The sequence below is a fragment of the Asparagus officinalis genome, chromosome 1, assembly GCF_001876935.1.
Source record: "Asparagus officinalis chromosome 1, Aspof.V1, whole genome shotgun sequence".
Lineage (NCBI taxonomy): Eukaryota > Viridiplantae > Streptophyta > Magnoliopsida > Asparagales > Asparagaceae > Asparagus > Asparagus officinalis.
This window is the reverse complement of record NC_033794.1, coordinates 112,865,042-112,937,130: the sequence shown is the minus strand read 5'-3', so window position 1 is coordinate 112,937,130 and position 72,089 is coordinate 112,865,042. Positions and strand designations below refer to the sequence as shown.

Sequence of the window (72,089 nt, the reverse complement as noted above, 5' to 3'; positions counted from 1 at the left end):
ACGCGTCCAAGGCACGTGCAGTGATATATAGGTTCACTTTTAATTTTTATTTTATCTTATATATTGTATTTTATTGTTAAGGGTTTAATATATATATGCTGCTAATGTAATATTGTAGTTTGAACCTAAACCGTTAAGCAAATAAATATAGCTCTATTTGAGTATTGCATTAGTGCGCTCCTAAACAATTTAGTTTGATTATAGGCTTACATTGGTCCTATTCTATATAAATTTCATATTTGGAGGGGTGTGTGTGTGTGTGGGGTGGGGTGGGNATCTTACTACCCAATGAGTTCTTTTAACTAAATTAAATCACTCGGGCTAACTAAGCCAGTAATTCTCCTTAATAATCATTCTTTCTTAAACCTTTGTCAAATGGGCCTAAGGTCTAAAAATGCTCTAAAAGAATCATAAACAACTAAGTTCGTAGGGGGCTAATCAAGAACCAAATGAACTAAATTTCAAGGACCTACATCGTAAAATGCTCATATTATAACTTATGCTGCATTCCATAGAGAAAAAGGCTGGCTAGCTGAAGGGAAATACCAAGAAATGATCCGCATGGTAAACAAATCCAAGAAAACCCGTAATTGTACTTCGGGATTCTCTAATTGGGATTAGCAACTGCCAGAGCTAATTAAATGGCAAAACTGGTACTACTTACCACTAGAGTTGTGTGCCGAGATGGAGAGATTAACAAAAGGCTTCAACTTTTAAAAATAAAAAAACGTACGTAAATTATTTTTTCTCTTTAAAACTACGAGTTCGGGAAAAACTTTTCATGATCAGTATTATCTTTTACTATTTTAAATATTTCATTTTAAATCCTAATATATCTTAATCATAATTATATCTTAACCTAATCTAATGTGAACTACCTACGGCTAAACAATTTAAAAAAATTACATTAATAAAATACAAAAAAAAAACAGTTCTTCGGTATTAGTTTATTAAGGTAAAGAACTAGCATGTTATAATATATGAAGTATTATAAAATAACCCAAAAAGTTTTAGAAATTGCACAAAATGTCCTCAAAAGTTTAGATATATAAGCGAGCAAAACCATCAAAGTAGAACCGATAAACAAATTTTAGTAAGGAAATAAATAAAAGATACTTAATCATGGTATTTAACTTACGGTAAACGCCCGAGAACTTTCTACGATTTGTATTAAATCCCCACTAATTTACGAAATCACACTAAACCCCCAATAACTTCTACAAAAAACACCCACTATCTTTTAGGTAAATTATACTAAACACCCAGCAGCTCTCAAAATACCTTTTTGTGCTGTTTTTTTGTCCAAATTTATGGGCGTTCTCTGCAAAATACAGAAACTTATTGTGGGTTTTCTGCAATTTCAAAAAGCTATATCGGGCTGACTGCGATTCTGAAAAGTTATCGGGGGTTTACTACAAAATGCTGAAAGGTGTACTTTTATAAATTATTTAACACGAAAGCTAGCTATCACCAAGTCCCATGTGAGCCACAATATTAGACCTGACCGAAAACCTACTCTCCTCGCAACAGCTTCTCTGCGTCACCTAAGAAAATGCCGGAGAGTTCGCCTTGAGTATCTCCAACATCTACCGAAGCCCTTATATTATGACACCGCCGCTATATACGAACCCCTAGCTTATAGCTAGAATCCCAAAACAAACCCATATGGCTCCTTTCCCTCCTCTGCCATCGAAAACCTCAAAACAACCTCCGTTTTCTCTAGCTATCACCATAGCCTTCTTCTTCTTTCTCCTCCTTCATTGTCCATGCCATGGACATAGACTTAGGAAGCCGCCGAGCTACCCGAGGCCTCTGCAGGCGGGCTTCGTCGTTAGGGGCCGTGCATTTGATTTTCTTCCTCGGGGAATCCCAATTCCTCCGTCAGGGCCTTCCAAGAGACACGATTCGATAGTTGATTCAACCAACCTTGAGGAAACAAGATCTCCTTGAGGAGTTATCGACCTTTTTTTTTGTTTTTTTTTGTTTTTTGTAAGTATAAGTTATTCATGAGTTGAGCTGGGCTACTATTGACACCAAATCAGATGGGTTGGCCTGGTTTTCCTCTGTTACTTCTTAACAGTACTTTTCTCGCCCGATAAAATGAGAGGTCAGGAGTTCAAAACATGACAGTCTTAATTTGTTGTAAAAAAATATATATATATATAATACTATTTTTGTTATAGTCACGCAAGAAGAAAATGACTACATTTTAATGTTGTTTTGTTGTGCATGTATGGTTATGATTAATTGTTTGATGAGGATTGAGGAAGAAGTTTGAAGTGGTTAGGGTGCTCATTTTATATGTCGTAATGTTATTTGGTAAGAGTAACAAAATACCTGCTCCACTGTACATCATTGACTCCGCAATGGATGATGATGAAGGATTTGCTCAACTAGATTTTGACATGGCTACATAATATGCACCAACTCCAGGGACAAGCTGTTCTCTGTGGATCAGGAAACAGCGATATTTCATTTTTTTTACGGTGTCCGCACTGGGTTTAGGGAAATGCAAAACAAATTGGATTCGTATGTCACTAGTCAACGCAGATGGGATCTCATACTACCGTTTTTCCAAAAAAAAAATCGGTATGATTATTTGTTTATTTATTTTTGCCAACGTTAGTAAAACTTATCCTGCCATGGATTAGCTCATATCCTGACTTGAGACTCAGTAGTAAGAGAATAAACAATTTAAGAACTCATTTGCTATTTGCACTTTAGTCCGTTTGAATGACAACCAAGACAAAGAAAACAGACTCAGCATCATTATGGCTACCAACTCACAAGACTTCATGAATCCAAATATGAACTGTTCAAGAGCTCATGAATCCAAATATGAACCATCCATCTCCACTATATACTGTCCATACACCGAAAAAAAGTGTGAAGATGTTAGAACTCACAAGAGCGCTCGTACAATAACACACTCACCCATTTGGACGGCAACCAAAAACAAACAGACGCAACATCATCATTGTTCGCACCTGTTAACTCACCACTTCAAGAATACAAACTAGAAATGTTACAAGAACTCATGTACAAGATTAAACTTACTCATTTGGATGACAACCAAGCAAGGGGGAAAAAAGAAAGTAGAACCATCATTATTGTACCTATAAACTCACGAGAGTTACAGAATACTAACTTGAGCTGCTCCAAAACAACAATGTGTGAAACTGAGAAGTTTTTAATACTTACAAGAACTCATGTTCAATATTGCTCTCAGGAATTCACGACTACTAACTAGAACTGCTCCATCTTCCTTCACAAATGAGAAATGTTATTGTACATAGTAAAAATGTGTGAAGGTGTTAAAGCTTACAAGAAGTCATGTACAATATTGCATCCACCAACTTAATTGGATGACAACCAAGAAACTGAACAGAATCAACAACATTGTGAGGAGAACTGCTATTCCAAAATGTTACATGACACGGTAAAAAAGTAAGATGTTAAAGCTTACAACAACTCATGTACAATATCATGCACCCACTCAATTGGATGACAACCAAGAAACTGGACAGAATCAACAACATCATTGTAACTATCAACTCACAAAACTACATGAATACTAAGTAGAACTTTTCCATCTTCAAATAAGCAACGACAGAATACAGGGGAAAAGATCATGTCAAAACTTACAACTCAGTTCCTGTGATTTCGCCTCTGGTCGTGGTGAGATTGCCGTTCTCGCCTCTCTCCCTGTGACTGTGAAGGGGTCCCACCATGAGGCCACCGATCAAGGCTTGCCGATGGACTGTGACCTGGTGGTGGTGGTGGAAATCTATTATCGTACCCAGATGAGTGATTCTGCCAACCTCGATCAGAAAGTGATCTACCAAACGCGGGACTCCTCCCTGCATTCGAAGAATTGCTATGCTCATATGCACCATACCTTGGCGAATAACTGTGTGCAGGAAAACCTGAACCCATACTTTGACCGTCATCCCTGTAGCGATCGTGGTGGTAATTTCCTCGGAATTGGTCAGAGTACTGTCCTCTCTGTGGTCGGTTTCTGAATGAGTTTGAGGGCTGGGCCCAGCGGCGTTGGTCAGCATTCTCAGGGATGGGTCCATTGATTCCAGGGAATTCGACGGTCATCTTTGTCCTCTCTGGTGGTTGTACTGGATCACCTTTTTCGGGGATTTCTCCATCCTCGTACTCCACTTTGGTGTCATCGGCAAATATTTCGATTCCAGAAGGTTGATCATCATCTTCAACATCTGAAAACAAATTGCTAAGTTAAAGACTTGGATGTAAATTCCAGGCATCTTAATTTCCATTTTTTATACGACTATATATTTTAGATAATAATGTCCCTTTAGTTCAGGTTTATCTGTTTGCTAGCCTGTGCTAACATCTTAGATGTCAAACATCAAAAAACATTTTAAGAATGAACAGCGACGACATGAAAAACGAAAGTTCTTCGTGTTCCACTAAGCTGTGAATGTAATAGTATCTGTCGAGCTTTGGAGATGGTCGATAGACAGACACGGTAATAAAGCTAGTAAACTAAATTTACAAACTTGAATAATTAAAATATAACTACATTAAATGATTATATTATCTCCACAGGGTACCTTTTGTTGCCAAATCAACCCATAATTACAATATGTTTCTTCTTGTCTTAGACAAAGCAAAGTAACAAAGTACAATTAAATAAACATGTCAAAGTTCGCTAACCACTAGTAATGCAGAAAGGAGTTTTAAAAGTATATATAGAAGTTAAAAATACAAAAGAATGATATCTACAAAAATCAATTGCAACTATAATATATCGATATCGAGCTTGGCATACCTAGATAACCTGGCGGGTATCCCAATTCACGCATCCGATTGAGCCAAGGAGGTGGATCAAATTCCTGTAAGGAAATATTTACAACATTAAGTGTAGACCCTGGATAATCTCCAGCTTACAATTGTGACTCTGGTTTAAAAGTTGAGATTTTGAATCTCAAGATTCAGAATCCATAGAACTGTCTCCCATCCACAACGGTGAGTGGAATTAAATTATGTGACTAAGACTTCACCATGACTTCAGAAGTATAACAGTATAATAGAAACAACTAGACTGTTTTTTCAATTTTGGAAGGTAATAGTTCTAAAAGTATTCCAACCCCATATAGACAGGTAGAAATGCTATTATAGTATTATTATTTCCTTTACCTGCAGGGAAAAGACAAGTCATTTATAGAAACTGATATCAATATAAAATTTCCAACAATACAATACTGCAGGGAGTATTTCTGAGAAGTTATTATCTAAAAAAAACTACAAAAAGAAAATTACTCTACACAACTCATGGGTGCAGAAAGAGTAAGGCAGTCAGTCTGATGCACATACTGTCTCCAAAAAAAATCAGGCGATATGTTGGAAATGTCAGCCGAAATATCAGCTTAAAGACTAGTCGAGAGAGCTTTACATGTCAGGCAATATATTGGGATTTCCAAATTATCTTCCAAGCTACTAGCCGTTCTAATTATATTGTTTCCTAAACTCTTGAATTGGGCCCTAGCTAACTACCTAAATTCTGTTAATTATTTGATAGATCGAGATCCATACATCTAATAGAATGAATAAGAGAAATTTCTGTGTAATCTCTAACAAACAATGCCATTGTAGACAAACAAATATCTAAAATGAAACGAAAAAGTTTATTACCCCAATACCCAAGGAGTCTCTAGTTTCAGGCCCAAGGACTCCAGGTCTCAGATCATCATATTTTCCTTGAGATTTCTGATAATATCGAACTTGAACCCGAGATCCCGTTGTAAAATTCCGTTTTGCACTGTGCTGCTTGCGAGCAATGCTAATTGCAGAACTATCTCGGGGCTTGGGGCACTCCTTGAGTGAATGACCATAGGAGCTACAATTGAAACAGCGTGAAGCTTCTAGGGTTTCTATCCTGCAATTCAGTAAAGCCAAAAAGAAAAAGGTGAATAATTGTCATTCATATAAAACATACAGACACTGAAGGGAAAAGTATAACTGCCTTGTAAAATTCATGATGCGCATACTCTACAAGAAACTATGGCAGCATTGAGAACTGAACAAGAGAGGAAATCAAAGTAGCAAGAATTGACAGGAACCACAAGGTAAGGAAAAAATTAATTTTTTGATAATGATGTAATCATCCGTAATTCAGGCACTAGTTTAAGGTCAGGAAACATTTATTGACAAAAACGAGTCAGAGAACATCATTGAGAAGACCATACTCTGCCCAAAAGGAAGAAAGACATGTGATAGAAATACAGAAATCCACAGGAATTTGCAATAGCTTTATATCACTTTTGTAAATTCCGGTAACCATATTATTAAGTTCTTGTATCAACTATAAGTTGTCAACTTTATATAATCTCCATCGAGGAACTCTACCAACAGACAAACAAGCATTTTGAAATCCTTCATTGTGACTTCAAAACAAGTCAATTTAGGTCTTCACCATTTTTTTCTAACAAGCACAAACCAAGGTTTTTCCTTATACATGCCCATTTAGCACTTTACTTTACATATTCATACCTTCTTGATTTGTTCTTAAAAAACCCTATAGATAAAAGTAACATTCACCCAAATGCATGACAGAATATTTTCCATATTCATATTATTTTATCTTAGCCGAACCTCATTATGGCCAACATTATAAGCCATACAACATTTCTGGTCTTAAGGTTATTCATCAAACTGCACAAGTATCTAATCCGAAAAAGTTAATGATTACAAATACAACGAATATAATGCCAGTCAGGGAGAATGATGGACCAGCAAAATACAAACAGTATATCTCTTATCCATTAAAATTTATCTAATTTTTTAAGGCAAGGATAATCTAGGAATTATTTACCTCTTTAATTAATTGCAACTATAATTGCATCAAGGGAATATTTTATTTGATGGGTTAACAGTCCCAACACTTGCATCCTGGTTTGACTTCTAGAGCCACATAGCAAGTGAATCATGCAATAGTCTTTTGTTAAACTAAGAGTCACATTGATGTCAGAAATAAGATATGAAGTGTTGGGTTTTCAATATGTGACTACAAGTTGTTCCCAATAAAATTTCCGTAAGGCCGAAGTAGAGATTTTAATCACTTCAAAGAAGGAACTTGAGGAAGTTGGCAAATAATGTGATCTGTAATAAGGGAACAACAAACGGAGAAGGAAGAGATAAGAGGGCCCTATGGAGAATGTGGTCAGAAATCCATAATAGAGTCAACAACAAACGGAGAAGGAAGAGATAAGAGGGCCCTATGGAGAATGTGGTCAGAAATCCATAATAGAGTCCGACCACAACGACCGAATTTATTATCTTCATGCATAAGGATAATAGATTACCTAGTAGAAAAGATTTCAAAATCATCACACTCTGTCTGTAACTCACTAGAGGCTCGGGAAACAAAGAGAAGATGGATACGAACGAGATATCAGCAACAAGGAGAAGGAAAAGGATTGAATAGAGGAACTCCCGAGCATTTCTTGATCTCAGATGTGCCCATAAAGGCGGGGCTAGTGAATGGAGTGAAGTCGTAACAAGGTAGCGTCTGGATCACCTCCTTTTCAGGGAGAGCTAATGCTTATGCTTGTTGGGTATTTTGGTTTGACACTGCTTCATTCAGGGAGAGCTAATGCTTATGCTTGTTGGGTATTTTGGTTTGACACTGCTTCACACCCAAAAAGAAGTGAGCTACATCTGAGCTAAGCTTGGATATTGAAGTCTTCTTTCGTTTCTCGACGGTGAAGTAAGACCAAGCTCATGAGCTTATTATCCTAGGTCGGAACAAGTTGATAGGATCGCACTTTTTACGTCCCCATGTCGCCACACGGGAGGGACATGGGGCGCAAAAAGGAAAGAGAGGGATGGGGTTTCTCTCGCTTTTGGCATAGCCGCAACCAACATAATGGGAGAAATCTCTCTCTGACATATGCAAAGGGAAGGACTTGCATATATCCCTATAAAAAGATTGTTTAAAACCCTCACAAGAGACAAACCAAAGCAAGTATACTTACATTATTCATTGTTAGGCAAAGAGCAGAAGGTGCCTAAAGATTGCAGGTTTGCTGCATATTCTCTCCATCTTATTTCTTTTTTGAACTTTTAAATCCAACGTACCTTTTCTTCATGCGTATCATCCCTGGTATATGTTCTTCCACATTATGTACCATGGTAGAGACACATACTCTTGAGTTGACACAATGATCAGTACATGAACACCCCACATTCCAACACTGTTAACCCCCTCTCAGACCATCACCACCCAAAACAACCATCAACCTCCCAGCAATGTCACATGCACACACATACATACATGAATACCCAGCAAAAACCCACCTACCTAGATTTCTGTACTACAGAACTGTAAAAAATTCACACTTCTACCAAGTTCTGTACAGTAAATGCTACCCCATAATAACCCAGAATCTACGTGAAGGGCCCTAGCAAAGTGTGAAATGTTGCAACTCACTATTTAACTAAAATATCAAGTGTTAAAAAACCCTTTTGCCAATGTAATATCATTATATAGTGTGTCTGCAGATAGAAGATGTGCTCAAAGAATGGTCAAAACGATCAAATATATGAGAAGCATAATAACTTGGATAGATCATGCATTGTTCAAAAAAGAAAGATAATAACACGAGGATATCAATTAGTACATGACAGGCAAGTTCTTGTTTTTCTCACTAAACTGTCTACAAAGATTTGATGTATCTTTGTTAATTCTGGAAAGAAGGCAAATACCTTTCAAAGCCACCTACACCACCAAGCGAAGTTGTAACCGATGTGTACCCACGATCATAAAGAGGAATGGAGTCATGATCCAGCTGTATGTTCTTAGTATCTTCATTTCTTGCTTGATTGTCTACCCAAAAAGACTTCAAGCAAATAAAGAAGATTCACATCTATAAGTTCACAAGAAACATCGTGAAGCAATAAAGATAAGCCAATTTACAATAAACATACAAAAGAACTATGTAAAAAGTTCAGTAATTACAAAATTCCAACATTTCATCTGAGTAATCCCTGAAATTAGAGTTTCAGACATCTAGGACATTGATACTTAAAATGTAAGGTCAAATTCTACCAACTTGTCTGATAGATAGTTATGAATGATAGCATTACAAATTAGACTATGAACCAAAGTTTCAGGCAAGCAGTATATGAGTTGTGGTTTTAACAAGTCCTTGTAAGACAATGTGATACCAAGATAGCGTCAACCCGGAACCTCAAGAGTTGTGTGTAGGGGTGCAAACGGTTTGGATACGGCTCAGATATGATACTTATTACTTACCATCTCCATATCCATTTATCAATCGCGGATATGGATACAGATACAAATACACATGCAAACACAAAACGGATTTGAGAAAATTACGCGGATATGGATACAGATACAAATACACATGCAAACACAAAACGGATTTGAGAAAACCAGGATAATATTGAAAAAAAAACTATAGTTCATATGATGCAAGGGAGTTCATTAATATGTTTCTTATATCTAAGAAGCTAAAATTAGATCTCCTGATCATCAAATTAACCTCAAATCCATTAATCTAAGGACTAAAACAATTGCTACCGTATGAACAATATATATACCGATCTTTTGGATCAGGATATTTCACTACATAGTACATATTTGTATCCATAATCATCTTCTATCAGGTGCAGATATTTAGTAACCATACTCATATTCTAATGCATACGGATATATCCACAGACACAGATATTTTTTTGCAACCCTAGGTGTCTGAAATATGCGAGTATCTGAACCTGCATTCTAGAAGAAAAATAATGGCCTATAAACATTCTCAAATTATATACAGATCATATTTAATGCAAAGCAAGAGATGGTGAAACATGGCTCACATATCAACTAAATCGGTGTGTCGGGAAGCAATGCCTTTTGCAACTTCATCTTGAAAAAACTTTCACAGGGGAACTGCGCCAAGTCTAGATGCCACTTTCCCCTTAACTCAGCAACGCATATTTAATACATAAAACAATAAAGGTGGAATATGCATAGTAGGTCAACTAGATCGGTATACCATGTAAAATAACCTCCACAATTTTCAGCTCAAAGAAACATTCAACAGCGGAAAGGCACTAACTCTCCCCTCTTAACCAACCCAATTTTTTCAGGCAGACACTCAAATCACGTGCTGAAACCCCTAAGTTCTCCTTCCACTTTCTATCTCTAAGCTTGATTCATGTGGATCTTCCCTCCCACTCATTTGCAAGAAGGCTGAAAAAACATACGTTATAATTGGTTTCCAGACATTTTCTCCTCTTATATCAAGCACAAAAGAGTTAGAGGTGGTGAGGGTGCTTAGTCCTGAGTGATGAGGAAGATGGCCATGGTCATTAAAGCAGGGGCAATGGTGCTTTCATAAGATTTGGTACGGTGCTAAGGGCTGAAGGAGTATGTTACGCCAGGATTCTAACTACTTTTGGCATCTGTTTTAGAAGTAACTTGGCATTATTGTTTACCAACTGAGATTGTCTGCTTTGAAAGAACATAATGTTATTGCTTTGCAGCAGCATGATGCATGGGTGAGGAAGCTCAAAATTAATTGTATGGCGTTTAGCCACAATAAATGATGCCAACAAACTACAATAGAATGGGCATTCAAAGTGGAAGCATAAGTAGTCACAACATGCAGCCTGCTCTTTTAGTTTGACTTATGTTCCTTTTCTTACATCATTTTCATTGCTTTGAATTATTTTGTTCAGTTTCCATTTCAGAAGTTAGAGGACCTGTTGAGATGTTATCTGGCAACTTGACTGCATCAGACAGGAAGGTTTCAAGATGACATTCAAAGTTCATGATTTTCCATACATAGACATGCAAGACATGGAAATCACCTTGTAACAAAGTAGGAGATAGAGGATACAGAGAGCCAAAAAATTTCCCCGATTGAAAATAACCTACCATATCCTAGATAGATACATACCATATAAGCACGGACACACACAAACACGAGAATAATGAGTTTCACCTGCCATCTCAATAAAATACTTGTGTAGTATTTTCTAAGTACTTGAAGAATCTAAGCGGGAAAAGGGTAAGACTAAACAAAACATGCAAAAGCTTTTGTGTGTGTGTGTGCGCGCATTCATGAGGGTAAAAGTAGACCAGTTTTTTCATAGATTAAAAAGAATTTAAAAGTTTGGTCGAGAATTTGCTCATAGAGGTTTACATGTGCTTTTCCTACTTTATAAACCAAATAAGTTTCTTTGGCATATGAACTGCTAGTCATATGAGCTATCGGCTCCTATGAAGCTACACATCAAAAGGTTTACAAGATGAAGGAATGTGAAATTCCAAGTTCGTTTACCCGTAATCATCACTTTAAAGAGTAATCTTAACCATATGAAAAAAGATCAGAACCCTTCCATTTTCATCCCTCAAATCTCTATAAGATATTCTTCTTTTGAATCTTTTAAGTTTTCTCGGTGCACTGATATAAAATTGCATTGAAGTGAAAAAGAGAAAGATGAATTATATGAAACTAAAGAAAACATTTTTGCTTTCTAGAAGGGGATAAAAGGCAACAAAATATGGCACAAAAGAAAGATGACAAAACAAAAGCTAAGAATGATTGACCCTTTCAATAGCCACATTCTTCTACATTTATTATACATTTAAACCTAAAGTATAAAATATATGCCTGAAAAAGCACAATTTCCTCAGATTATATGCTAGCAAGCCGTGTGCCTCAGGATGCCACTCCACAATTATACAGTCAAATACAAATTAGCCATAGTTGCAGACTATAGCATTCTTTTACCGCAATAAAATACTATACTTAGGTACATACCACAGCAGTAGTCTTCTTTGAGCCCACATTAAGTGCAGGAAAATATATTTCTTCGCCACATTCTAAGGCCTCCTCTGAGTTTACCTGTAGAGATTCATGATAGGATGATATTTAAAGTATTTACTAGTAAAGAAACCATGGAACCAATTCAAATCTTTAAGACTGATACAACAAGAGGAGTTAATGAATACAATATGCTCACATTATCAAATTCAACTGAAAAGAAGTGATAGCGAGGACCTGGTAAATATTAAAGTTGTATTTTTCGCGATAACAACTAAACAAAGGTGATGCATACAAAACCTTCACAATATTCAAAATAAAGACATTGGTGATTCTTTTAATATCAGAGAAATTTGTAGATAATATGGGTTACAAAAAACTGATATGATATGGTTCTTTAGAACATAATCAGCATAATGCGACTAATTAGCGGCGACCGGATGCCTTCAATCACTTTACAAAATAAAAAAAGTTAGTTGGACTCCTGTAGAGAACTCCACTCCCTATGGTCACATGAGTTACTTAAATTTTTGCAGTTATCAGGGAAATTTCTCTTTGTCCTTTCCAGACTTACGAAAGTTCCAAATGATTCAATAAACAGAACCTCATATGCTCATAAGATATATCAAATTGACTTGAAGCACAAAATTCTAGGGAAAACAAGTAAGGAATAACCAATAATTGCAATGATTGAACTGAATAAAAATACTTCTATTAGATGAAAGTAAAAAGGACAACATGAAGTCTGGCATTTGAGGAAATAAGTCTTGAAAATGAACTTTACAGAGGAAGAAGACTTGGCTAGAGCATGCCACTCCGACCACTGCTGCATAAGTTCCATAAGCTTTTTCTTGCTTTCTCTGAGAAAAATAAACAGAGGTCAGGATTTTATGTACTACAAATTGCAGCTTAAAGAATAAGCACATAATGAGTGGAGGACAAGATGCATCCGCACAAGAAGAGATATGTCCTCATATTCAACCATCGCATGTAAGCAAGTAATAAAGTAAAGGATATACATTTTTAAGAAGGGAAGATACTGCTTTCAGCCCAACCTTGAAAGGGAGTTATAAACTACACGAACACATGGCTGATTATCCTCATATGTCACTCGAGCTCTCTTAACTCCTGTTATAGCTAGTGTTCAAAATTATGGAAAAACTATAAAGAATTTTCACGAAAAGAAACACAGCGTCTGAACATCAGAATAAACAAGCTGAGTAACACTGTTCTCCTGCAAAAAATAGCTCTTTATATTACATCTAATGCCCATGACTTGGCTCTAAACTGTATATGCGCCAGATTGATGTTTCACATAATTGAAAACTAATATTAAAATCATAAGACAGAGAAAACATCACAGATAACAGGATACGGCTATCATCTATTAGAACCTTGCTAACAGTGACATTAGTTGTGGTAGGTGGACAAACATTATCAGAAGACTTTTCAGGCTTAACTTCGTTTGGCATCTCCGTGGATAACTTGAGACTCTCTGTAATGACGGTTTGTTCCTGTTCTGGGTCACTTTCAAGATCCATATCCTGTATGTGTTCACCCTCTTCTGTTTCATCATTCTCCCTAAATGTCTCTAAATTGTCGCCATCCGGGGATCCTGTCAGATTAGTACTGGTTCTACATTCAGCTTCCCTTGGAACTGAATTAGACTCATGAAAGCCACTCTCTTCATCTATTCCCATTGTTAGCTGGACAGCATTTCTCGATGCACAAATCCACCTTTTAGGAGAATATCAGACTGCAGAAGGATACAAATGTGGCAAATAGTTATAAAGATTGTGTTAATAAGTGCTGGAAGAAGAAATTAAAGAAGCAATCTTCACCTAATAAATTACTAGTATGTACTTCCGACAACATTATGTAAACTCCTTCCAGGAGTTTACAACCTCATGTCCAAAGATGCTTGTAGTCTTATAAGATAAAAGCCTTGGACAACAAAGACAAAAATGGGTTATACCTTTCAATTAGTACGTGTCCATCTCTGTGACTCTGTTACTTATTTACTGGGTACCTGATATATAATCCTCCAAAGCAGCATTTTGCATACATCCCTACATATTAACCTTAAATAATTAAAGTTAAAACTTAGGATTGTTGAAAGTTTTAATTGTTGACCATTACCTATGCTAGACTTTAAAAAAAGTATAAAAACCAATAGCAAATCATATTAAAAATACAAAAGCAGTACTCAAGTTTATTTTGTAAATGCAACAGTAGAAAATTTGGAATTTAGAGAGACTTCCTTTTGCATGTATTCACATGCCCAATATGCACTCTTAGCAATAATCTCTTCGAAACAGACATATTTATTAGCATATAATAATAATAACAATATAAATTTCTTCAAACATGCCCAAAAATCACGGAGGTTCTATTGCATGTATACACATGCCCAATACCCACTCTTAGCAAAAATCACTTTGAAAGGATATAGTTTATCAAGTTGATAATAAGAGAGTAGACAGAAGACATGAAGTATTCCTACACAAAACTAATCTTTTTCAAATAATCAAAAAGTAGCAAGAACAATAGGAATTAGCAATTTCAGTAGTCCATGATTTGTCTGTTCTGACAAGAATGCAATTATGGTGTGAGGAGAAGCATTCTGAGGTCAGCTTAATCATTTGTATTTAATTATTTATTATTTTTCTCTACACTTCTCATTGAATTTTTTTTCAGGTTCTCCAAGATTTAGTTACCACAACCATCAAAACACTAATAACTACTTCACAGTAACACTAATAGCAATAGCAATTACAAATCGAAATATTGCCTTAAAATAAGCAACTTCAGTTTGTAGGGTCGAAAAGTTGAATTTTGATTGATTTCTTGTTTTAAAAAATGGGTTCGATCACTTGGTACGAATGCCTTACAATCACTCACTCTCTATCTTGATTAGAGAGAAAGAAAAGATTAATTTGACTTCTCTTTTGTTTAAAAGTAGGTTCTTGGTGACGAAAGGATGCTTCTCTCGATACTCAAGCCGAGATGACTTCCCGTTAACGATACTGATGGTGGCTTAGATCACGAGAATGCAGACACTAATCTCTCTTCACGCGATCGTCAAAACTCCTCCAAAAGCTATCTTCTTCATAGCCGCTCATGCCTATTTTTAGAGTTTCAGCACGTATCCGACGTGCTAAAATTGTGGGTAGAGGGCGTAACTGCCTCCTTCAATTCAGCCCACATTGGTTAATGGGACGTAATGTACTCTTGAAATTTAGCCTACGTGGCTGACTGGGTCTTCGGAGCCGTTACAGCTAGATCTCCCGCGGACGACGAGCCTCACTGCATGACAAGGTTCATCAGATCAGACGAGCCTCAATACGCAGCGAGGTTTGTCTGGCAATGCAGGCTTTGCCGTATAGCGAGCTTCTTCTGACGAACTTTGTCTTTACTGACTTCGTCTGACGAACTTCGTCTTCACTGATGAGCTTCGTCTTCATTGACGCGCTTCAAATCTTGTTTCCAACGACAAGCTTTGTTGTTTTAGACAAGGTTCATCATTGTAATGACCATTGTCATGCTTGTTATGAGCTTCAACGTTCCAAAGCCAAATGATTAGCCGATGATCTATGAAGATCCATAAGAGTGGAGGAGAGATAGGCTTTTTGACTAGCCTCTCAATCCCCTTCCTCCCCCTCCTTTCATGTTGATCATGTCTATTTATAAGCATAGGACCATTAAGGAGTGAGTTAATGGGATTTAACTCCCTTTCTAATTAGGGAGTTAGTGGTCATTAACTCCCATTTAAATGGGTGAGTTAGTGATCATTAACTCTCCCTAAATGTAACCTCTGAAAATTGTGACAGAGAAGGTTCGACCATGCACGAGATTCGTCGATAATGGCAACGGCGAACTTCATCTTCAATAACAAACTTCGTTTCTGGACGAACTTCGTCTTCAATGATGAACTTTGTTTCTAGATGAACTCCATCTTTAATGACGAACTTCGTTTCTGATGAACTTCGTCTTCAATGACGAACTTCGTTTCTGATGAACTTCGTCTTCAACGACGAACTTTGTTTCTGGCGAACTTCGTCTTCAACGACGAACTTCGTTTCTGGCGAACTTCGTCTTCAATGACGAACTTCGTTTCTGATGAACTTCGTCTTCAATGACGAACTTCGTCTCTTCGTCTTCAATGACGAACTTCGTCTCTAGGTGAACTTCGTCTTCAATGACGAAGTTCGTCTTCTGAGGGGTGAGGTGTTGTTTGTCCTATTTAACTGAGACAAACTTCATGAATTGAGGCCGAGGTTCGTCATTGTGACGACCCTCGTCGTGCTTATAGTGAGGTTCGACCCTCCTTCGTTTCTTGGCATTTTTTTAGTGTCTACAAGACCCCCTTCAAAGTTTTCAGGCCCAATTGAGTTGCATGGGTCTGAAATACCTTGAATTCTCTTGGTTGTGGCGAGCTTGATTTGCACAACGAGCTTGGCCTCTTGGCGAGCTCAGCCTCTTAGCGAGCTTCGATGCTTCGGGGTGAACATCGTGGTTCCAGACGAAGTTTGTCATTTCTAGGCGAACCTCAATACTTCGACATGAAGTCCGGCTATTCGTTGAGTCTCATCATTCTGTGTGGGCTTCGTCAGACCCATGTGTGATTGACAATCAAGACTTAGGATTTTTAGCAAACTCTCAGCTATCAACGGACTTGATGTGTCTTTACCAACTGCCGTTTGAGTTGGACTAGCCATGCTTTTACCCTTAGCATGTTTTTACCCTTAACATGATAAGTTATCGAGGAGTTTCTCTTAGGCTTAATGCTAAAATTTCTCCTCTATCCTTAGTCATTCAAGACGTTGGATTAAGTGTTCGAGCATGATTACAATAGTTAAGTTGTAATCAAGTTTGGTTGTGTCATTCAGTGTAACAGCTCAACCTGAAAAGTTAAAAGCGAGGCTCATCGCATGGTAGACCTGCTATTTTAAGAAGTGGTCATTAGCAGGGATGACGGTGTGAAAGCAATCAAGTCGTTCAGTAACACGAAAGTATAACGACTGTGATTAGAATAGAGGCACATTGCATGGTAGGTCACTATCTTCGACCGTTCTATGGAGATAGAACATTCAGAATGGATCAGATTGTGAATCATTATATGGTAGATCACTATCTTGATCGAGTGACAAGTAGGTGTTCATCGCATAATAGAACACTACTTGACGAAGTATAATTTAGTGGACTCGTCATCCTATTGAAGATGATTTGTGGGAGATTTTGGAAGAAAATTGAATATCAGAGGTAATCATTAACATGATAGTTTTGTTATGAACCCGTCATCCTGTTGAAGATGATTGATTGGAGATTTTGAAGGGAACCAAATCGTTCAGTGACATAGGAGTATAATGACTATGATTAAAATAGAGGTTGGAATAGTGACACATCACATAGTAGGCCACTATTAACGATCGTTCTAGGAGATAAAACTTGCGGAAAGAATCAGGTAGCAAATCATCGCATGGTAGATCACTATCCTGATTGAGTGACAAGTAGATGTTCATCGCTTAGTAGAACACTACTTGACGAGGAAAATCAAGTCTTTCAGTGATATAGGAGTATAACGACTGTGATTGAAATAGTGACACATCGCATGGTACGCCACTATCTTCGATCGTTCTATAGAGATAAAACTTTCGGAAAAGACCAGATAGTGAATTATCACATGGTAGATCACTATCTTGATCGAGTGATAAGTATGTGTTTATCGCATGATAGAACACTACTTGGCGAGGGATTTCAAGTCGTTCAGTGATATGGAAGTATAATGATTGTGAATGGAATAGAGGCACATCACATGGTAGGCCTCTACATGACAATGTATAAAGAGTTAACTATCAGAGATAATTATTAACGTGTTATGAGTCTGTCATTCTATTGGAGAGGATTAGTGAGGGAATTTGAAGGAAGTGACTATCAGAGTTAATCATTAACATGATAGTTTTGTGGTCTCGTCGTCCTATTGGAGAGGATTGACAATGGAATTTGGAGGAAATGACTATCAGAGGTAATCATTAACATGATAGTTATGTGGATCCGTCATCCTATTGGAGAGGATTAGTGGGAGAATTTAGAGGGAGATGATTATCAGAGGTAATCATTAACTTGATAGTATTTTGTGGTCCCGCCATCGTATTAAAAATGATTAACGAGAAAATTTAGAGGAAGTGACTATCAAAGGTAATCATTAACTTGATAGTATTTTGTGATCTCGCCATCCTATTGAAAAGGATTGGTGGGTGAATTTGAAGGGAATGACTATCAAAGGTAATCATTAACGTGATAGTATTTTGGTAAGAGGCCAGATGCTCATGTCTGACTTCGGACTCACCTTGGAGTTGATTTATGACGAGCTTCGGGTCGTCATGGCTCCGTCAGAGAGAAAGATTGAGGTAGTACATGGTTTTGCAAAGAAACCGAAACTACACCTACACTAGCAATAATCAAGATTGAAGGGTAAAGACTCCATCATCCAATAAAATTTGGATCTTATCCTTCACGATGTAGCATTTAGAAGTGGGATGATGAACCATCCTGTGATACGTACAGTAGTTGTGATCATCCGTTCTCGACATCTTCTCGGATCGCATTGATTCTGGGAGCTTAATCTTCTTTACCTTAATCAAGGACTTGATGATTGGTACGATCTGCTCATCGTTGAAGTCGTACTTCTGCTGAAAACGGCTATCCGAAAATTTACCCTTCTGCTTCGAAAAAAATTTAAGGGAGGAAGTGGTTTCCACTGCAAAAGTCTCCTTCCCTTTTGATTGTTTCTGAGGGGTGAAGTCGCTCTGGTTACCCCCTCTTCGAGATTCACACGGCTCCTCAGTATCTAGTGTTTTGAGCATGTTTTCAACCTGTTCACCTTGACGAACAAGCTTTTTCCAAGTTCGGTTCTTCACCGCTCCAATCTTAGATAAAATATGGATCGAGAAATTGTTGCGACACATCTCGATCAACGTACTTTCAGAGACTTAATTACAGCAATGTAGCGATCGATTTCTAAATCTCTTGACAAAGTTGCTGACATACTCTTTTTTCTTTTGCTTTTCAGCTAGTAGGGTGACTATAAATACTTCTGTGTCATCGTCGAATAATCTGGCCATAAAAAGTCTTTCCATGTCAGCCCAAGATTTGATGGAACCTGATTTCAGCTTGCAAAACCTTTGAAAAGCGACTCCTTTGAGAGTGTTTATGAACAGTAGAGTCATAATAGGATCATTCCCCACTATGTGTCCAGTTTACGTCTGGAAGTAGTATATGTGTTGGGTAAGAGACCCCTTGCCATCGAATTGTAGTAGGTTGAGTGACTTGAACTTTGGAGGATAAGGGACGACGTCCCATTCAGAAGGGTACGGTCTAACCACCCACAGTTCTCTGAAGTTTCTATGAAGCTTCAAAGCATCAAGCTGCTTCTGAAACTCGTCCAATTTCTGATCTCGGTCATTCTTATGCGGTTGGACTCAGCTTTGGATGATTCAAAGTGAATATCAAAAATCTTTTCTTCCTCATCTTCTTTATTATCGTCATCTTGATTTCGACGGCAAGATTCCCGAGCACTGGGTGAAGGTCGTCGGTGCCTTGATCCTGAGGATTTGGCTGTAGCTTTCTTCTTCTTCTTCTTGAGGAGTTTGTCCACTATGTCCTCCAAGCGTCTGAAGGTTTCTTGTTGTTGGAGGAGAGCAACTTGTTGTTCTTCCATCATTCTTGTCATTTCTTCTTCATTCTCGGCCATGTGAGCGTTCACTTTCTCACTTTGATCGGTGATAGATGGCTGAGAATTTACAATGGCAGAGTTTTCAACCTCTTCATTGACATCATAGGATATACCCGCTAGTTTTCGGTAATCCAACAGGATCCTTGCTCCAGTACGGGTACGGGTGTGTTGGTAAACATCATGTCTTTCAATGAGTACTTCTCGTAATCCTGGGGAAAACTCGAGATCGGATGACTCAGAAGAATCGTCTAGGGTTTTACCCTCGCTTTTACCAACCATATTGATCGTCGCTTCGACGTGGCGATTTTTGGACGCTTGCTTTTTAGGACGAAAGCATCTTTTTCTGGATGAAGGAATCGTCGAAGGCTCTGACAGTCGTTCAAAGACTATAGACTTGTGTGCTGATTCCCCACATGGGCATTGGGAGAGGACTGTAGAGATAACTTTTCACAGCAGCAATAAGACTGCATCTGACTCATGTTGAGCTTGCGATTGAGAAAATCTAGGAAATCAATATTAGGGTTACCCCCAATCGAATTTGGTAACTTAGCTTTACTCGAACGAGACCCTCTAAATGATAGGAGTTGAGCTGGAGTAGCTGAACGAACTTCGTCATTCACATGTTTGTGATGAGGTTCGTTGTAATGACCATGAATTTTTGATACTAGTTAAAATAATTTTTCTAGTATTTTAAAATATTCAATTATTATTTTTAAAAGAGTATTTGTATTTTCTCGATTTTCTAGAATTTTTTACGATTTAAAAATATAATTTTATATTTATTTAAATAATTTTAATAATTATAAATTAACTTAATGCAGTGAAAACTTTTGAATTAAAATTTGTTATGTTATTGTTATTATAAGTATTGTATTGTAAATATTTTTCCTGATTATTCCATTTTTCCTTAATTAGTTTCTTAATTATATCTTAATTATAACCCTAACCCTAACCATAACCCTATATAAATACCCTCCCCCCTGCTCTCACGTAGGCTCCAGCAGGCCGCCCTCTTCTCTTCTCTCTCTTTTCTCACATGTCACCCGACCCCCTCTCTCTTCTCTCGGTCGCGCCCCTCCCTGACGCCTGGCCAACTCGCTGCAGCCCCGTCGACTCCACCACAACCGCGCTCTCCTCTACCGCGCAGTCTGCGCTCCGCCGGCAAACGCCCAGCCGCAGTCCCTTCTCCACTTGCCAGCGCACTCGCCTCCACCGTCCGTGGGCAAACCCCCATGCTGCAGTCGCCCATCTCGCCCACTCTCCCACTTGCCTAGCGCCGCTCGCCTCCAGCCTCGCTACAAACCTCCAGTCGGCAGTCGCCCTTCGCCTCCTCCGCCCAGCCACATTCATAGCCACCTCAACCTCCAGCAGCTCTCCCTCCACTGCCTCCTACGCGAGATCTGCCCCGATCAAGCCCCACCTCTCCGACCACCACAGCCGCCTACGTCGCCGTCGCCCCTCCGACCAGCGACATCACCTCCGTCGTAGCCTCGCGCGACAGCGTCGATTCGTTCGACAATATTCCCGAGGCAAGATCCCGTTTTCCTAACTGTTATTCACTACAATTTTTGATCAGTTATGAATTAATTAAGTATATGCATAGATTAGACTGTGTTTCGTTTATATTGTTGTATATTTATATCGTGATTCTGCGTGGGATTATTTGATGAATGATATTAAATAATAATAATAATTTCAAATATGGGAAAGGTTACTGTGCATATAGAAAAGAAATAATCAAAAAGAATATTTTAAAAGATTATTTTTAGAATAATTATGGTGAGAGATAATTTGAAAGGAATTCATTTTGCAAAAGATTATTTATTTTTTGAATTAATTTGGTTTATGGTCGTGTGATTGATGGTTGTTGACCGTGATATTTTATGTGCAAATCATCCGCTGATTCCATGATTCTTATTTTAGTTACGTGACATATCATATTTTAGCTACATTTTTTGTTCCATGTTATGTTTGAGAACCATTCGCAGTTCATGACTTAGTGACCTTGTGCGTTATGAACAAGACTTAGTGACATACGTGGGTGTGTTAACCAACTTAAGGAGTGAACCAGTGTAGACCTAGAAACACAAGAGATGTTGGGGTGGGAATGTCTTAGTTCGCATGATCGGATGTGGTTGTTGATTATCTTCCAGGCTCGCACCAGTGAATCGTTTCGCACTGGGGTTAGTCTGTTAGGCCCGTGAATCGTTTCGCAAGTGGTCAGTGATCATTTCGTCACACGAGTTTGCTTGAGTTCGGATTAGGCTGAAATCGGATTGCGTGTAGTCCTCTTACCGAATCGTTTCGCGATATTGGATGCGTGTAGAGGATCGTGAACAGTCAGTTATCCGGAAATGCAAACATTGACTCATGAGGATTGTGAATCAAAGCTGCATAAGCAGGTGACTCATTTCTTCAGAAGTGCAGAGAGTTAGCAACGGTTGGTCTTCGGCCGGAATTTGTTGTTCATGAGGACGGATCCTTACGATTTGGGAATCGTATCTGCGTACCAGAAGGAGATGTTCGAGAGGAGATATTACGGGAAGCTCACAGCTCACCATACTCTATTCACCCTGGAGGCACGAAGATGTTCAAGGACCTGAAGCTGAACTTTTGGTGGCGTGGTATGAAGATAGATGCGGCTCGTAGTGTAGCTAAACGCCTTGTATGTCAGCAGGTAAAGACAGAGCATCAGCGCATCGCATGTCTTTTGTAGCCGTTGCCTATTCCGGAATGAAAGTGGAAACATGTCACCATGGACTTCGTTACTGGCTTACCTCGGAACACTAGACAGAATGATGCTATTTGGGTGATCGTAGATCGATTAACCAAATCAGCTCACTTTATTCCTTTCCGAGTGGGACAGCCGACGGAACATCTTGCTCAGAGATACATGGAGGTAAAATATTTATCTCTATATATTTCAAATGAGTTCCCTTCCTAAGAGTGTTAGTAAATCTCTAGTATTGCAGGAGATCGTGCGATTGCACGGAGTTCCAGTGTGCATCGTCTCGGATCGCGATACCCGATTTACTTCAGAGTTCTTGAAGAGTTTGCAAGCGAGTCTTGGGATCAGTCTCAGTTTCAGCACAGCTTATCATCCTCAGACCGCTGGGCAGTCGGAGAGGACCATTCAGATTTTAAAGGATATGTTTAGAGCTTATATGCTTGACTTTCACGGGTCGTGGGAAGATCACTTGCATTTGATGAAGTTTGCATACAATAATAACTTCCCGGCTAGCATTGGGATGACCCCTATTACGACGTTGTATGAGAGAAAGTGCCGCTCTCCTTTGACTTGGGACGATGTTGGTGAGCGAGAGATTTTTAGGACGGAGTTTATTGACAAGTCAGTTGATGCTGTCAGGATCATTCGGGAACGACTTCGCATAGCACAGGACAAATTCAAGCATTGGGCGGATGTGAAGCGCTGGCACTTGGAGTTTCAGTCAGGAGATCATGTGTTCCAGAAGATTTCCCCCAACCGAGGCACCATTCGCTTTAGAATGTGTGGGAAGTTGAGTCTGTGATATGTGAGACCTTTCGACGTATTAGAAAGAGTTGGAGAAGTGACGTACCGACTTACATTACCACCCGTCTTGGTTGGAATGCATAACGTATTTCACGTTTCTCAGTTGTAAAAGTACGTCGGAGATCCGAGTCATGTCGTAGTCTCGTAGATTTCTCAGAGATTGAGGTGCGACCTGATTTGACACACGAGAAGCAACATGTAGCGATTTTGGACCGAAGAGAAAAAAAACCCTCCGGAACAAGACCATTCCGCTTGTTCGTTGGAGAGTCGACTTAGGAAACTGAGTCTGAGATGCGACAGCGATACCCTCATCTATTTTCTGAATTTTAGTTGTCATGTCTTGTATCTTATTTTGTATCGTTCTTGTATAACTTTCCCTTATTTATGGATATGCAGTATATTTTGAATTTTCTTTATAATGAGTTGAATTGAGTCTCTCGTTTTATATTTTGTCCTTGTTTTCTTGTGCATCATTCTTATTTTAATTTCGAGGGCGAAATTTATTTTAAAGGAGGTAGAATATAATGATCATGAATTTTCGATACTAGTTAAAATAATTTTTTTGGTATTTTCAAATATTCAATTATTATTTTTAAAAGAGTATTAGTATTTTCTCGATTTTCTAAAATTTTCTACGATTTAAAAATCTAATTTTATATTTATTTAAATGATTTTGATAATTATAAATTAACTTGATGCAGTGAAAACCTCTGAATTAAAATTTGTTATGTTATTGTTATTGTTGTTATAAGTATTGTATTAATTATAAATATTATTATTCCATTTTTCCTTAATTATTATCTATATACCCTAAGATTCAATTGCCGACCAGATCGGACCAGTGGTTCATCAGACGATGATCTTTCACTCCCGACCTATTTACCATATCATATAGGATTACCTGTATTAATGAGATTCTTGGGCTTCGTAAGTTCATACAACCCGACTGACGCAGGTTTATTTAGGTACGTCATAGGAGAACGGACTGCCCCAAAGGCGGGCTTCACGAGAGTACACGCCTGCGCGCGACGCACACGAACTCGGTCGTCTACGAGGGGCAGCCCCATGCGAGCCGAATAGACAGAGGCCGCCACTTCTCGGAGGACTCGCGGGTCTCTACGCATCCGGTTTCAGATACGACATCTGCTGACGATGAGTCGAGCTCTCAGCCTCGCTGCAAACCCCCAGCCGCAAGTCCCCTCTCCCACTCGCCAGCGTCGCTCGGCGGCCTTGCCAGCCTCGCTGCAAACCTCCAGCCGCAATCCCCTCCCCTCCTCCGCCCAGCCACATTCACAGCCAGCTCTCCCTCCACCGTCGCCTCCTACACGAGATCCGCCCCGATCAAGCCCCACCTCTCCGACCACCACAGCCGCCTACGCCGTCGTCACCCCTCCGACCAACAACATCACCTCCGTCGTAGGATCATGAACAGTCAGTTACCCGAAAATGCGAACATTGATCTATTTGAGATGTGGACTAGTGAGATATTTAGGATGGCTAGTACTCGACCTTGTTATTGATATAATGTTGGCTCCTTATGATTATTATAATCTAGTGGTCGATTGCATTTTGATTTGTTAGATTTCCCGTTGTACGTTTCTATTGTTATTTCTGTTGTTGCATCGGTTATTTTATTGGTCATTCGACTGTTTCTAATTTTCCTTGTGGGGTCTTGCTGTGTGTCATGCACGCTGACGTACACATGTTTTCTCTGGTGTACGTCAGATTTAAAGGACGGACATGTTCAGTATGGAGATGCATTGGAGCCGGGGTATGCCAAGCCGGAGTGTTTCAAATGGAGTAGAAGAACAAACTGAAGCTTAGCTATTTCTTTTCTGCAGTTGCCGATGGACACTAGATTACTTATGTAGTACTTTCTCTTTTAGTCTTTTGAGGGATTTAGTTATTTTTACAGTACTTCCTTTTTATTCCTGTTGGACTATGTATTTTTATATTTTTAGTTGGATTGTTTTGTAATAAGGACATGGTTGACCCAACTTTGTGTCTCGGATGATATTCTATTTGTGATATGACTCTTTTCTATTCTGAATTATTTATTATATTCTTGCTAATTGTGACCGGGGACCTATGACTTTGCATTCTATTGCTTGACGTTTAGCGTATTAAATTGAGAAGAAATGATCTTTTATTTATTCTCCTCAATCTAACACGTCGCGGGCTTGTTCACGTTCCAATTCCCCGGTATTTTGGGAAGCGGGGCGTGACATTCGTTGGTAGAACGAGCTTGGCATACTCGCTTTCTCGATTGGCTCTTAGCTCGAGGTTCGTCCTTCTGATAAACCTGAACATGGCTTTCTCGAATTGACTGAACCTCGTCTTGAGAACGAGGTTCGTTTTCTAGGCTTGCTTAGGTGCGGAGATGAGGCTCGTCATCTTGACGTTCCTCAGCCACTCGACCCTCGACAGACTTTATTAGCCCTAGGTTGATTAGCTTTTGGCCGATAATTGAAACCGTCCAACGAGACCAAGGCTCGAGCCTTACGACGAGCTTGATTCTGACGTTGGCGTTGTTGCGCGCGTCTCGAAAGTGGACCCGAGGTAGATCCTGCCTCAGTCGAAGCTGGGCGAGGTTCAACAACAGAAGCCAATGTTTGGCTAGGTTGTTCATTATCAGTCGAAGTTTGGCTAGGTTGTTTGACAACCCATCTTTTAGCCTGAAGGCTGGTTTTCGCGGCCTTATCTTTCAGAGGCAAAGTTTTCTCCTCTAGGTTCACTCGAATCGAGTTATCAGAAGCCACGTGGGCTGAAGTCTCGTAAGAAACTCGACGGCACTTACGTGCCTTCGTAGGACTAGAAGCACCAAAGGGGATGAACTCCTCATACTTGGTCTGGTCAAACTCGATGACCAGAGTCTTAACTTCAATTCCCACCGCAATCTTGTCTGACTGCGCCATCACCAGTTCGTCGAAAATAATGGCTTCTCCCACTATCGCCATCTTCTATAGGGTCGAAAAGTTAAAGTTTGATTGATTTTTTGTTTTAAAAAATGAGTTCGATCACTTAGCACGAATCCCTTACAATCACTCACTCACTATCTCGATTACAGAGGAAGAAAAGATTAATTTGACTTCTCTTTTGTTTAAAAGTGGTTTCTTGGTGACGAAATGATGCTTCTCTCGATGCTCAAGCCGATATTGCTTCTCGTTGACAATCATAATAAGATCATAAAAGTTTCTGATGGTGGCTTAGATCACGAGAATGCAGACACTAATCTCTCTTCACGCGATCGCCAAAACTCCTCCAAAAGCTATCTTCTTCATAGTCGTTCATGGCTATTTTTAGAGTTTTAGCACGTAACCGACGTGCTAAAATTGTGGGTAAATGACGTAATTGCCTCCTCCAATTTAGCCCACATTAGTTAATGAGACGTAACGTACTCCTGAAGTTTAGCCCACATAGCTGACTAAGTCTTCAAAGTCGTTACAGCTGGATCTCCCATGTACGACGAGCCTCGCTGCATGAAAAGGTTCATCATATCAGACGAGCCTCAATACGTAACGAGGTTCGTCTGGCAAGGCAGACTTTGCAGTATAGCGAGCTTCTTCTGACGAACTTTGTCTTTACTGACTTCGTCCGACGAGATTCGTCTTCATTGACGCGCTTCAAATCTTGTTTCCAACGACAAGCTTTGTTATTTGAGACAAGGTTCGTCATTGTAATCACTCTCGTCATGCTTGTTATGAACTTCAACGCTCCAAGGCTAAATGATTAGCCGATGATCTATGAAGATCCATGAGTGGAGGAGAGATAAGCTTTTTGACTAGCCTCTCAATCCCCTCACCCCTCCTTTCATGTTGATCATGCTTATTTATAGGCTTAGGACCACTATGGAGTGAATTAATGGGCTTTAACTCCCTTTCTAATGAGGGAGCTAGTGGTCATTAACTCCCATTTAAATGAGTGAGTTAGTGATCATTAACTCTCATTTAAATGTGTAAGTTAGTGGTCATTAACTCTTCTTAAATGGGTGAGTTAGTGGTCATTAACTCTCTTTAAATGTAGCCACTAAAAATTGTGACAGACGAGGTTCGGGTATGCATGAGGTTCGTCAATAATGGCAACGGCGAACTTCATCTTTAATGACGAACTTTGTTTTCAATGACGACCTTCGTTTCTAGATGAACTCCATCTTCAATGACGAACTTCGTTTCTGATGAACTTCGTCTTCAATAACGAACTTCGTTTATGATGAACTTCGTCTTCAATGACGAACTTCGTTTCTGACGAACTTCGTTTTTAATGACGAACTTTGTTTCTAGCGAACTTTGTCTTCAATGACGAACTTCATCTCTGGGTGAACTTCGTTTTCAATGATGAAGTTCGTCTTCTGAGGGGTGAGGTGTTGTTTGTCCTAGTTAACTGAGACAAACTTCATGAATTGAGGCTGAGGTTCGTCGTTATGACGACCCTCGTCGTGCTTGTAGTGAGGTTCGACCCTCCTTCGTTTCTTAGCATTTTTCAATGCCTACACAGTTGTCCATGATTCACTGGTTCTAAGAAAGCAATCAAAACACTAATAAACCATTCTGAGGTCAGCTTAATCTTTCGTTTTTTTCGTGCTTAATTATTTATTTTTCAATTTTAAACATTTGACTAATTTCCCCCTCATTTCTTGAAGGTTTTAGTTACCACAACCACACTATCACTAGTAACTGCTTCACAGTACCAATAATAACAATAGTAACTACAAATTGAACTAATGGCCTTTGAACAAGGGGTAACACCTACAGAACATAAACTATGATTAAAAATATTAGAAAGAAAAATAAAACATCTATCATACAAACTTTGCACCAGCGGAAAGAAATCCTAAAATTTTAATGATATTACTTAAACAAAAAAAGAGAAGACAAAGAAAAAGAAATTAGTTCATACTTCATACATAAAATTATACCTGGGTTAGCATTAGATCTGTTTGAACTAAATCAAGTAAAAAAAAAAAGAAGCAAAATCCTGACCAACAACAATCATTCTGTGCCCTAGACTCCAGAGTCGCAACTTCTTGAAAAATTTTGATTCGAAACCTAGTTCTAGAAAAGGCGCCTAAACGAAATTTGAGATTACTTTCAGAAAACACTAATTTGAGCATAGTAAAGGAAAATTTCGTACCTGAAAAAAAAAGGAAAAAAAAATTCGAGAAGCTCGAGCTGAAAATATTGGAGGGAAAAAATGGTAAAATATGAAGAAAATAAAAAGAAATAGAAACTAATTCAGATTAATACCTAGCTTGGTGTTCAGATCTGCAGTGAACTAAATCAAATGAACGGAGAAGCGAAAATCTTATTCAGTTACAGTCATTTTGAGCCCTAGACTGAGAAAACTGCAATTTCTTGAAAAACTCGGTTCGAATTCTAGTTCTTGAAAAAACGACTGAAATCAGTCTGAAATTACTGCTAGAAACCAATAATTTGAGCATTGGAAAATGGAGACTTCATACCTTGAAAAAGGAGCGAAATTTTTTCGAGAAGCTCTCGAGCTGGAAATTTTCGGAAGTCAGAAAAAAAATGTAAATGTTCTGGATTCTGATCGGATCCGCAGAGACTCTGTATTGGTTTGCTTTTCGGCCCAAGTTTCTGTAAGCGTACAAGTTGGGCCGGATGTATTAAGGCCCAAAGCTCTCCTTATGGGATGACTACCCACGAATTCGTGTATGTCATATCATATAATATCATATCATATCATATCATATCATACTTCATACTCTTTTTAAAAGTACGAGTTCAGAAAAATATTTTTATTATCAATATTATCCTTAATTTTTTTTAATATTATATTGTTATCCTAATCTATTCTAGTTATCCAATCTTCTTTGAATTAGTTATTAAATGATTTATCCTATTTATAATTTTACTTATTTTAATTCATCGAGAAATCTAGAAAACATATGCTAGCTAGAAACTAAAAGTTTTTTAATTTTAGAAAAAATATTTTATAAATTTTAAAAATTACAAAAATACCATTAAATTTTAAACTTTGTAAAAAACACCTTGAAAATTTTAAACCTACAAATAACACAAACAACCTCCAAAATTTTATGGAATTTGCAATAAACACTTTGAACTTTTACTAATCGCAAAATAAAACACTAAAAATTATAAAATTTATAAAAATCCTAATAATTTCTAACCTAATAGCACATTGAAATTATAAGAATTACAAATATCCCCTACATAATTTATAATTTATAGAAAACACTCTCAAAATTTCAAAAAAAATATAAACAAACACTCAAAATTCAAATTTTACAAAAAACCACCCTGAGAATTTCAAACACATTAGTAAATTGAAAACATAGGAATTATAAATAATCTATAAACAATTTACAATATGTAGAAAAGGCCTGTAAGTCTAAAAATTTACAAAAAAACCCTAAAATTCACAATTTACCAAAAAATACCTTGAGAATTTCTAACCTATAGATACTAAAATGAATATACAAATTACTAACAACCCCTAGAAAATTAAAAATTTATAAAAAATATCATATTCCCTTTAAAAGTATAAGTTCAGGAAAAACTTTTCATGGTCAATATTAGCCATAACTTTTTTGAAAAAACATAACTAATTAAAAAATCTATTAAATTTAAAATTTGCAACAAACCCCTTAAAGTTTAGTACATTGTAAATTATCCCTCCAAAGTTTGAAATTTTTCAATAGTTGTTTGTAATTCCTTGATTTCAATGTAATGTTTAATAGTTTTGCATATTTTTAAATTACAAAATTTTAGGGTGTTTTTCCTATAGTTTTTAAAACTTTTGAGGGTGTTTCTTTTGTAGTTTTCTAAATTTTTATTGTTTTTTCAGTGTAATGCATAGATACGTTAATTAATAATGATATTGAAGAGCAAGTCGTTCTTAAGATGTATTAGACCATAGTTAAGTGTGCACATCACTATTCCTAGGCAGTACAATTTATATATGTAAAAAATTTTAGACAATCTATATAGTGGTTAAAAGGATTTTAACTTTAATATACTATTTTTTCCTAAATTGTACTTAATGTGAACCCACCATATAATTTTGACTGTGGTCATCATAATTTTAATATGTTTGATTGATTGATTATATAGGTATATAGACCATATATTACTTTACTTTTTCGCATGAACTAATATTTGACGCTTAATAATTTAAATTATTAATTTTAAGTTTGATATAAAGAGGAGCTCTAATAACGTTTATTTATTAACCTACAGGATAATTCAAATCTTAATTCCTATTTTTTTTCTTAAGATTTATTCCATAGTTATGCATATTAAATTAGTAATTAAAATAATAATTATTTATGCTTAAATTAGGATGATTGTAGTTTGTCACTCACTATGGAATTTTCATGAAGATATATACATTACTTCCTATAGTTATCTATACTACCCATCTATATTTTATAAATTAGTTGTTAATTTGATATATTAGATTACTTTTCCTTTGTCGGATTTTTTTCTTTGACTTTCGGATTACATAATCACTATATCACCATTTTAGAGTAGAAAGGACCTCACTCTAAATGGCTTCAAGCCAATGTTTGAGTTGAACTGAAGTATATGCTATTGTTACTACATGTATATATTTTTTAAGAAAATCATGTCAATACGTTTTAAATAGAAAAGAATATTCTAACATCTGATGTTATAATAACTAAATATTGCCAATTGAGTGATTAGCAAAAGAGAACTTACATTAGAAAAGCGTGAATAATAAGATAAAGAGGAAAGGTAATGGCATTGCAAACAGTACTACTAATAGCAAACTACAATGTAAGGTTAACCTATTTTGTGGAGCCTAACTACTAGCCATAAGCATCGAGATTTTTAAATATATACTTTATAATTTATTAAAAATGATCATATAATCTTATATAATAAAATTGATTTAATACTTAATAGTAATATTATTGTAATAATATCGTTATTAGAAAAAAAATCATAAACTAGTATGTTCTTTACGATATATAAGTTATGCACTCCAAATTCTTGTGTCTTCTATAGAGTCAAAAAATTTAAATATGAGTCTCTAACATTTTTCTCTCACAACAGCAAAATTAACTTAGTAGATGTGGATATTCTACATGAGTTATATGTCCTATGTACAATACAATTGCCCTAGACAAGTGAGTTATAATAGTATTTTTCATTCACATTGTTTGGGATAAGATTTGATAGGGACCTTGCATCAAAGAAAAAAATTTATATTTAGAACACATGGCGAAATATATCATAATCTTTTTGCTCTAATTTTACAAGAAAATAATTTTTCATACTTTCAGTTTTACTTCTATGATATAGAGAATGAGCTATAAAATTGAAAGAGAATATTAGATAATGTGAATATGATTGAAAGTTAATGTGAATATGAGCCAAACCACAACTAAAAGTTTAATGGACATATTGCAAGTAAATTTATATGTAAAATTCCTTTATGAATTAAATGATCACCCATCTTTTGAAGACTTTAAGATACTAATAAACAGAGATGTTGTACTAGATTAATGTGTTTATAACTCATAAATAGTATATCACGTAACCACAGCCTAGGTTGAAGGAAACAATAACAATATTTTATTTAAGAGAGAGAGATTATTGAGTTGATGATCAATCTCACAAAAACTGTGTTTTCTTTTTTATTTTTATTCTATTTTTATCAATTTAAATAATCATGATATTCAACTATGTGCATTGCACGTGCATGTCAACTAGTACAGATACAAACGTAGAGGCTAAAAAACCGTATTAGCCTAAAAAGTGACACTGTTAGATCTAAAACTGAAATCTAATCCATAAAACCATGATTAATTCAAAGAGAATAAACACAACAGAGAGCGAAAGCAATACCTGAATCCATGAAGAATTTGCACGAATCTGAATTAGGGTTTGATCTTCTAATCTTGACAGTCTCTCCTTTAGAATCTCTTTAGATGAGGATTAAGAGAATAGAGAATGTAACCCTAGATTAGGGACTATAACCCTTTATTTATAGTTGTTATACTTTTATAATTTGTCCCCTCATCAAATTATAATTACAACCTGGTATCCGCACATTTAGCCCATGATATATTTAAATATCCATTGACCCAATTACCTGATTGATCACTTTATGCGTGTCAACTGAAAGATAGCAACACACACTGATATAACATATGTGCCCACAAATAGATTTAGTTAGATTTAAATCCAACAATCTCCCACTTGGGCACCATATGTTTCCTTAAAGTGTGTAAAACCTTATGAACTCAAAAATTGCTATCATAAATAAGGGTATTTCCAAAACAATCTCGTCCATTGACTATATCAATATAGGATCAAAGTGGCCTTCATCACATTTATCATGACTAAACCCATTAATGCTCTCATATACCAATACAATCAAATGACATAGATCAATCATGGATGTGTAGCATGAAAATTACATGCAATATGATCAGTACATGTCTATTTTTAGCTGATCCTACCTTAAACTTTAGCGAGGTCAAAACCAAACATAATGAAACAGAGTGTCTTAACTGAATACTTTATTCTGATCAGACAATACAACCAAACACAAAGCACCAGAAAATTACAAACTCCCACTAAATCATGGTGTCCTCGAATAACACCACACCCATATGAGCAGTGTACTCATGAAAGACCTTGGGTGACAATCCTTTAGTAAGAGGATCTGCTATCATGGAGTTTATCTCAATATGCTCTATGGATATCTGTCCACTCTGTACCCTTTCTTTCACAACCAGGAACTTAATGTTAATATGTTTTGACTTAGTTGAGCTCTTGTTTGTTATTGGAATACATAACTGCAGATTTATTGTCACAAAATAACATTAGTAGTCTTTCAATATTTTCTAAAATTCGCAGTCCAGTGATAAAATTTTGCAACCATATTCCATGATTTGATGTCTCATAGCAAGCTACAAACCCTGCTGCCATAGTGGAGAAAGCTACGAGCGTTTGTTTAATACTTTTTCATGATATAGCTCATCCTGCTAATATATAAATGTAGCCTAATATAGACTTTCTGTTATGTTGGCATCCAGCAAAATCAGAATCAGAATACCCAATGACCTCCAATTATTCTGATTTTCGGTATATGAGCATATAATCTTTTGTTTTCTGAAGATACCTCATAACCCTTTTGACTGCTATCCAATGATCAATATCAAGGTTGCTTAAATATCTACCTAACATCCCAACAATGTACGCAATATCCGGACGCGTGCACATCTGAGCATACATTAGACTTCCTACAGCCGAAGCATAAGGAATCTTCTGTATTTTCTGAATTTCAAGATTACCTTTAGGACACTGATTGAGACTGAACTTGTATCCTTTAGCAACAGGGGTGTCTCCTGTTCTCCAGTCTTGCATGCCAAACCTTTTAAGTACTTTATCGATATAGCTCTTTTGTGATAATCCAAGTATACCTCGAGAACGATCTCGATGTATATGAATTCCTAATATAAAAGAGGCATCACCAAGATCTTTAATCTCAAAATTCTTTGATAGAAATCTCTTGGTTTCGTGCAACATGCCTATATCATTAGTGGCAAGCAATATGTCATCAACATACAGAACTAGAAAAATAAACTTACTTCCACTGAACTTGTGATATACACAGTCATCAACGATGTTCATCTCAAAATCGAATGAGATAATTATTTGTTAAAACTTGTAATACCATTGACGAGGAGCTTGATTGAGTCCATAGATCGATGGATTTCCTTAATTTACAAACCATATTCTTCGGGTCTCCTGACACAAAGTTTTCTGGTTGCACCATATAAATCATCTCATCAATATCACCATTGAGAAATCCAGTCTTAACATCCATCTGATGTAACTCAATATCAAAATGAGCAACAAGTGTTATGATTATTCTAAAAGAGTCTTTCGATAAAACCGGAGAGAAAGTTTCTATATAATCAATGCCTTCCTTTTGAGTAAAGCCTTTAGCTACAAGATGTGCCTTATACCTCTTCACATTACCATTTGCATTCCACTTGGTTTTAAAAATTCATTTACAACCAATTGGTTTTGCACCTTCTGGTAATGAGACAAGTTCCCAAACCTTATTGTCTTGCGTAGACTTGTAATCTTCATTCATGGCATCAATCCACTGTTGAGAGTTAGAACTTTTTATGGTCTGGAGAAAGTTGATTGGATCATCTTCCAACATTCCATTACTTTCCTCATGTTCTTGGAGAAATACAATATAATCATCCAGAATAGCATTTCTCCTTTCTCTCATGGGTCTCTTTAATGACACTGGTTCTTGAGGTTGTTGAGTTTGTTTTTCTAGAACAGGGAGTTGTTCAATATTATTATCTTGAGGTTCCGGATTTACTTCTTGAGCAACAACATGTATAGGAACCTGAATGTTGTCAAATGTAACTGTATGGATTGGGTCTGAAGTCAATTCCTCCTCAAAAGCAATGTCTCTAACCTTATTCCCCCCCCCCCCCAAACTCAACATCCTCAAAGAATGTTGTTGTTCCCGTCTCAAAAATATTCCTTAGTATGGGATCATAAAACTTATAGCCCCTAGAGAGTTTAGAGTATCCAATAAAGTAGCTGCTAACTGTTTTGGAGTCTAATTTTTTTTCATTTGGTCTATAAGGCCTTGTCTCAGCTGGACATCCCCAAATATGTAGGTGCTTTAAACTGGGCTTTCGACCAGTCCAAAGCTCATAAGGTGTTTTAGCAACTGCTTTACTTGGTACTCTGTTTAGAATGTAAGCTGCTGTCTTAAGTGCTTTTTCCCAGAATGACTCTGGTAAAGAAGAATGAGCAATCATACTTCTTACCATATCCTTAAGAGTCTTATTTCGTCTTTCAGCTATACTATTCATGCTAGGTGAACCCGGCATGGTGTACTGTGGGACGATACCACATTTCTCTAGGTATCTAGCAAATGGTCATGAACGTTGTTCACCTGAACTATCATATCTACCGTAGTACTCACCACCACGATCAGATCTAACAGTTTTAATTCTTTTATTGAGTTGATTCTCAACTTCAGCTTTAAAAGCTTTGAACATATCCAGAGACTTAGATTTTTCATGAATGAGATATAGGTATCCATAATGTGAGTAATTATCTATGAATAATATAAAATATTATTAACCATTCCAAGATGCCGTAGGGAATGGCCCACAAATATCTGTATGTATTAATTCTAAGACTTCTGAAGATCTATTAGCACCTAATCTCTTAACTTTGGTCTGTTTTCCCTTGATACATTCAACACAAACGTCAAAATCTAAAAAATCAAGGGAATTTAAAATGCCACCGGACACAAAACGCTCAACTCTACCTTTTGAGATATGACTCAAGTGCTTATACCATAATGTCGTCGAATTTTCTTTATTTAATTTACGCTTAGTACCACGTGATTCCACATGTAAAGTTTCATTATAAGAAGCAATTGTATCAAGCAAATATAGATTGTCATAAGTACTCAAGTAACTAGTTCCCATAACAATTGACTTAAAAGATAAACTGAATTGATTATTTTCAAATGAACAAGAATAACCTGATTTGCCTAATACAGAAACAGAAATCAAATTCCGTCTAAAAGACGGTACTACAAAAGTATCTTTCAAATCCAAATAAGAACCAGTTCCTAACAGCAACCTAAAGTGCCCAATTGCTTCCACATGTACCGATTGTCCATCGCCCACAAAGATGTGTCTTTCAACATCACTTGGCTTTCGGTAGTTCAGGCAACCCTGCATAGAAACACTTATGTGAGTAGTAGCACCAGAGTCTAACCACCAAGTGTTTCTAGGTACTGAAGCTAAATTAACTTCAGAACAGACCAAAGTAAGGAACATACTATTCTTAGTACGTCATGTGTGATATTTGGTACCATCATTCTTTATGTGTCCAGCCTTATTGCAAAAGAAATAACCCTGGTCATCCTTATGTTGTTTCTTCTGAATTGGACCCTTAGCAGCTTCATTATTATTCTTCCTTTTCTTGCCCTTATCCTTAGAGGTATAGGCCAAATAAGCACTTTCAGTCTTATCTTGCTCCAACCTGTCTTTTTCTTGCACACAGTATGAAATGATCTCATTTAGAGTCCATTTCTCCTTTTGACAGTTATAACTGACCTTAAACTGATTGAATTGTGCAGGAAGAGACAATAGAACCAGATACACCAATAACTCATCACAAAGATCGAGTTTAAGTGCCTTAAGCTTTGAAGCAATATGAGACATTTCCATATTGTACTCCTTGATATTTCCTTTGCCCTTATACTTCATTGAAATCAAGTGAGCTAAAAGCGTGTTTGTTTCTACCTTATCATTTTTCGCAAAACGTTTTTCAACTTCGGCAAGGAAATCTTTAACCTAGTAATCCCTTCGGATTCTATGCCCATGAAGGCTTCCGGAACGTCGCGCTTAATGATTATGAGACTCATACGATTTGAACGCTCCAACTTCTCATACTCCTTCTTAATATCAGGAGTGCTATCCGAATTGAGAGGCTGGGGTTGCTCAGTTCTTAATGCAAGGTCTAGATCCATGCAGCCAAGAACAATTAATATGTTCTCTTTCCAAACCTTAAAATTTGTCCCATTGAGCATGAGAATTGAGTTGATGTTAGCAGAAATTATTATAACAGATACATTAGCTGAAATAAATAAAAGATACTCACATTATTAATAATTAGTAATCAATAAAATTCAAATAATGACAAATTTCATCTCAGGATATCTGGCACAACATTAATATTAAGTCATTGGACAATAATATTAATTTGTAAGTGATACCTTGTTGCAATGATCAAACATTGACAATAACTCATGTCAAATAATAAAACTATCTTTGGATCGATTCATTATTCACATGTGAATCTTATAATTATCACACATTTATCATCACAGATGTGTATGCAGTCTAAATAAATATTAACCTTCCTTTGGCCAATTAAATATTTATACGAAAACATACACACAATCATGTAACATCTCTCATGAACAATTTACACAAGAGAGATTTGTAGGCTGTTAAAAAATCACAATAGATAGCTGATTCCCCATCAAACACCAATGATGGAAGTTACAATCTGACGACTTTCAAAAGGTTATAATTTGAAGACTTTTACGTAGATCGATGAAGGTTACAATCTGACGATCTTCACAACAACTGATGAAAGCTCTAATCAACAGCCTTCACAATCAACATCGAGAGTTACAATCTGACGACTCTCACATATCAAAGAGCTAAAGCAAAGATTACAAAACGACAATCTTTGCAACGCTCTGACAGAAAGAGACTACAAATCGACGGTCTCTTCAAACCAAGACGTGAAAGTCATCCCCGCGAACCAGCATCAAGACGCACCATGTTCATAGCCACGAACGCAGCTCAAGCGCAGCCTCCAAAGCTGCCAACGCAGCTTCTATCCGCTGCCAAATACAGCTCAGACGCAGCCTCCAAAGCTGCCAACGCAGCTTCTAACAAGCTGCCAACGCAGCTTCTAACAAGCTGCCAACGCAGCTTCTAACAAGCTACCAACGCAGCTTCCATCCGCTACCCAACCAGCTCTTAAATCCTTCAAACGCAGCTTCTAACAAGCTGCCAACGCAGCTTCTAACAAGCTACCAACGCAGCTTCCATCCGCTACCAAACGCAACTTCCATCCGCTGCCAAACGCAGCTTCCATCCGCTGCCAAACGCAGCTTCCAAGCCGCCAAACGCAGCTTCCAGCCGCTACGTCCGAGCTTTCAGACGCTGCGTCTGAGCTTCCAGATGTTGCGTTCAAGCATTTAGGCATTGCGTTTGGACGCAGAATTCATGCCAAAACACGGGCCTGCGTTTGACTCGTTCAAACACGAGCTGAACGGTTTTAAAACCATTTCCCACGATCTGAGGGGATCACAACTCCACTCAGGAGTGATTTAAGGGGCGATTACATCCTATTAGCCCCACTTAGGAGTGAATTAAAGAGGTGGTTACACCCCTTAATCCCCTATAAATAACTGAAAATCAATTCAGTTCAGGGGTTCGGTCTGTTGGAACTTCTTGGCAGTAGCGGATCCTGAATCTTTGGGGCTGGCTTTTGGATCCTTCTCCTTGGCAGCAAAGAAGAGATCTTCGGCTTGTCTAACCAATTACGATTAAGATCAATCAACTCATCAAGAGTTCTAAAACTTGTCACACAAGTTCTCCACAACGTCAAATCATGAGGAGAAGATCATGTTCCAGTGAAACAAGACGTCAGATCGTCAACGAGAAGCAAACTCGACGCGAGCATTCGAGGGAGGCATCTCATCGCCACCGTGAAGAACCCAGATTTAAACAAAGGAGAGAATCCAGATCATTCTTCTCTCTTTTGTAATCGGAAATCCAATTGTAACTGTGATTAAAGGAATACAGATCAATTTTTCTTCATTTCTTTTTACTACAAATTTTTCCACAAACAAGATTACTTTGGAAACTTCTTGTTTTAATTAATCATTTGGAATGAGAGACAAATATAATACCTTAGTGTCATATTATTTGAATTAAATAATTGATTAACTACCAATTTTAATTCAAATTAAATAATTTACTTCAAATTAACAAAAAAAAATTCCAAAAACTTAATTAGGACCTCATAGCTTAATTAATCAAATTAAGCATACCAAAAATGGGCCCAAAACCAAATAGAGTTAAGTGGTTGTGCCCTAACTCAAATTGCCTGCAACCTTCTTCTTTCACCCGACGGAAAAGAAAAACAATAGAACAAACGCAATGTTCGTTTGAGAACGAACGCGGGGTTCGTTTGAAGTGAGCACGAGACTTGCCTGAGGATGAACGCGGGGTTCGACTTGAGAACGAACGCAAGGTTCGTTTGGATTGAGCACAAGGCTCGCCTGAGGATGAACGTGGGGTTCGACTTGAGAACGAACGCGAGGTTCGTTTGGATTGAGCACAAGGCTCGCTTGAGGATGAACGCGGGGTTCGACTTGAGAACGAACGCGAGATTCGACTTGAGAACGAACGCAGGGTTTGTTTGGATCGAGCATGAGGCTCGCCTGAGAATGAACGCAGGGTTCGACTTGAGAACGAAGGCGGGGTTCGTTTGGATTGAGCACGAGGCTCACCTGAGAATTAAGGTAACTCCCTCCTTTTGCCCTAATTTTCCGATGCGTTTTCACGCACGAACCCCTTGAGGTTTTATTCTAAAACCGCCGCCGCCATTGCTCCCGCACCCAAAGGTCAAAACTCTAGGGTTTCCTAACGCTGCCATCGTCGTCGGAGTCGAGAGCGAGGCCGCTAGCGACACTTCGCTGGCGAGGAGCACGAGGACTGACAACCAAACAAAAATAGATCTAAAAAATTCCTCGATTTTATTTCAAAAACAGATCCATAATCGAAAAAATGACTTCTTGATCCAGATCCCAAAAAAAATCGAAGAAAAAATCCAACAAAATTTAAAACTTTACTGTTCACAGAATTTTACTGTTCATCCATGAACAGTTCTGAGAAAAACCAGAGATTTAAGATCAAAAGCCCAATTTTAAAACTTAAACCCCTAAGAATTAATCATGAGTGGCTCTGATACCACTTGTTAGATCTAAAACTGAGATCTAATCCATAAAACCATGATTAATTCAAAGAGAATAAACACAACAGAGAGCGGAAGTAATACCTGAATCCATGAAGAATTTGCACGAATCTAAATTAGGGTTTGATCTTCTAATATTGAGGGTCTCTCCTTTAGAATTTCTTTAGATGAGGATTAAGAGAATAGAGAATGTAACCATAGATTAGGGACCATAACCCCTTATTTATAGTTGTTGTACTTTTATAATTTGACCCCTCATCAAATTATAATTATAATATGGTATCCGCACATTTAGCCCATGACATATTTAAATATCTATTGACTCAATTATCCGATTGATCACTTTATGTGTGTCAACTGAAAGATAGCAACACATACTGATATAACATATGTGCCCACAAATAGATTTAATTAGATTTAAATCCAACAGACACACCTTTATCAGTTTAGCATAAAAAGTAACATTGGTAACAATTTAGCCTAAAATGCGATAAATACAATGATAGATAGATATTTTTGGTGCTGGAGATAATTTTAAGCGAAAAATTAAGTGATATTTGCATATACACCTCTCGCTCTCCCATATTTTTCGGATTAACCACCCAAAATAATTTAAATTTTATTAAAAAAAACTCTCCCTTCCACTGTCTCTTCCTTCGTCCTTCCCACTGTCTCATCCATTCTCTTCTCCAATCCCCAACTTTCCTTCCTCTCCCCCACTCCTTCTCCATCCTTTCCCATATTCATTCCTGCATTCTCCTTTCCATAATCTCCTTCATTCTCTTCCTCTACCAATCCACAACCTCTCATCCTCTCTCCTACTCCATCTCCCTCCTTGCTCCGTCCACTCCCTCACCATTTGATCATTAAAAAAAAATCCAATCTCCTCCTCTTCCTCTCTTAGACCCAATATTAAGTATTCTATCAAACATCCAACCTTCTTCTCCTTTTCATCTCTGCCACTCCCTCTCTCTCTCTCCTTCCTTGCTCTACTCACTCCCTCTTCACCCTTCAAATATCAAAAACTCAATCTCCCCCTCTTTTTTTCTCAGACCCAACATCAAAGCATTTTACTTGAAACATTAGGAGGGATGAGTTTTTATTTTTACGTATTTTAGAACTTGAGGGGATAAATCTGAAAATATGTGAGAGTGAGGATCTATATGCAAAATTCAGTAATTTTTTCTCTTAAAAATAGTCTCTAGTACCGGAAATACCAATTTGACATCGTATTTGTTATTTTTAAGCTAAATTATCGCCGACATCACTTTTCTAGGCTAAATAAAAGGGTGTCACTTTTTAGGCTAATCTGTGCCCAAATGCAGATAAAGATATATTTTTTTATATCTTTATAGGATAATTATGTGGATATGAGTATATGTAAAATAAATTTTTTCACGAACGTGAATATTGCGATTTTTTTATCAACCAGACTATTAAAATATTTTAACCTTAAATAGGCATATTTCGATTTTTTTTATCAACCAGACTATTAAAATATTTTAACCTTAAATAGGCATATTTCGAAGTTAATTCTTAGGTTTTACCAGTTTAAATTTGCAGGCATGTTGAATGTAGTAATGAGTTACTATTTTAGAAATTCATTTTTAAGAGAAGTCTGTATCATATTATGTACTTTAGAATTTTTTGGTCTCTTTCGTTTCCAATACAACTAGTGTGCACCCCGTGTAAACCCCGTGCGAAGCACGAACCCCCTTTTTTCGCTATAGTAATTCTTTTTTGAACGCCACAATTTTTTTGTAAACGGCACAATATTTTTTAAATGCTACGGTATTCTGTTTACGCTACAGCAATAATGTTATGGAAATTCACTGTAGTATTTGCTGTAGTATGAATAGTGGATCTTAGGATCCTCCTATATGTATAGAGGAGTAGATATACGGAACAATTTTGCTATTTTATAATATGTATTCACAATCGATTTTTGACTGATGTAGATGTGAAATTTCCTTGTCAAAGTATATATGCATATGTATCCGTAATTGAAAAATGGATAAATGTTTTATCGAATCCATATAATATCCTCTGCGCCCCTGATTAGTCAAGCTTCCACGGCTGTACAATGATTATTGTTGTTGCATTTGTTATTGTTTTTACTTCATTTTTTTGGTTTGTATATGATATTATTTCAGTTATTTTATTTATTTATGTGTGTTGTGAAACAAATTCTGTACACGGACAATAAAACAACTAGAGTTGGCCAATATGTTAACAAGTCCATTCACGCTAAGTAAAATTAACCAAAATACAAAATAACACATAGATTTTGCCGGCACAATGAGTTAAATATACTGGCAACCTGATCTCAACAATTGATAAGTAAATCATCATCACCTGCACTCAAATATTAGACAAAAACATCTAACCTTCAGAATGAACTTCTGAAAATTTTAGCGTTGATTAAAAAACAAATAACAATACGTTACAATTCTCCTCATCAGAACAACGACAATTCAATTTACACCAAATTGTTCTAAATTATATATCAGAATTAGTACAATTATCAATCAAAAATTTGATTGACACACAGGGGCCAAGTCTAGAAACAAACCAGAAAATAGTATGAAATGTGATTAAATAACCAGAGAAAGATGGATTTCAAGCCAATTGATATAACTAACTATATTCATCTGGATTCTCTCTACTTCTTATAAGAGGAACACCATCTTCTCTCCAAACTATTCGCTCTTCACATAAAGCTGAAATTACCTCCACATAGACTTTGTGCTCCTGCAATATGAAGGTTATGAATATATTTGCCAGAATCAAGAGGATTTGCTTTAAAACAAAAAAGGAGTAATCCCAAATAATACTGCTGCAAGACTAGAATTGTTTGGTAATCAGCGTAGCACCAATTCTCTTTAGAGTTTTATTATTACAACCAGCATCACATTTGGAAATTTATTCTCGAAATTATAAGAAGGCAAAGTACAATTGCTTTCTATAAGTGTAAATTTCACAAAACCCCTATGAACTTTATAGATTATATTACAGGAAACCATCTTGAGTTTTCCAAATAATACTAAACCCCCACCCACCCCACAACTTAAAATAAAAAATTAAAAAAAGAAAAAGAAAAAGAAAAAATTTCTTCCCCAAAAGCTATTGGAAAAATCCGATAAGCAACATACATATAGACTTATAGAGTAAAAAGTCTAAAAACGTGACCTGATTATTGTATCTTGTTCTCCCACATGAATGTTTTTTGTTCAGTTTTTTCTATCACAAGTTTTGGTCTGTCATAACTTATACTTCTTACTCTACCCTTAATGTCTCTAAAAGCTCGGAAGGTTTAGTATAGTTTTGAAAGTTCAAGGGGGGTTCCTCTGATTTGCAAAGTTTCGGAGGGTTTCATGAAATGTAACCTTTCTAGAACTATGTTTTTGAGCAAAGATGGACAAGAGGGAGGAAGCATAAAAAAGAAGAATTAAAAAGGTGGTTACTTGCAACTTGCCTTGTTATGATAAAAATTTATTCTGTCAAAACTTTGATGATCCTAATGAAAAATATTGATTCGATGTTTTGATTCGGCATGTTTCGTTTCTTCCATTGTGGCAACGTCAAAGCTAATTCATTTCCTAGCAGACCAAATATTCGAGTCTTTAATTTAAAGTACTCTTTATCAAGAAACGAAGAACTTATATGTCAAGCTTACATAATACTGCATAATTTATCAAATGTGGCTATCTAGAGAAACATACAATATAACAGGGGCTATGTATTATAAGTGCCCAATGTCTTGAAGTGTCTTAAGAAAGAATCATAGCACATCTAAAAAAGTATACAATATACTTCTTAAGATGTATCATATACTAAGCAAAGACATTTATGAGAATAAGAAAGACATCAAAAATCTGAAATAATGGATTTTGATTTCAGTTTGATTTGAATCACTTGATCATATTGCAATTGGCCTTCTTTGTTATAAGATCAATGAAGATTCTTTTTTTAACCTTTTTTTTTCTTTTTTGGGTGCTTTATGAGCTATTTATGCAATATTTTTATCAGATTTTTCACGTTCAGGATAAAGCAAACATAGGTTGTAACTTAATCGATGAATTTGATGGATACTGGCATGTAAATTTGCAACCTTGATTTATTATGAATGTATACTGTACTTCACACTGCGTAGTTATTATTATTGGTCCTTAACTTGTATTTGTCTATTATCTCTGTTGTTGTTTAATATTCATATTTTAGATAACATCATAAAACAAGTATAATTTAATACTCGGATATTTAAATGCACTCACTTATTGGTGCATCCTTATTGTACAGAGAATACTGCACATTATTATTGTAGGAAATAGCTTCAAGATTGCAGAGTATCCAACAAGTTCATCATTGATGAAACTATGAAAGTTAAAAAAATGAAATTTATGAATCTATGATGCATAGGATGCAATAATCCCTATTCATTTATTTATGATGCAAGAAAAAAAAATGCATGCATAAACCAAAGTGATCATTAGCTCCATATCATTTCGTAGTCTCATAAACTATGTGGTGTATATTAAGGGAAAATACAAAATTTACAATATGTTGATGGGTGTATCCAAATCCATAAGTATTATAATATCCTTCTATCCAACATATGTCATATAGTTGAACTGCTACGAGAGTGAACTTGGCGCGCAAATAAATGCCACTGTAAGCACTGAAAATGGCCTGCAGATTACGGTGATTTATTTGGCTACAAAGTATGTTGCAGATTTCTACTGAGACATGCAGCTTCATTTCTAGATAAATGACTTCCGCAGAAAATAAAGTGCAGGAAACAGGCATTTTGAATTTATTAATTTCAAGATATGTCTGATTCATAATAAGATAGGATGAACCTTAATCCGTATTTTTCTGCGTAAAATATCCAGACTATATTACCTCATGTAGGACTCTAGTAGCCAACTGCTCTGCAGTGTCATTTGCCAACACAGGCACCACCCTCTGGGCAAGGATGCTACCAGTATCAAAATTTTCATCCACAAAGTGGACTGTAGGACCTGAGTACCTGCAAAGATTTAAAATAAAAAACAAAGTTGAACGAATCCAATGTTTTCGGAACAAAAGTCAGAAGAAAAGAGTCACTATTAAAATTATTACATTTCCACGTTTTATTGTTATACAAGACAAACAAACATGCAAACAAACAAGACTTCCAGAAATTAAACTCAGAATAAGGATTAAACAGGAACAACAACAAGAACAGGAACCAAGACTCAATGCCAAATTTTGTTTGCTCGGCTACAAATTAGTTATACAAGATACAAATGGGAAAAGAAAGTAGATACATTCATCAAGATGACAGGGAACTATTATTACAAAAAGGTGAACTGAAAGATTTTTTTTAATTATTATTTTGCTCCTTCTACCACGAAAATAAAAAAATTCAAGTTCATCTATTAACATTTGCTTATAAAAATAATTAGCATGATTGTGAAATTTAGACATCAAAGAATGAGGATGTAGAAAAGTAAGGTAGCAATTTGTGTTCATTTGAGTATAAACGTATAAAAAAGAGAAGAATATTTAGATGGGTAGTTCTAAGTTCTAACTATGCTGAACTTAACAAGAGCTCCACAAAGCCTCATTATATAACAAAGTGGAGAATGGAAATGATCAGATATCTATTCAAAGTTGGGTATTTGAATCGCCATGGTTATATTTTGTATGCTTGTGCATACGAACAAGGATGGGAATATTGTCTGGCTATGCGTGTTTGGTAAAAACAAATTCAAACTTGGATGATCGAGACACTAGCCAGTATTATTTATTATGCCGAAATTTTAATATAGAGTTCAAACTCTATTAAGCCCCTATGGTTTCATCTGCGAATCTATTAAGCCCCTCTGGTTTGTTTCGGCTCTATTAAGCCCCCGTGGTTTCATCTACGAATCTATTAAGCCCCCGTGGTTTTTTCGGCTCTATTAAGCCCATGTGGTTTCATCTGCGAATCTATTAAGCCCTTTTTTTTTTACTCTATTAAGCCCCTGTGGTTTCATCTGTGAATCTATTAAGCCCCGTGCTTTGAATTTCAAATGGGACTTATAGATTCGCAGATGAAACCACGTGGGCTTAATAGAGTCGAAAAAAACCACGGGGGCTTAATAGATTCACAAATGAAACCACGGGGGCTTAATAGAGTCGAAAAAAACCACGGGGGCTTAATAAATTCGCAGATGAAACCATAGGGGCTTAATAGAGTTTGAACTCTTTTAATATATTACTAAATAGCCCTGACCTATGCAGTTGTACATGATATTTCATATAGTATACACGGATGTATTGGGATTTTAGATATTTATTCAAGCATTTTGGACAGACCCTATCCATATTCAATCATATTGAAAGAAACCTGATACCAATATCATTATTTGTCTAAGTACAACAAAGTGTCAATTTTGGACTGAGATAATTATACCATTTACACCAGTAGCATTCGTCCATTCACATCATTTAAATTACCATCTTTTTGGTGCACCTTCATATAGCTTTTACACAAATCACCAAATTGCATGCCCATTGCTAGTCATAACCTTTCCTGAGGTTTTCATGACCCAAGGTAAGGGCCAATAGTAAATGATTTGCTTCTAGGGGCTGGTACATTAGACCATCAATAGGCTTTCATTAACACCATAAGAACATAAAGCATAATAGAATCAGTAAAAAATAACTAAAATTAGATTATATCTCAGGGAGTGGAATATTTATAGTTACAAGGCAGGTTTGGTACATTATTAAGTAGCAAGCATTCAGTAATGAGGGAATTCAGATGCAAATCTGAACCATAAGAGACTTATCTGTAAGAAATTCATCATTTATTTAAGATTTTTGCCTCACCTTGCCCCTGAAGCAATGACAGATCTATGCACCTTTAGACCATAAAATCCTTTTCCTCCGAAAGCTGGAAGAAGAGAAGGATGAATGTTTAAAATAGATTTTGGATAAGCCTGAACCAATTCACCTGGAATAAGTTTCAGGTAACCGGCAAGGAGAATGAAATCCACATTAAAATTCCTGTCCACAGTGAAAGAATCATTTACATTGGATCCAGTAAAAAGAGAAAGGAAACAAATTAGAAATCTGGTTAAGACGAGTAAATGCATCCATTTTATTTACCCTCTAGTAGGCATGGTACGTTTATCTAAGTTAGCCTTTCTAAAAAAAGTGCAGACATCTGTCCTCATGTATGGAGAAGAAAATCTGCTCAGCCATACATCTCTATTTTTAATGATAATAATGTGTACTTGTGTAGACATAAGATTGTTTCAGGATTAAATACAAGTCATATCTTAAAGTTTGAAGGATGCAAATGAAGGATAAAAGAGCAAAAGAACGTGGTTTAACATCATCTTACTAACATAAATTGTTCACCTTAAACTAGTGACAAGGTCAACAGCTGATAATCCCTCAGGTGAGGATTCGGTCTTAGGAAAGAAAATAACTGGGATACCATGATTACTTGCATATTCAGCTCCCCCGCAGCCTGACAGTCAAATCAAATATGCTTCTCATTAAATGCTCATGAAAGAAAATGCATTCATTATGCTTGATACGCCAGCACAATACGCAAAGAATAGTTAGCTTTCATAGAAATTGATGGCATGCACAAAGAAGAAGAGAAGAGTCTTCAGGCTTCTTCTAGCCTTCTCTGACGCATTTCCCCATGTGCATTTCTTTGGCCCTTACACCGTACTATTCAACTCTATCAACTTCTCTAACTGTTAATAGAATTCTGCTAAGATGTGATTATAATAATTGTCAGTTAAATGTGACCTAAAAAAAAGTACTTAGTAGCTATCTTGGTAGCTGGTGTAGCACATGTTCCTTATGTAACATAAAACCAATGTAATTTAGAAGTGAAGTTCTGCACAAGCTAAATAGAGGACATGGCTTATGAGAAATAATTTAAAATTTTTATAGTGGATAAATACATCATGCCTCAAGTTTAATGTATCAAGCCGTGTTTGCACATTAAGAATCATTATCCAAAACGCCTAATTAGTATGCAATTCAATAGTATATGTATGGATATGCAGCATATTGCAAAACAAAGATTACTTTTCTCAGTGATTAAACTTTACAGATAAGAAAAGTCCACTTAGTGTCCACCTTTCTCATATTTGTGCTAAAGTCATTTTCCTATACGTCAACAAACATAACTGCTAAAACATACAAAACATGTTCATGGCATGGAAAACAGGATGGGTTTTACTTCAAGATATCTGTTATGCAAAATTTAAGACTTAAGTGAACTATCTTCATTCTTCAGTCTTAGATAGGAACTACATTCAAATATCCCCTCATAAGCACATTCATCTATACTACTATAAAAAAAGGATTGAGGTGTTAAAAACTTTTAATTTCCTTTTTTACCTCTAAAATTTTAATAAATTCTAACTATGCCATTATCTCTAATTAATCTTTTATTAAATAAGTATAACCTCTTATTATTTATGCATCTCCTCACCTTCCTAAACAATTGTAATTATCAATAATATTATATCTATTAATTGTTTAAAACTAATAAAATAAAATAATTTATAATATAAGTATACACAATTATTAGTAGTAACCAATTAAAATATTATAATAATTATATATGAACTATAATAAAATAATTAAAATAATAGTATACACAGAATGATATATTACTAAATACTATTAAAAATTATACTATAATTCGATGAGTAGCAAAATAAATAAAATAAATTTTCAATCGCATAAATAATATAATAATTTTAATAATATCACATTAATTACAAATTAGACTATTTATTTAGTGTTATATTATGTGTCCACCTTTCTCATATTTGTGCTAAAGTCATTTTCCTATACGTCAACAAACATAACTGCTAAAACATACAAAACATGTTCATGGCATGGAAAACAGGATGGGTTTTACTTCAAGATATCTGTTATGCAAAATTTAAGACTTAAGTGAACTATCTTCATTCTTCAGTCTTAGATAGGAACTACATTCAAATATCCCCTCATAAGCACATTCATCTATACTACTATAAAAAAAGGATTGAGGTGTTAAAAACTTTTAATTTCCTTTTTTACCTCTAAAATTTTAATAAATTCTAACTATGCCATTATCTCTAATTAATCTTTTATTAAATAAGTATAACCTCTTATTATTTATGCATCTCCTCACCTTCCTAAACAATTGTAATTATCAATAATATTATATCTATTAATTGTTTAAAACTAATAAAATAAAATAATTTATAATATAAGTATACACAATTATTAGTAGTAACCAATTAAAATATTATAATAATTATATATGAACTATAATAAAATAATTAAAATAATAGTATACACAGAATGATATATTACTAAATACTATTAAAAATTATACTATAATTCGATGAGTAGCAAAATAAATAAAATAAATTTTCAATCGCATAAATAATATAATAATTTTAATAATATCACATTAATTACAAATTAGACTATTTATTTAGTGTTATATTATTAAATAAATTAAATAAATAATTTAGTATTATTTTTAGAGTATATTTTAAATATTATTGCATGATACTGAATAATCTATAGTTTGTAATGATTGAAAGCTAAACTTTTTAGAAAAAAATGTTTAATATTAATAATAATACTATTAATTGTCAATAATAGTATAATAAAAATTTATAAAATATTTATAGTACTAAATTATTTAATAGCATAGTTAAAAAATTAAGTTAAATAAATATTTTATAGCATACAGACAGTATAATTATTTTAATAGTATTACTTGAGCTAAGAATTATAATATTAAAAAAGGTAAATTGTAGTAAACCTTCATGAACTTTCAGCATTTTATAGTAAATAGATCCTATGCATTTTCGAAATCACATTAAACTCCTAAACTTTTGTAGAGAGCCCTCAATATCTTTTAGGTAAATTACACCAAACCCCCGATAACTTTCATAATGCCTTTTTATGCCATTTTCTAGTTTTAATTTACATGGTTATCTATAAAATTCAGAAAGTTATTAGGAGTCTTCTTTGAAACAAAAAAGTCATTAGGGGATTAGTGTAACATTGAAAGTTTATATGGTTGAAAGTTCAAAAGGATTTAGTGTAACTTACCCTATTAAATAATTATAATGAGAAGTAACTATTGCAATATGTTGCATGTATCAAATGTAACTATCTCGGGGACATCATGAAAAAGCTAGCAATATTAATGCAGCTTAGTTAATTTAGATTTAACAACTTTTAAGTTGGAGGGCCATATTTAAGAGAAATTATAGAATTGACAGTTTTATTTAAGAACAATTTTAGATTTGAGGACTTATTTATAAACAAATTTAATATTGGGCGATCATTATAAAAAATATTCAATTACAATAACTATACAATAACAATTAGTTCATACATTTCTTTTTAAGCAATCTTATTATACAATTTTATTTGTTAACACATAGTTTTACTATTTAATAAAAAATTCAAAATTTAAAACATGTACGTTCACTTGCAAAGCACGTGTATTATACTAGTAAAAAATAAAAAAAGTTATTAAGATTAAGTACTTCTGGTTAATGTCTTTTTCTAATATCACAAGTTTGATTCACTTCCCAAAGAATGTAGACCGAACAGAATACAGTGTATGGGCTAATGCAAATCAAAGAAGTAAAGACATGCTATCTAATATAAGAAGTATGGAGAATAATATAAAATAGTCATAAACTCATAGAGCATGAGAATTTATTCTTCACCCCCAATTGCTGAAATATATAGAAAGAAACACACCAGGTTTATCTGTGACTAACACCACGACGTCGCCAGGGATTGAACCACCTAATGTAGCCTCATGAATCGATCGGAAGTTCGAACCTCCACCGGAAACAAAAACTGCAAGCCTTTTCCTCCTGACTGCATTTTCGAAATGTTGAGCCATTTTACTCTCCGCAGAAAACTCAGCTTCTTGGAAACTGCTCCGGCACTCAAACCTCCGCGTCTCATTCCCCATCTCCTGCATTACTAGCTTTGCAACCAAATGGGGTTTGCCGAGATTTTGTTTTGGGTTTGAAATACTAAATGAGGAAACTCGAGGAATTTGGATTGCATTGCTTGTATTTGGGTTGGGAGAAAGTCTGGTTACAGAAGTTGAGCTCAAAGCTTCCATTGTAATACCTGGGCCAAAGCCAAATAATGAATTTTTATATTTAAATTCAACGCCTTACAATTTACATTGAAGAGTCACTAATTACAAGATACTTCCCACGATGAGATCATAAAATATGCATCAAAACTAGAACTTTTCACCTTTGTGGGTGGCGTCGGTTGATATCTCTAATTATCAAACAAAAAGGTGTGATTTGTAAACCCAAAACCCGTTAAACCCTGGCTTCCTAATTCTATGAATCAAATAAAACTTACAATGTTGATGGTCGAGTGTTACCCGGAAAAGAACCCAACATTTGCAGTTTAGCCCCACTAAAACGTACAATTCTCTAAATTGCATCCAATGGCTAAATATATAATTGAAAACCCCAAATTCAAAAACCCTACTTACGAAATTTTCTTTTTTGCCGAGGCCTCACTAAGTTGCTCAGAGATCGCCGAAGTTGTCAAAAATATGGAAAATTCGTCGGCGATGTCGGAGCGAAGATGAGAGCAGGGTATTGAAAGGGTTAAAATTTTGGGTTAATGGGTATCGGGTCGAATACCGACCTGATTCGAACCCGAACGCAGGTTATAATAGCTCAAGGGAGGGTGATGCGCTGTCTTTTTTTTTCCACTCAAATCAAAACTGACCAACAAAATTGGCGAGCTAATGCTACACACTTTAAGTTCACTTTTTATCTTATAAATCTATAAACCTCTTTATCTACAATCAATGTGGGACTAATTTCGCGAGCTTATGGATATGATGAGCGTAGTACGTTATTTAGCTCAAGTCACTGCTAAAAACTAGTCAGCTAATATTACACTTGAATCATACTTTTTACCTTATAAACACATCAACCTCTTTATCCACAACCAACGTGGGACTAACTTTGGGACTATTACGTTCAGATGTGATGTAATGCATATCGGCTATCAATATAGTTTACAATATTTTTTGACTTTTTAATCATGTAACAAGTGACAAAAATAATTAATTTTACACAATTTTTGAAACTTTTATTTGCAAAAGATACGAAGTTAAAATATATTGAAAGTATCGGAGATACTATTTCAACATAGTTAATGTGTGATAAATCACATAAAATAGTGTGATTTTCAATTTAGAAAATAAGATTTTTAACTCTGGATGAATAATATCCACATCTTCGATATTATTAATAGTACCCTATCTAGCTCTTTGTTTTGTACTACTACCTTAGCTGATACCTTTTGTAAAATACCTAGAACATTCCAAATTTATACCTTTTACAATACGCAAGCATGTGTCCACACTTGTCACAAATTATTCAACAGTATCTTGTTCTCCAAGAACTTATTAACATTATTTCTCATTTTCCTCGATTTAATTTTTTAATCAGTGGAATTTAATTTTGTGATAATTACTAGAAGATGCCAATCCATTGACATTTAGACCTTGGCTAAATATCATAAAAAAAACCCTTAACTTTGGACGATAATCAGAAAACCTCCTTGAACTTTAAAGATATCAGAAAACTCCCCTTAGGCGTTATTTAAAAAAAAACCTTTAACTTTAAAGTTAAAGGAAATTTTCTGATAAAACCTAAAAGTTAAAATGGATTTTGTGATAATATCTATACTTAAGGCGGTTTACTAATATTATTTTAAAATGGGTTAGGGGTGGGGTTTGTTGGTTCTGATATTTATCGCTAAGTATTTTCATAAATTTTTTTACAGTTTCCATACCTTCAAATTAAGATGATGCTTCCATCAAAATTCTTATCTACATATCCACCTAGCCCCCCATTTGACGAAGTAGCATATGCTCATCCCAAGAACTTGACATCCACATGCAAATAATGCATATATGCATCTAATTCTCATCCCAACTCATTTTAAAATAATGATGTGCTGTTCATCTATTCCAATCTCAACTTGCCACAATAATTATACCACTTTGTTCTCTTTATGCTATATATAAGTAGCGAAGGCTTACAATAGAATTGTATAGCATTAATTCAAGCTTCTTGAATATTTTTTCGTGGAGTGCAAAGCTTAAAAACTTAGAAGCATGGCATCCTTGAAGGCTGAGAGACCTATTGAAAAGGAGACGGCCAAGGTGACGGCCGCCGCCGGAACATCCAAGGCTCCGGCATCGAAGCCGGCAGCGAAGAAGACCGAGCAGAAGCCTCAGCCGAAGAGGAAGGCAGCTCCCAAAGTAAGTAGAAGATAAATTTGCGAAAACTTTATAATCTATTTATTATTACAAGAAACTATCATACGTTTGTTTTTTTTACTGTTAGAGAAAGTTAATCTCGCGATGAGAACGTGATTTCATTTTAAAATTTTGACATGTTAATCCGGCTATTTTATATAAGGTTAGTTACAGGAATATTACTTGTACTAATGATTGTGTAACCACTTATCACCGCATAAACTATTGTATTAAACCTACATCACCCTGGATTTGAAAAAAACTTATGTTTTGGTCTCAACTTAAGAGAGCAATTTGGTCTTTTTCTTAGTTAAATTGAGGCCAAATGGAAGAAATAATATCACTTTTTAGAGTAGGGTTTTTCTTTTCTTTTTTTAATTTTATATATCCGGTTTTCGAAAGGCTCAGTACTGAAGCGCCGAAAACAAGGCCTAGGCGTTTCCGACGAAAAAGAACGGCTGTTGAAGAGGGAGAATTTCCGAGGGTCACCACCAACATGACCAACAGAGGGACATCGGCGCGGGACAATCTCGAATCGATTCTGAAAGCATGACGGCCGCCGCCGGAACATCCAAGGCTCCGGCATCGAAGCCGGCAGCGAAGAAGACCGAGCAGAAGCCTCAGCCGAAGAGGAAGGCAGCTCCCAAAGTAAGTAGAAGATAAATTTGCGAAAACTTTATAATCTATTTATTATTACAAGAAACTATCATACGTTTGTTTTTTTTACTGTTAGAGAAAGTTAATCTCGCGATGAGAACGTGATTTCATTTTAAAATTTTGACATGTTAATCCGGCTATTTTATATAAGGTTAGTTACAGGAATATTACTTGTACTAATGATTGTGTAACCACTTATCACCGCATAAACTATTGTATTAAACCTACATCACCCTGGATTTGAAAAAAACTTATGTTTTGGTCTCAACTTAAGAGAGCAATTTGGTCTTTTTCTTAGTTAAATTGAGGCCAAATGGAAGAAATAATATCACTTTTTAGAGTAGGGTTTTTCTTTTCTTTTTTTAATTTTATATATCAACATTTGCGATAGTTTTTTTCCGCTAATAATACTTTAATGATAGTTTTCGCAAACCCGTAATGGTTTCTGTAAAATTTATCCTACAAGAAAATTTTGGAAATAATATCATGCGAAGCAACAGAAGATGTTAGGTCAAGCAACACAAAGAATAATCTTCTGTGTTTTCATGCAGGCTAAAGGAGGCAAGGCAGCTGCTGCAAAAAATTGAAGAGATCAAGTAACAAGAAGCAGAAGATATTACGCATATAGACTTTGAATCGTCATCCTTTGTACCTTTTGTTGATGTTGATGTTTCAGCTTATTATTGTCATGAGGCTTGTGTGCTAAAAGCTCAAAACTTTTTCTAAAATGTTATGATGATGAGCCCAGTGGAATAATAACACAGCCTTTTGAAAATTATGATCTTACAGTAATTGCAAACATATCTTTTGATACATCATTTCACAAGGATTATAAATACAATGCGTAAATTAATAACAAGGAACTGCATTTTCTTTTCAAAATTAGGTGACAGCTCACTTCGTGCATCACCTCAACAAAAAAGTAACAAAGCACAGAGAAATGTGTTATTTTTACAAAGTTTACCTGCTTATGATAAGGCTGAAAATTTTGAAGAATAAATGGATTACAACAAAGTGGAAAGGAGATAGAACCACAGTTCTGGACATTATATCACTAGTTGGAAACCTTTCAGTTGGAAATTTAAACTGGATTCTGGACTCCTTTAGCATTCAGCAGTCAGCACCATCTCTATATGGAAAGTTACAGAATCATGTACGACGTCGATAAATTAAGCTACTGGATGGTTCTCGTGGAATTTATGAAAAGATATGCCGTTACTTTCTTAATTTTTTCCACCATTCAGGAAGATGAGTGCCAAAATGAATATGTCGTCGTGCTTGCAAATTTCCACCTGCAACATGAAGTTTACATTATTCATGTAATATATGTGATTAGTAGGCTATATAGCAAGCCAAGCATTATACAGGATTCACTTGGTAAGAAACCAACAGGTACTTTTGTATATAGCCTATTGAACAAATATTTCCCATTTTTTATGAGTTTACAATAATAATCTAGTATTAACATTGACGCTTACAGATGTGACATGACCACTTTCAAGAATGTTGTGGTTGTCTTTATCCTACAAAATCAGAATAAATAATGTGGAATCACTATTTATGCACTCTATCGCTGGTTAACACTTGCCCACCTCAGTCATCGCTCAGCGAACTCCCAAAGTTGATGCATGCTTAACAAGACACAGTGATAGAAAGATTGTCAAGAAGCAAAGAACCATCTTATGGGTAGGGTGGAAATGAACCAAATAATTAACAAATTGTTCGATAATTGTTCGAGTAACCATTCGTCATATTCGATTCGGTAGTTCATTTACCACTAAACAAATATTTTTTAGTATTCGAGTTTACTAATGAATAAAATTTAACTGTATATCCGATTCCTTTGTCTATCAAATATTCGTTTAAAATTTGATCACTTATTATTTGTATTATTACACATATGATGTCATATTTTTTACCCACTTACCATTTACTAATTTTAAGAATTAATTAATCTTAAATTTGTTTCCTAATGAAAATTTTGATTTAAATATATATATGTACATCATATATTATAAAGGAATAATTTTTATTTATGAATTTAAATACAATTTGAAAATCAAATTCTTTAGCAGAATAAATATACTCTGATATTCGATAAGTATTCGTGAATATTCAAGAATATTTATAAATTACCAAGTATTCGAGTTCGAATTTGGAAAACTTCATATATGAATATTAGAGTCCGCATTCAAATTCAATAGTTTTAAAAATATACAAATACGAACACCTTAGTATTTTATTCGATTCAATTGATTACCAACCCTAGATATTGACATTAAGAAAACCAAATACAAACTCTTCTAGGTTCCCTTGGACTTGACATGTAATGAGGAAGGATAAGGGTCTACACAGAAGGGAAAAAAAGAAACGATTAAACACACACACACACAAACTTACACCCACACTCACCCACCCGCCACCCGCCAGCCCACCCACCCCGACCAGCCCCACCCCATGCCCACCACACACAAAATGACTATAAGAAAAGGTTTGACGGAAGCTTCAAAGTCTAGCAATACTTTTAGGGCATTTCTAAGGTACACCAAGTACATTCTCATCTAAGACATCAGCAGTGCCAGACTGATTGGTTGCAGCAAAGTCAAAACTGAAATAGAGTACCGTATTTGTTTGTTTTCTCTCATTATTGACATAAAGTGCGCTTACTAAACACCTCATACATACAAGCTTCTCAGAATTACATGTTTGTTGATAAAGTGATTAAAAGTTAAAACCACAAGGATAATCAGGTTTTGGGTGTGGGTGTCTGTGTGTGTGTTGGGGTGCACGTCATCGGAGCCAGATGCATGAACGTCTCTGTGTGCGCTTTTGTCTGTGCGCGTGCGTGGTGGGGGTGGGGGGGTGGCGAATGTAGCAAAATTTTCTATTGAAACAGGTGCACCTTATGTGCCTCTGATGAATTTGACCTTGTTTCTGCTCAACAGAATCCCTCCAGACAGCTGACATAGAGGTTTTTCCTCAAGACTTGAGCTTAGGTTGCACAGTATACATAAACACTGATAACATATATTTACAGTTGGAAGTTCTGAACCATCACCTTGACAATAGGCCTACAATGATCAAAAGGGGCTTATCCTGCGAGCCAACTGCAACATGAACTCAGGAACAAGTCGGCGTGCTGGAGGGGCTACAGCATCTTTCGCACTTGAAATAGCATCACCAGCATAGATAAATGCAACTATATATTCCATTAACTCATCTCTACCACCTCGCAGAGGGTCCTATACATGCCAGTCACCAAAAATAAGAAAATAAACAAGAAAAAGGAAAAATATTAAGAAGATCACACTCACAACCAAAAATATTTAAGAGTACAGATGATTTCTTTGGATATTGATAATGTTATCTTGCTTTCAATAAAAAAAATAAGATTAAAAGTCTGAGAAAGATAAAGGAAGTAGGAAATGCCAAGATTCTGGAAATGATCTTCCAGCATTAAGAGGTGACATTTGTTTTTGTCATCGTTTTACTGTCCTATTAGAAGGCCAATTTTCTGGTTAAAGGCAATGTACAACTTTCATATGAACAATGCTATGGGAAAAAAAAATATAAAACAAGGATATATCGGATAAGATCCCCGTGTATTCCGAAAAAGGCTCTAGAGCTATGGCATTATAGTCTAAGACATGTACTTTAAGACAAAACAACAAAAGAGTAATAAAACAATTCACATCATGCATATAATTTCCATAATATGTTGTTAGACTCATGACATGTGATTACTAAACATCACAAATTGATCACTGAATTAAATTTCTACATGATAAAGAGCCATATGCCGTTTAAAGTTAGCTGTTCGAATTAGTTTCACAATAATTACAGGACTTGGATGGGAAACGAGTAAGATGATAATGCTGAATTATGAAAGGAAGGAATACAGATCAATGTCCATAATATCAAAGAAAAACTCATATAAACACATCAGTCAACTATTTGCAACAAGAATGTGAAAGGGAACTTACATGTAGGTTTGCACTAGGTTGAGAAATAGTTTCTACAGTACTGCAGGATTGGAGGTTGAGACCATTTTCATACTGTTGCCATCACAAATCTTGTTGTATTATTAATTTATTATACAAGTACACCCAAAGCTCTATACTCGAGATAAAGCCAATGACCCTAATTGCAGATTACAACAAGCGAATCTAATGTAAGAATTAAGGAGCGTAGAGCGGAACTATCCTCCAGGATTGCACCGGACTAAAAAGCACTAGAGGTACCCAGACGTTTCTATGAGTTTCCTTCCAACTTTGTATGTACCCATCCTCAGCTTGCTTTCTATGACTTTTCTATGAGGTGTCAGATTTGTGTCTTCATGCCTTGTATGAGAGGTTACCATGATTATGTTAGTGATTACTCAAATAAGCTTTCAAAGTATCAAACTACACCTCTTGAGCAATGAAAAGGGCAGACAAACAGAGTGAACCATATGAAAATAACATTCTTAAATATCAGATATCGAGGAAATATCAGATGGCCAAAGTTCATATCGAATTGCGGATATCGGGGAAATATCAGGGATACGCGGTAAACATCAGAATATCATAACATATGTTTGCATATATACTATAATGCACTAAAATATAATCTCAACATACTTAATGAAATGTAAGCATACAAAAATGTAATAATATATATTTAGGATCACTAATCAACCTTGTAGAACAAACAAAAGTACAAATCAAACATTGCAACATACCAAAATGTCATTTGACATAATGGGAAAGTCATAATATCTCGCTCAAAAATTGCCAAGCGCGGTATATTATTTTGCGACAAGCCATATAAAAGGACATATCGGTCAATATATCGGCTGATATATAGGCCATATCGGGGATACATAGTCCAAAATGGCCAAAAAAGGGCAAAGGATATATAGAGACCATATCGGTTGCGGCATGCCCTATAAAAGGATATAATGGGGGATATATTGAGCCATGTGGGGATATTTAAAACAATGCTTGTAGCCAATCTATTGTTTCTTAGGTAGCATCTGCTGCCCAATGTAATACCATCTCAGAACAAAAGTTAAATTAAACTTCATCTCTACAATAAAAAAAGCTATTACCACCTGAAGAAATATATCCGTGTGAGTTTTCCCTTCATATAGGACTAAGGTAACTTGGGCACCCACACTCTGAAGGGCATCTGCAAAATTTTTACTGCATTCAGAATTTGCATCAGTAACCGCAAAGAGGCAAATATGATCTTAAAGCAATAATGTCGTCAAGAAGGTCGCAGAACAGATAATTGTTATAAAAATAGAGTAAAGGGGAAGAAAAGAAACGTTACAGAAACTCAAAAATCATATAATTTTTCTAACGACGTAGATCAACAGTCATACTTACCCAGCTCTACCCTAATTAGGAAAGAAAATTCCCCCCAATAGTTTGCTTGGAGTGCCTAAAACTTGTTAGTTGCAAAAGTTAGTGACATGATAATATCTCTAACTCACCTCACATTCCTCTTGAAACACATATTGAAAAAACAACAACAACAACAACAAACAGTTATCTTTGGTAAGGCCATTTCCATTTACTCTATGATTGCCAGGTCCTTTTGATAGGAACCTTGAGCTCTAGTAGAGGAAGCAAGTCAGTTTACATGGTCAACATTCAATGTGATCTGGAGCCGCGTTTCCATGGAAAGAAAAAGTCTTCTCCATATATACCCTCGAAATATAAGATTTTTCTAATTTACCCCCTGAACAAAATACAATTTGCATGTACTGTTTAAAACATACTAAATTTACATGTATAGCAATGTCATAAGAATTCTTATGTATCTCCTGGTACTTAAATATATCTAAACTCTAAAATCTAAATTACTTGTAAGTCCTGTAAAATATTTCAACATATATAATAGTAACAATGGAAGAGAAGTAAAATTTTTGACGAGACACTAAAATCATAGAGAAGAAGCAGGACCAACTATAAGGGCCAAATATAGAAAGTTATATGCTCTAGATGATATTTAAATATTATGTGATCTTTGATGAGTATAATTTAAATATGATTAAGAGTAAATCTAAAAAAAGTCATAATGAAATGTGCTAAAGAAAATTATAAGCAGTACCTTCTATTTCGTAAGATACCACATTTATGAAGAATTGGACAGTCACATATCACTTTTAGTTAGTAATGAGGAGAGCCAATCAAAATGTAATAAGCAAATGTACAAGAATATTAATTATAAGGGCATAGATAATACTTTTTGAAGGTTACACAAGTAATTTAATACTTCTTGATGGGTAAATAACATAATATTTGTTTTCGAAGGGTAATATGCAAAATTTCAAGATTAATAACATTAAAATCCTGTCGGTAACAAAGCTCCAATTTCGTCATCGACTTCACTACATTCATCAAAATTGATGGTAAGGCATAATTTTTCACAGCTTTACGTGTTTACCTAAAAGTGAAGAACCAAGGTGCCAAAATCTAGTTATCAGCATGTATCCGGGAATTTGCAACAACAGAAGGAAAATCATATTTAAATAAATATTAATATTACTCTACATTAAATTAGTAATATTAGAGGACTGCATAGAGGATATGTCAGATCTCCGTCTCTCCTCTGACCTATGACTTTATTTGGTCATAAACAAAATTTGATAGAGACCTTCTTATATAGTCTTTCCTGGTCTAGAGCTTCAACCATCAGTGGCATGACGTTAAGCTTAGTGTGTAACAAGGAAAACCTTCTTACGTCAATTCCCTCTTTTGTGCATACTTGCTTGCCGCTGGGAATTTCGAATCTTTCATTTGGATCATGGAAAATCAAATCCCAACTATATGACCATGCAGGGCGGTGTTAAGCTAGCATACTGCATCCTAAATTGCAAGGATATGGGTACACAGATGAGATTACAAGGGTATGAGAAACACCAAATTTGTAAAAGGTAAGCTACGGGAACACGGCTGAAACTCATGGGCTGAAATCATAGTTTTAGAATAGATATGCAAACGACGCATTGGAATTGTAGCTCTGGACTGAATATGGCTGAAATGAATCCAATTTTCGTCCAAGAAGCGTATGACGAGTGTTTTAAATTAAAACATGTATTATATAATTGAGTACACGTCTAAATAAGTGTATTCCTATATTCAAGGAGCGTCCAGAGTCCAAGAAGTGTAGGGTTTGGGTACGGGTAGGCGACATGTCTGAGTACGTGTACAGCTTCATGATATAAGTACCCATACCACATGTGCATCATAATCATAATACAAGCTGTTCAACAAATTTAGACGGCATATCACCATGTCTCACATAAATATTTAAGAGGAATCACGAGATTTATGTGATAACAATCTCTCTCATTTTCAGAATTTCAGCAAGAATACATTCCATGAAACTGATAATTTGATCTTTGGTACGGAGAGTAAGATAAGAGGAAGTGATGTGAAATGATCTGCAATCATGAAGTTAAGATGATGAGATAAGTTTAGGGAGTAGGTGTATATCCAAACAAACATACTATTGCAATGGTCCATCATAAAGCTGAAAGCAGAAGTCATTTAGCCAACTCAAGATTTTGCGATGAAAAAACTGTTTGTTACAATCGTTGTTGTTATTTTAAAAAGGTAAAAAAAAAGAAAAAGAAAAATAGAAGGATTTTGTAATGCTACGAGGGCAAATGATTATGTTGTACCTATTGTAACATGTAAAGTTCAGATACTTATTGCAAAAGTAATCTCCTTTTTACTTTGCAATGACTGCTTCTAGTTGTAGCAATCACACTTCTCAAGTTATCACCATCATAAACATCATGCTATCAAACCTTTCCTTGCTATTGGGAATGAAACTCACACTTACCTGGCATCTGATGGTATTGAATAATCACTTGTTCCATGGAAAAGAATAATCTGAGGCAGTAGAGAAGCTGCATGTCTAACCCTCAAGTCCTGTACAACAATTTCAGGAGAAAATTTCTTTAATCCTTCCTCTCCTTCCATTATGCTGCACAGGAAAATAGATTAATAATTAGAATGGAAAGGAATTCTAGATGCCAATTAATATATGCTGTAGTCTTTCATCATAACAACAGCCCAATAAATACCTGAGGAAGATTGAACGGTATAGTCCACGTCCATGGAAGTGATCAACCAATTTAAGCATATTATACCTGTGAGGTCTCAAACTAAAGCTTAACCATATCGAGTAGCTATATAAGTTTCCACATGAACAGTAATATAAAAAAGGAAATAATAGCAACAGCAAGCCAGCTACTTCTGTTAAGGCCTACATAAATATGTAGATATTTAAGAACAATATGACAATCAATCTAATCCAAATACAAGTTCACATGGACAGGTATAATCCTGCACTGTTTTGTTTGTTAAGGAACAAGTTTATAGATCTTTGAGGTGAATAGCTTCATCCAGATGGACCAGTAACACATGAGCTTGTGGTTTCTCCCATCTTTTTACGAAGACCAATGCTATTCTGTGAAGTGGAAATTTTCTTTAAAAAAATATGTGGTGTAGTTGTAAGTAAACACCAGCACCAACTGAACCTGGATATCTCATTTGTAAAGAAACTGAAATCAGTATCCTCAATGTAGCAAGTCATCGATATCCAGAAACAAACTTTTAAAATGAGATGCAGTCACACAGATTGTTGTGTTCCATACAATGGTTTTTTGGCATATTGCATATTAAGCAACAGAAGGCCGTAGAATTACTGCTAATTTCTGGCCTTAATGGTAAATGATGGGAAAAGCATTTGTACAGCAAGGTTCCAGCTGAAAGTTTTAGTTGTTCTTGCTTAATACTGCAGACCTAGAGGTTTAGAGTGATAGATGACTCAGACAGCAACGTATACTACTTGCATAATAAAAACAATGTACAATAACTCATGAACATTTAAGTTTTTAGTAGATCTTCTATTGCATTTATGGACCTCAATGCTGCTCCGCTCCCCTTATAAGGAGCATAACACAAATTTTATGCTCCTTGCAGCTTATTGTGTTGGAGAGATATTCATTTTGGTGCTCAAAGGGGAGATTTCTTCAGTGAAACCTAAGTTTTACTACGATTTCTCTAGGCTTATAAAACTACTAAATTTTTTTCACACTCAAGTATACCATAATTGCTTCCTATTAGCCAGTGACAAAGTGTACAGAAGCCAAATTTACAACAAGAATGCAAATTCCTTACTGGCTCTACAGTATAGCATGATCGAACAGATACTAGTAAGTTAAAACATTTTGAATTTCAAATTCTTGTTCCATGGCACAATTAAAGATCATAAATAGTGCATAATCAACAGGGAATCAAACTAAACAACGTGCTAGTTAAACTGAACAATTTACCACTCGTACAACCATTCAAAAGAAACAAAGATTCTGAAGTTGGGGAAATGCTACTCGCAACAATAACTAAAGCTTTGAGGCATACATACTTACCCACCAGATAGGCCGAAATACGCCTTTATCTGAGAGACACTCCAAGTAGTGTTCTCCCTTTCTCCACATTCTTTAATTGCCTGATTCAAGAGAGTGCAAGCAGCTATATGTGCGCCTGCTGACTGTCCAGCTAAATAGATCCTAGAAAAGAACATATGCTTTAGGGAATATTCAAGAGTGAAATTGTGAAGATAAACTTACATCATTTGTTGGAAAATGTCAGAACGTTTTGAAGTATTATCACGAAAGTTTGATCCAGATTTAAACCAAACCCAAACATGTGGATGAGCGACCCAAATGAGCAAATGTTCATAGGAATGAACCTAACTCTGATAGCATGAGCCTTTCACTAATTTGAAGTACACTATAGGATGGTGTCTTTCTATAAAATCATATTGCCTAGCCGAAGTAGCATTGAAACTTTGAGTTGTCGTAGGTAGCGGTTCGTTGACCCGTTTGAACTTCACATGATCTCAAAGGTGGAGATATTGGTCATAAAAGATACTGTGGATATCATACGTTAGAAATTATAATAGTAAGATTACTCGAGGAGATCACTGGCTATGACTCCGTAGACAATGAATGATAATTCAGCTATAATAACTAGATATGACAAACACAAATCATGTCCAGTCATATTGGACGATCTTTCCATCTTTGAAATGAAATGATCCACCATGTCAGGCCAAACCCACAAATTGTTGACAGCCAGAAAGATGATCCTATTATGCTGAAGTAGGAGGATGTTGTTGCTCTTTTGAGTTATGTTGAAATTAGTGTTTACTGCTTTTGGTGTACATATAAAGGGGAAAAAATCTTGTTATGGGTAGTCAGTATGGTTGGTTGTAAGGTTCATGATTTTAAGTACTTGCTGAGCGAGTTATTGGGTATATGCAATAGGCGACTTCTTTAAGGATTACATCTTTGGAGCTGGGGAATAATTCTCCAACGTAACAACCATGTTTAATAATATAGTAGGCTGGAGTTTCATCTTGAGGCCAAATCCCTTTTTCTAGAAAGAAGAATTTTGCAATTTACGGAAATGTACAACGAGCAACGTAGCACCCAGACAAAGGCTAATTCACCTCTAATCTAAGTCCTAAGTTTCTGGTGAACGGCACAAGATCACTGCTAGAAAAGCCACATGAATTTAGTCCTGGTTGATCTTAAGTCAGCAAAAACTAGGAGCTAAAACACCATTTTATTCTACGAGAAATATGTTACATTTATTACACCAGTAGATTTACTTCTAACAAAAAGAAACAAAATAGAACCCAGGAAGTAATTGCTTGCAGAAGTAACCGCTCATTCTTGTATCCAAGATTTAATTGTTGATATAAAGCAGAAAAATCAGTACCTGTTAGGATCACCTCCAAAGCTGGCAATATTATTGCACACAAATGAAATTCCTTCAGAAGCATCTTTTACCATATCACTGATGGTCCCTTGAGGAAAGTTTCTGCAGAATGATGCCGCCATAAGCGTGAGCGACAAAACATTATATGCTAACTAACAACCAGGAAATGGTATTCCAATACAATGATCCCTCAGAAGCATACCTGTAATCTATGCATGCCACTATGATTCCTCTTTCCGACAGCCTCTTTCCCAGAAGAGCACCCCATGCTTTATAACTGCAAAGTGAAAATCATTACAAAGGAAATCAGGTGCTGTCCGCTCAAAAGAAAAGGGTGCTTTAAGTTAACAGTCAGATATAAAAGATCAGTCTGCATAGCGTGTATGAGTCCGTCTATTCACCCTATAATCCAGGCTCCACCGGTTACAAATGCCACAACTGGTTTTCGGCCAGAAGTATCCGTTGGCAAATACAGGTCCAAACTGCAGAATCAAAGCTCAATTAGACAGAGTATCACAGTATGTGACAGAACTGGAAAACCCTACAAGAACAGAAATCATGATACATGGTGACAAATTCCACACCGATTTCTTGGTTGCTCTCCATAAACTACACTTCTCCGCACTTGACTTGAGAAGAAATAGTAATATCCAACTGCCACATGGGAAGCAGGTCTATCAAATTTGGACATGAAATGTCATATTCAAGAAGGTTTTAAACTGGCAATAATGTATGTCAACTTTAAGCTTTCACTTAGAGAAGATTATTATCCTGAATAGTATATTCAACGAGTATCTAATTATTCTTAACTCATAAAGAGAAAAAAGATGATTGATAAGTTAAATATTAGCAAGTAAAATGTCCATATTTAAGAAATATACCTAGAGAAAAGACAGTTCAAATACTCACCCTGTAGAAACCCTGGCATAAGCAACATCGCATAACAGGCAAGAGCAAGAAACTTTGTGATCCATCTATAGCCTACCCTGAATAAAACTTATCAATAAGAAACACGTGCAAATTTCTAGTATTTATACTTTACGCTCATAATAAGCAAAACAATAAATAAATCTGAGAGTTAAATCTACAAATCAAATCTGAGATACTTGACTACATGGATAAAAATGATGCAATGTACAAAAACAAACATTATTTTCACATTTAAATGAAAGATTGCACTTAAAATAACGTCTTGAGATAAGTGGTGCATATGATGGGTACTTGTCAAGGCTCATGAAGGCCTCAAAGTTCAAAATATACATGCACCTTCTTATACTATATAGTATATAGTAGACTTGATGAGTTACTGAAGCATTGTTCTACTCATTGCTTGAGTAGGGTCATCTGTTGTGCTTTAGTCTCAAAGACCTATTTCTGTGATTAGGTTATTGTTTTATGCTCAAGTCCAGTAATCTATCTTGATACTTGAGAGTTGAGATTTTCAGGGTCACAATTCAAATTCCTGTTTGTAGGACAGAAAAAATTATGAAAGTAGAACCTCTTCTAACGAATTAAGGAAGAAATCCCTAGATATTTTTCTTTCTTTTCTCTGTATAATGAGGAGAGAGATGAATGTGAACCTTAGGAAGAGTGGCATCTCCAATGGCTACTACTAAAGCAGTGATATTATTTTGCCAAAACTAATATTCATCACTGCTTTATTGTTCTTCTCTCCCATTTCCCTTGTTTTAAACTCTTAAGCATTCTCTTCTGCCAAACTGACTCGAACTAGCATCAAGCTTGCAACACTTTTTCTCGGTCAAGTTACTTTATTGATATCCTTACAGCAGAATACAGCGATCTGCTGATATCTGCGGAATTAATCATCATTTACTAATGCTGATTTCTTAGTTTGTGGACAGCAGAACGTACCAAATTTTATTCCTATTTGTTCTACTGTATCGACATGTATTCATATTAACTCCATTGTTGCTTAATTTGTCTTTTCAGCAATAGCTCTTTATTCTAATTCATCCCTATAATATGTCCAACCTTCAGCTAACAAGAAACAACATAATTGTGGATGCCTCTTATCACCAATTTACTATGTCAAGATACAATCAGTAACCTAAACCTCAGTAAAACTACATCCAACTGCTGGGCTCTAGATTGTCATGTCATTCCAAAACAGCAAACAACAGGTTACATGTTTACTTCAGTTGGCAATATACTTATTCATAGCAACTTAGAATGTTGATCAATTTGTAAGATAGTGGTAGGACTTGTCCAAAATGTAAACTCTGTCAATTTGATCAAGACACCGACCCTTGATCACAAAATCAATATGACTTTGCTAAGATTTGCATTTGTCCCTACTTTATAGCAGACTCCATCAACTTAAATCTAAGATTCCTGGAGATGTTTCCAAGAGCATTTATTTCAGCATGTGCATATAGCACGGTTATGGTTCCAACACATCCTAATCAATATTATATAATAGATAGTAGGAGCTTGATGTAATCAATATGGAAACTCACGCTGAAAAGGAAAAAAGATGGATTTCAAGGATAGGACTAGTTACTCGGTTACTAAATGCTAGAAATAATCGGGTCTCCTCTTTCTAAAAATTAATATACTTTATTCTAAGCAGATGAGAATGATGAAAAAATTCATGTTAAGTACAGACAAGTTTTCAGATTTTAGTCCCTATATTTTACCTGTCAGTTACAAACTTCGCATTGAGATGAAAAGTACACAACCCCCTCTATGAATATTAAAACAATAACATCATTAACAATGAACCCTTCATCCCCAAGTTCTGGGTGTCAGTTCTTTTAAAGGTCATCTCCTCAGCTAACTAAGACGCTAAATGCGAATAACCAAAGATAAAAGCAATAATGACACAGTTAGAGAGTAGAAGAGTTTCAATCATTCAAGCTACAGACAAAAGGGTATTCAAATGTGAAAAGATTAGATGGTCATGTGGAGAGCATGTGACAGATGCCCCAAGCAAAACAGGTTGCTTGCAAGTTATTCTCATTGCTTGCGGCCTAACAAAGAAAAAGATAAGGCTTGCACAGATCATGAAAGCAAACAATATAGCTTTCAAAATTGCAAAGATCAGATTTTTTTTAACTTTTATCAACGTTTTAGCAGAATAAAATACACAAAATGGGGTTATCCAATTTACAGTAAATTCACCATTCACCACTATATGGAAAAGCCTGTCAAATGGATTTTCTAATTACACCTTAAGCTAACATGGCCGTCCAAAAATCACAAAGTTTCATAACATGTTAAATGTCACAAAAGTATTATGAACTATTTTGAGTTCTAAAGAAACAACTATGAACTTCTTTATTAGAGGAAAAAAACAAAAGTTTTCATAACAAAAAGGAAAACTTTACAAAATTATATTGAACGATTAGGAGTTCTAAAAAACTAACATAAACTAATCATACTAATGTCATTAAAAAGTCTACTTATTATTCCTCTAACAAAAAATAATTCAAGATAATTTACGCAAAAGTCCTAAGAATTCATTGCAATTTCATGAAATTTATCCCAGAAAAAAATGTCCAAATAGTCTACGGTAAGTGAGTACCCTAAATATCTGAGAAGGATCAAGGTGAGCCTAGTGAGCAGAAACGTCTCCGCCGCCGCGTGGCCGACGTCTCGACGGAACGAGTTCCGGCGAGAGACTCCGGAGGAGATCGCCGGCCGCCGCCTCCTGCTACTGCTTCGTTCGACGAAAAAACTCTCGGTAAGAACGGCCGCCTCTCGACGGCCGCTTCCTCCGCGGAAGACACCGGCGTCGGAGGCGGAGAGTCGCGCTCCGCCGGCGGAAGAGAGCGCGGGATGAGCTCAGATTGCATCCGGAGACGGTGGAATTTTCGAGGGTTTGGAAGGAAGAAGGAGAAGAGTGAGGTGGGGCCCAGCGATAGCATGGTCCTTGATGGATGGCTGACCTTTTTTCTTCTTTTGTTTTTGTTTGGGATTTTCCGTGTTACTCCTTTTACATTTTAATATTGTAAAGTTAGTCCCTCATATCTTTGCAATTGCTAATAGGTCCTCAGTTTTACGTGTTGCTGCTGCATTTGATTAGAGGGAACTCCGGAACTATGAACTAAGAGCATCTCCAACCATAAAACCCAAAATGGTGTAGTTTTTACATCAAGTTGGTGTAGTTTTTACACCAAATTACTATTCCATCTCCAACCTATTACACCAAATTTTACACCAAAAAGAATATTCCTTTTATTATTCTTATCTTTTAACATTTTATCTATTTAAAATATTTAACAAATTATGTAATTATATAATACATTACATATAATTAATTATAATAATATATTTTATGAATAAAATAAAAATATAAAAATTAAATGCTAAATCAAATTAAAATATTATTTTCATAAATTCAACTAAAGATTACATTTAACATCACAAAAAAAAAACATCACACTTGCAAGCAAAAAATAAAAATAAAAGACATTACATTTTTATGTCCTAATTTTTATCTAAATGGTGTAGTTTTTCTTATTTCTTTTTAATTTTATTTTAATAATTATTTTATACTCTAATTTCATTATAATAATTAATATAAGATAATATATATTATTAATACAAATATAAAAAACAAAAGCAAAAAGAATAAAGTTTAGAAAAAAAAAAGCAAAAAGAAAAGAAAATATGAATAAAAGAATAAAGTTTAAAAGAAAAAAAGCAAAAAAAAAAATCATACTGCGCCATTGCTACAGTGTTGCGCCATTTCTAGCGCAATACTGTAGCACCCCGCTAATTTAGCGGGGTGTTTGGCGTTCCATTGAAGCGCCAAAACACTCCAAAATGGAGTTTTGGCGCTCCATTGGAGCTGCTCTAAGGGTGCGCATTAATGGGTTTAAATTGATTAAACCAACGGAATTTTGAGTTCAACTTTAGAGCATGGTTTGGTCGGTTCTTTTTGATAAAACTGCAACAAGAGCAAATCAAATCGACAACTCTCCCAATTGTCTAAAACATGCCTTTTATTTCTTCTAATTAGTCTAAAAAACTCTTTTTTTTATCATTTCAATTAATTTGTATTGTTTAATCTCTTAATGCACATTTTCTTTTACTGAGTTCTTGATATGTATCTTTCTTTTGAGTAAACTAGATATTTTTCTTAATTAAAAAATAAACATTTTTCTTAATTAATCAAGTCCAATTCTAAATCAGATAGACTGAACCAAAATACCGTATTAATTTCGGTTGGTTTAGTATGATTTTTAAATAAAGAACACTTCGGTTTGGTTTGATTTTGTAAAAATTTGTCCGAACCTACTTTTACTTACAGCGATTTCATTTATAGGAGGGCGAAAGTCAAACAACTAAAGATGCAAGGGACCAATATAAAAAACTTTTTTTAAAAAAATTTGACCTGATTCTTAGGTGGGTCCTAGACATCGCATAAAGCGCCGTCCTTTTTATCTTGGAAGGAGAGAGTGGGCTAGAAGCCAGGGGGACATCGCATAAAGCGCCGTCCTTTTTATCTTGGAAGGAGAGAGTGGGCTAGAAGCCAGGGGATAAAGTTATATATATTTAGTAATTATACTATATATATATATTAAATATATATATATTATTGAGAAAAATGGAGAAACTTGGTACCAGTTGGCTCGCCAAGAAAAAACTTTGTAGTGATGCTATTCTAATCTTGCACTACATTACATTGGAGTTGGTAATGGTAGTTGAGGCTGCTATTTCGAGGTGTGATTAAAGGCAAGATTATCCACATCACTACTCACAGTTGTTTTAAGCAACTTGGTACCTGAAGGTTCTCCATATTGCTCTAATATAATATATAACTGAGATTAATTGGGTATCACTTGTCATAGAGGCGATTTCCCTCCTTGACTGCCTCTAAACACATTGATTAAGCGCATATGGATGATTCCCTCCGTTGAACTTGATCACATATTCTAAAACGGCCCAACACATGCAGTTTGGGTGAATCCGTCATTGTTTGAGCTCCCATCGAACCAATGTGAAAAGTTCTATCAATATATAAAGCCGTTAAATCGATACGAGTGAGTGAGGTCAAAGCGACGACGGGTTCACCCCAAACTGGTGTGTTGGGGTTTTAGAGATATGTAGATCAAGTTTTAACGGAGCGGATCATCCACAATGTCGCTCAACTGCATGTGATTTTATGAGCGTCGCATAGGAGGAAATCCCTCCTAATGCGGATCCCATTAATCTATATACATAATAATATATACATATATATATATATATATATTTATATATAGATATTATACTATATATATTAATAATCGGTTTTTCTATATGAGGTCTATATGCCTCTATAAGAGAAGAGAGCATAGGAAAGAAAGTAAATTATGCACGAGAATTTAATGTAAAGCAAGGTGAGCCCCCATGAGCTATTCTATTTCTCTCATCTCTCTCCTCTCTTTATAAGTGCCCATGCACTCTATAAAAAAACATATATATATATTAATAATATATATTAATATATATATATAATATATGATACTATATTATATATATATTATATATATATATATATTATAAAAGATAAAATATCGGTATGCTTGGTACCGAAGCATAAAAGTTGTGCTTGGTAGTGAGAGTTATCACCTCCCCTCCTCATTCTATTTGAGACACATCACATGGGTAGGGATGGATGGGGATGTGATACATCACATAGTGTTGGTACAAGCAACCACACCACACTCACTAGCAATATATCTATATTAATATATTATATATATATATAATATGATATATATATATATATATAATATATATATATATATATATATATAATATAATATATACTATATTATATAGATAATAATAATATTTACACAGCATAGGGACCAATATAAAATCTTTTTTAAAATTTTTGCCCTCATTCTTCAAATTGAGGTGGACATCGCATAAAGCACTGTCCTTCTCCGCCTTTGTGAAGGAGACGAGTGGCTGAAGTTAGAGACTATATATATTATTATATATAGTATATACATCATATATATATATAGTATATATATATATATATATATAGTATATATTATATATATATTTCTATAGTATATACTAATTGAATATATCTATATAGTATATATATATATAATATATATACTAATATAATATATATAGGTATATATATAATGTGGTGTGTGGGTCAATGACATCTCAACCTTTTACCTTGGACGAAGAGAGTGGTGCTAGAAGATATATCAATATATAATATATATTACTAATATATTATATATATATAGTATATATATATATATATATAATATATATATGTGTGTGTGTGTGGGGGGGGGGTCCAAGACATCTCACCTTTTTACCTTGACTGGAGAGTGGCTAGAAATATATATATATATACTAGTATATATATATATATATAGTATATATATATATATATATATATATGATATATATATTATTTATATATTATAATATTATATATATTACTATATATCTTCTAGGCCCACTCTCTCGTCGTCCAGGGTAAAAGGGGCGCATATTATTTTATACAATGTCTTGGACCATATATACTATATATATTCTTTCTAGTCGCACTCTCTCTTCCAAGGTAAAAGGGCCGGCAATAGTTATTTATACATGTCTTGGACCCATAATATATATAATATATATATATATTATATCATATATATATTATCATATATATATATATATAATATATATAT

General features: G+C 35.5%; 3 protein-coding genes and 1 long non-coding RNA gene across 11 annotated transcripts; 1 reads left to right on the top strand and 3 right to left on the bottom strand.

The window, feature by feature from the left end:
* On the bottom strand, positions 3,211 to 28,664 carry LOC109829023 (zinc finger CCHC domain-containing protein 8-like). 6 transcript variants are annotated; one of them, XM_020396067.1, is made up of 11 exons: positions 28,545 to 28,664; positions 13,795 to 13,888; positions 13,195 to 13,575; positions 12,875 to 12,956; positions 12,604 to 12,679; positions 11,817 to 11,900; positions 8,737 to 8,870; positions 5,665 to 5,908; positions 4,802 to 4,865; positions 3,939 to 4,226; positions 3,211 to 3,860 (listed from the first exon to the last, which is right to left on the bottom strand). In XM_020396067.1, exons 3-11 carry the CDS (start codon positions 13,517 to 13,519, stop codon positions 3,649 to 3,651), a joined length of 1,509 nt encoding a protein of 502 aa, XP_020251656.1. In that variant the 5' UTR covers positions 13,520 to 13,575; positions 13,795 to 13,888; positions 28,545 to 28,664; the 3' UTR covers positions 3,211 to 3,648. The 6 variants fall into 6 exon arrangements, with proteins under 6 accessions (XP_020251656.1, XP_020251655.1, XP_020251651.1 ...); XM_020396066.1 differs by having other exon boundaries at positions 3,211 to 4,226; positions 12,875 to 12,947; XM_020396062.1 differs by having other exon boundaries at positions 3,211 to 4,226; positions 28,545 to 28,663.
* On the bottom strand, positions 42,133 to 51,336 carry LOC109829022 (phosphoribosylglycinamide formyltransferase, chloroplastic-like). Of its 3 annotated transcripts, XM_020396060.1 has the most exons (7): positions 51,200 to 51,336; positions 50,434 to 50,817; positions 47,047 to 47,158; positions 46,637 to 46,689; positions 46,513 to 46,519; positions 44,557 to 44,683; positions 42,133 to 42,405 (listed from the first exon to the last, which is right to left on the bottom strand). In XM_020396060.1, the coding sequence occupies exons 2-7, from the start codon at positions 50,807 to 50,809 to the stop codon at positions 42,292 to 42,294; spliced, it is 789 nt and encodes a 262-aa protein (XP_020251649.1). In that variant the 5' UTR covers positions 50,810 to 50,817; positions 51,200 to 51,336; the 3' UTR covers positions 42,133 to 42,291. The 3 variants fall into 3 exon arrangements, with proteins under 3 accessions (XP_020251649.1, XP_020251648.1, XP_020251650.1); XM_020396059.1 differs by having other exon boundaries at positions 46,513 to 46,689; positions 51,200 to 51,335; XM_020396061.1 differs by lacking the exons at positions 46,637 to 46,689; positions 47,047 to 47,158 and having other exon boundaries at positions 46,513 to 46,576; positions 51,200 to 51,332.
* On the top strand, positions 53,528 to 54,430 carry LOC109829021. The gene is made up of 2 exons (XR_002243928.1): positions 53,528 to 53,635; positions 54,196 to 54,430. It is a non-coding gene; the product is annotated as an uncharacterized LOC109829021 (long non-coding RNA).
* Positions 54,494 to 68,232, bottom strand: LOC109829020 (probable isoprenylcysteine alpha-carbonyl methylesterase ICMEL1; the record flags this gene model as incomplete). Its single annotated transcript, XM_020396058.1, has 12 exons — positions 54,494 to 54,936; positions 56,703 to 56,886; positions 58,737 to 58,827; positions 61,481 to 61,624; positions 61,725 to 61,790; positions 63,072 to 63,212; positions 64,429 to 64,530; positions 64,631 to 64,705; positions 64,830 to 64,910; positions 65,013 to 65,082; positions 65,338 to 65,414; positions 67,973 to 68,232. Coding segments are annotated over 11 exons (1,269 nt in total), but the record flags the coding sequence as incomplete, so codon positions are not given.

Coding starts and splice junctions, on each gene's coding strand:
- LOC109829023 (XM_020396062.1), bottom strand. CDS start 13,519: ATGGGAATAGATGAAGAGAGTGGCTTTCATGAGTCTAATTCAGTTCCA. Junction 11,901..12,603: donor TAGCCAAGTCTTCTTCCTCT/GTAAAGTTCATT, acceptor GAATCTCTACAG/GTAAACTCAGAGGAGGCCTT. Junction 8,871..11,816: donor CAAAGAAGACTACTGCTGTG/GTATGTACCTAA, acceptor ATTTGCTTGAAG/TCTTTTTGGGTAGACAATCA.
- LOC109829022 (XM_020396059.1), bottom strand. CDS start 50,809: ATGGAAGCTTTGAGCTCAACTTCTGTAACCAGACTTTCTCCCAACCCA. Junction 47,159..50,433: donor GTTAGTCACAGATAAACCTG/GTGTGTTTCTTT, acceptor TTTGACTGTCAG/GCTGCGGGGGAGCTGAATAT. Junction 44,684..46,512: donor GTCATTGCTTCAGGGGCAAG/GTGAGGCAAAAA, acceptor AAATCTTTGCAG/GTACTCAGGTCCTACAGTCC.